A 72,089-nucleotide genomic window follows, 5' to 3' on the forward strand; every position below is an offset into this window, starting at 1 on the left:
GTATTTCTCTGCTTCAGGATCTATAAAATGCAGATAACACCACCCCTAACCCACAGGACTGCTGTGAGGCTTCAGTCAGACAGGAGGAGCATTGGGCACAGTGTGTGGCACATAGGAGATGCAATTATTGTTGGCTACTGCTATTACGAAAGTCTCAGAATGATCCTGTCTTGATCATCAAGCTTCAGGTTTCAAAATCAAATATAAAATAATAGTTTTCGGTTTTTGACATTCATAAATATTTAAATTGTGTTCTGTCATTTCTTTTTTCACCTTTATTTCTTAGAAATCAACCTCTATTCACTGTAGGAAGGAAAGTCCTGCTGTGAATGTTTAGGCAAAATTGAAGCTTTGGGTATGTCACCTTGTCAAAAACATTGCTGATTGTTTCAATCTGTTTGTTGATTTTGCTCTCTGGGAAGAAGCAATTGCTGCAGTGAAACATTTCCATGAGTAGTTGTTATTACTATCATTATCATTATCAATAATATTTTGCCTTTGCAGAGAGGCGAGGAGAGTTTGTATAGGACAGTGCCCAGCCTCCTAGTGAGGCACAGCCACACCTCCATCCAGTTTCCAACAGGTGCTTAAGAAGTCACCTAATCACTGTGAGTCTCAGTTTTGCTGTTTGGGCCTACATCCCTGGTACAACTGATTATCAAATTAAATGACATAATGTATCGAATGCCTAAATATTAACTGACATATAGAGCCCAGTGAAAGTTTTTTCTCTTTCTTACCTCTGCTTCCTCTGTCATTTTTGACTACCTTAGTAAAAATGTGGCCACCACTGCATGTGCGAGGTGTGTATGTGTGCGGGGGACAGGGTATTTTTATTCTTGCACATCTGCATGTTATATAGTAAATGTTAGGAGTTAAATTCATTTATGGAAGTCTAACACTCAGTACCTCAGAATGTGGCTTTATTCATAAACAGAGATGCTACAATTACTTAGAATCAATTCATAGAGTAGGGTGGGTCCCTAGTCCAATATGTTTAGTTTCCTTAAAAATTGGAAAATCTGACAATTTGTGCTTCTTTTGTGATGTGCCTTTTCAGTTCCTTTGCCCATTTATTGATTGGGTTATTTGGGTTTGTGGTGTTAAGTTCTTTGGATATCCTGGAGTTTGATGCTCTATCTGAGGTGCAGGTGGTAAATATTTTCTCCCATTCTGTAGGTGCTCTGTTCACGTTCTTGATTGTTACCTTTGCTGTGAAGGAGCTTTTTAGTTTGATACCTTCCCATTTATTGATTCTTGATTTTACTTCTTGCACTTCAGGAATCTTGTTGAGGAATTCAGTTCCTAAGCCAATGTGGTGGCGAGTTAAAAATGTTCAACATGTCTAGCAATTAGAGAAACGCAAATCAAAACTACACTGAGATTCCATCTCACCCCAGAAAATTGATAAGGGCAGTTATCAAGAAACAAGTAATAATAAATGTTGGCGAGGATGTGGGGGAAAAGGTTCACTTATACATTGGTGGTGGGAATGCAAATTGGTGCAACCACTCTGAAAAGCAGTATAGAGATTCCTCAGAGAACTTGGAATGGAACCACCATTTGACCCAGTTATACCTCTCCTCCATATATACCCAAAGGACTTAAAATTGGCATACTACGGTGATGCTACAGTGACAGAAGAATGAAATTATGGCATTTCCAGTAAATGGAGGGACCTGGAGAATGTCATGCAAAGTGAAATAAGTAGGTCCCCAAAACACAAAGGCAGAATTTTCTCTCTGGTATGTTGATGCTAATCCATAACAAGGAAGGGGAAGATTAGAAGTTCATCAAATTAGACAGAGGGGAATGAAAATAAGGAAGGGGGAATGGGAATAGGAAAGACAGTAGAAAGAATCAGACGTATTTTTCCTGTCCTTATAGATGAATACACAATCAATTACCTCCACATCACGTGCAACCACAATAACGGGACTCCCTACTGGAACAAGTCACACTTAGTCTATGTATGTCAAATATGTCAAAATACTCTGTACTGTCATGTACATCTGTAAAGAACAAATAAAAAAATTGGAAAATCTGGACACAGATGAACCCACACACAGGGAGTACACAATGTGAAGATACAGATAGAGGTTAGGATGATATTTCTACAAGCCAAGGAATGCCAAAGAGTGCAGCAAACCCCCAGAAGCTGAATGAGAGGCATAGAAAGGATTCCCTCTCACAGCCCTCCCTCAGAAAGACCTGACCCTGCTAACACCTCAATTTTGGACTTTCAACCTCCAGAATGGTGAGACAATAAATTTCTGTTGCTAAAGACCCTCAGTTTGTGATATTTTGTCATGGAAACTCTAACAAATTAATATAGCAAACTATTATGGGTTGGATGTGGGGTGTCCCCCAAAAGTTCACTTGTGAGACAATGCAAGAAGGTTTGGAGGAGAAATGATGGGGTTCTGGCCTTAACCTAATCAGTGGATTACTCCCTGATGGGATGAACTGAGTGGTAACTGGAGGCAGGTGGGGTGTGGCTGGAGAAAGTGGTTCACTGGGGGCGTGGCTATGGGTGTATATTTTGTATATGAAGAGTGGAGTCTCTCTGTTTCCTGATCATCATGTGAGCTACTTCCCTCTGCTATGCTCTTCCGCCATGATGATCTGCCTCATCTCAAGCCCCGAGGAATGAAGACTGCTGTCTGTGAATTGAGACCTCTGAAACTGGGAGCCCCCAAATAAACTTTTTCTTCTCTACAATTGTGCTGGCTGGGTCCTTTATTCACTCCTAGGTCTATACCCAAAGGACTTAAAATCAACATACTACAGTGACGCAGCTACATCAATGTTTGTAGCAGCTCGAGTCACAATAGCTAGATTGTGGAACCAACCTAGATGCCCTTCAATAGATGAATGGATAAAGAAACTGTGGTATATATACACAATGGAATATTATACAGCCATAAAGAAGAATAAAATTATGGCATTTGCAGGTAAATGGATGGAGCTGAAGAATATCATTCTAAGTGAAATAAGCCAAGACCAAAAAAACCAAAGGCCAAATGATTTCTCTGATAAGTGGATGATGATACATAATGGGGGACAGGGGAGGCAAGAATAATGGAGGAAGGATGGATAGTATAGAGGAAAATGAGGGGTAGGGAGAGGGTGGGGGGGAAGGAAAAATAATAGAATGAGACACAAGCATCATTATCCTATGTACATGTAGGATTATGCAAATGGTGTGACTACTTCATGTACAATCAGAGAAACGAAAGTTGTACCCCATTTGTGTACAATGAATCAAAAAATTAAAAAAAAAATGTGTTTGTGGGAGTCATAGGACTGTTGACAAGTGTTCTAAATTCTTTCCTCCTCCTAGGTATGGCCCAAGGAAGGACAGCATTTTCCCACAGCTTTTTTGGTTTAGACAGAGAAAAGAATAGGAAAAGCCCTGTGACCACTATTCTTACATTGTGATTTTTCATCAACTACACGGGTTCCAAAATTGTAGGGAGCAATCACCATTCTGTCTCTCATTTCAAATTACATGCAGCCACATTGTTCAGCACGGCCTAGCTGAGGCTTTACAATCAGATCAGCCAATTCTATTAAAGTGCTCCAATAAGAGAATATCAACATGGAGGTGCTCAATATTCTCATATAAGCCAACCTCCTGTTATTGAATACCTGAGGAGAATTTTAAGATTAAAATCCTTTCATAGTAAAGTGAAACAATGTAAAGATTCAAAGGATTTTATGTCTGAAATCAGATTCTCCGGTTCTTCTGAATTAAAGTTCAAAGAAATTAAATTCTACTCTAATTGCACATTCTCTCAGTCTAATATTCACCATGCTTTGGCAGAACTGAGGTTCCCTTGGTTGCTGCAGCTTTAATTGTTTCTCTTGGGATAGGGGATGGTTCCTTCGGGGCTTCAAAAGTTTATAAACTCATTTCTTGTGGACCTTACTTTATCATGAGCCTCCTAAAGAGTGAGTGGGACATAAGAGATTGACACAGAACCTCCCCAATCCCATGGCAGGGACAGGGTGGCGGATGAAGCAAAACAAAACAAAACAAATCTCAAAGTCCAGGATGTAAATAAAGCCTTTATTCCACGCAAAAAAGAAACATATTCCAGGATCTCATAAATGAGTGTTGCCGAAGCTCATAGCAGACTCTCAGCAGCATCTTCTAAGATGGAGTAGAACTTTGAAAGATCTTGATTCCAGTCTCACCGGAACACCACTCAAGCTTGGTTAGCTGTCTATCATCTGTACAAACACCACATCTGCTGGGACTGGAAAAAGGGGTGGGAGGCGGAATCTATCCATGCAAACTGTCTCCTCTCTTAGAAAGTGGCATTTGAAATGTTGCTGAATTTTTCCTTTCACAACTGCAAAATTTGCCGTTTTGCATATTCAAAGCCTGTTGATTCCTGTGTGTGCAACACCCTGGTGCTACAAGGACAGTGGTTTCCCCTGGAGGCATTTTTAGCTCTCCAGGCTAGAGGACACTGCCTCTTGCCCTAGAATTAATTAGGCCCATGAATTACACCTGCTAAGGAAGCTTCCCTAATCCTCACATTTGTTTGGCTGCTCTCTTGTCTCTAAAATCGAATCCCTCACTCAGCTGGTTCTCTGCTCAGCCTGCATTTGCGTGGTAGGACCAGTGTTGTGTAGTTAAAAGCCAAGGTAGCCTCTCATCCTCTTCTGCAATAAATGCAGGAAAGTACTAAAAGAGCTTTGATGTAAAGAAATGATACCAAACAATCAAAAACAAAAACAAAACCATGACGTGCCTGAAAAGGGGCAGAAAATCTAGATAGAAAATTCCAGAAAAACAAATACCTGTGACTAGTCAGCAGATAAAAATACTCTATTAACATAAGGCACATAATAATAAAAATATAAGTTTTGCCTATATATTTAGGAAATATTTAGAAAAGTTATTTTCAGTGTCAGGGAGAGACATGAGCATGTGTGACACTGTAGATCAGTATGAGTGAATAAATGAATAAAATGAAGGAGAAGCTGGATGAATGTATACAGAGTTTCTAAAAGCTTTTCAACACTCTATGTCAATAGCCTTTAAAAAGTCTGAACCATTTATCTCAGTAATTTAGCTTCCAGTTTATCTATACTAAATTATACTATTAATCTATAATTCAAGATGTAAATAAAGACTTGTGAATAAGATATCTTGATATTTATAATAGTTAAAAATTTAAAGTAAACTGAAAATCACAAACTAGTTAATAAGCTATAGTATATCTATAAGGTAGACTATTTTGTAATCAATTTACATATCATATGAAAATAATTTTTCATTAAAAAAATCTCTTATTTTGAAATTATTTTCAACCTATAGAAAAGTAATAGTACAAAAAGTACCCATAAACTATTTACTCACATATAAAATCTTTAATATTTTGTCTTTATTATTCTGTCTGTATGTATAAAATATATCTTTTTACCACAAGAATCCATTGAGACTAGATTGCATTTATTATGCCTCTTTACCCATTAAATATTTCAGTGTATCTTTCCTAAGACCAGGGATATTATCTTCTAATAGCCATAGTTCAGTTATCAAATTCAGAAAATTTAACATTAATATCATTCTTTAATCTATAGCCCATATTGCAAAAATGTTGATTGTCTTAATAAGGTTCTATATGTCCTTTAAAGTAGGATCTTGTGAAGTCTAGGATCACATCTGCATTTAACTGTCATATTCCCCTGGACCTCTTAAATCTGGAAGAGAGCTTTAACTTTTCTTTGTCTTTTATGACATTAACATATCTACAGAATACAGGGAGCTGTTTTATTGGCTGTTCCTCAGTTCGTGTGTAGCTAATATTTTCTTGTGGTTAGGTTCAGATTATGTATTGGGGGCTAAAATACCACAGTAGAGATGGTGTATTCTTCTTGAGAAATTCTTCATAATTATTGATATGAATTTTGATTATTTGGTTTAAAAATGGTCCAGTTTCTCTACCATATTTACTTTCTTCCTTTCGAAATTAATAAGTAATTTCTAGGGAGATACTTTGAGACATTGTAATATTCTGTTCGTAATCCAACAGTTCTTCCTTTGATTTAGGATCTGTTGATGACTCTAGCCCGAATTACTTTTTATTATTATAGTCACAAAATTGTAACTTTGTAACTCTGTCATTTCTTTCCTTCTTTGCTTATTAGCCTTCTATAAGAATTTTTTTCCCTTTTCCCTCATCTATTCTCACTTTCATCACTTTAGACTCATAGATTCTTATTTTATTCAATAAGTTGTGATCTATTAATGTCCTTATTTATTTTGATGCTTAAGGAGACTCTGTGTCTTTCTTACATGATACTAGCAATTATTTTTAGAAATTCCTTAATTTATAGTACAACGATATGTTCAAGGTTCTAGTACCTTCTCTGTGCCAGTCACAGAATCAGCCATTTCTCTATGGTGCCCTGGCTTCTTTTGGAAGATAAGGGTATTCAGAAATCCAGGTCTAGGTGTTAAATATGCACATTGTTATTGGAAAGGCATTGCTTGTAGACCCTTACAGCAAGTAGAAATAAATGTTTCATATATATTAGATGTTTTCTATTTTGACTATTTTGGAAATCCTAGCTATACTGTATGTATTTTAGGAACCATGGGTTTATAGTGAAATATCCTATTCCGGTTTATCCATACAGGGTTCCTCATTGCTTTCTCCCAACCCGCACATCTCCCTTCTTCCACAGTTGGAGTTTTGGCTTCCAACAACATAAATCTGTTTACTTGGACCTAAAATACACAAAAAGTTTCAGGTTTGCTATACCCATATCTTGATGAAAAACAAAACTACAAAAAAGAATTCAATATTAGCAATTTTAAAAAATAAACTGGGGCTGGGGATACAGCTCAGTTGGCAGAGTGCTTGCTCCATAAGCACAAGGCCCTGGGTTCAAACCCCAGCGCCGCAAAAATAAATAAATAAATAAATAATAAATAAATGAATAAATAAATAAATAAATAAATAAACTGAAGTGATATGGTTCTAGTTTTTATTGCTGCATACCAAACTGTCACTTGTTTAGCAGTTTAAAATTACATCCATTTATTTTCTCACAGTTCTGTAGGTTAGAGCTCTGGACACAGAGCCTCTGGGTTCTCTGCTTATGGTCTCACAAGGCTGAAATCAAGATGTGGTTCATGGTATGGTTCTCATCTGACACTACCGGTCCTCTTTGAAGCCCTTTCAACTTGTTGGCTGAATTCAGTTCCACGCAGTTGTATGATTGAGTTCCCTAGCTTCCTGCAGGTTGTCAGTTCAAGACCATTTTAAGTTCCCCTAGAAGCCACGCGCTGGTCCCTGCCTTATGGTCTTCTCTACAAGACAGTGTGCTCCTTTAAGGTCAGCAGAATTCCCTCAGACTGCGCTGGAGAGTCTTATGTAATATAACTCACCATGGGAATGCCCTTGCTCATACAGCATAACCTAACAAGGGAAAAACTGTCCCACACAATACTTGAGGAGAGAGGATTTTATAGGGATTTAAGCCATGGGACGGGAATCTTGAGAACAACTCTTAAAATTCTGCCTATCACAGTATATATTAAAATTATGTCAGGGTATGGTGGCTCCGCCACTCAGGAGGCTGAGGCAGGAAGATCACTTGATCCCAGGAGTTTTGAGGTTAGACTGGGCAAAACAGCAAGACACTGTTTCAAGAAAGGGAGAGAGAGAGAGAGAGAGAGAAAGAGAGAGAGAGAGAGAGAGAGAGAGAGAGAGAGAGAGAGGAATGAACATTGTTCAAAAGTAACCAGATTACTGCACTAGTTCCATTTTCATCAACAACCTGAACAATTTGGTTATCTATCTGAATCACAGTGAGTTCATTGATTTATGTTTGCACTTAGCTTTAGAGACTTTCCTTCATCTTTGTTGATTTATTTTTTAAAAAATATAAACATACAAGCATGGTTCCAAAAGTCAAGAATACAAAACTATATATACACAAGAAAGTATTACATTTTCCTCATTTTCTTCCATCACACTTTCTCTACCTAAAGGGAACTAACCAATTTTACTTAGTTTCTGGTTTATCTTTCCTGTTATTTTTGCAAAATTAATAAAACCTAAAATATATTTTCTTATTTCTTGTTTATTAGAGGAAAGGTAGCATACTATTGAAATTTCTGTACTTAATATATTCTAGAAAACCATATCAAGTCATAGAGAGATTCTTTTTAAAAATATACAGCCATATGATACTACATGTGTCATTGTTTATTCAACTTATTTCTTACGTTTTTGTATTTAGATGGTTTCTAATATTTTGCAATTATGAATAATGTTATAAATAGTACCTTTGTTCATATGTATTTTCATATTCATGGAGGAACATTTTCAGGGTTCACTCCTTGAAGGAGGATTGCTGAGTCACAGGATAAAGGCATAAGTAATATTGATATTGTCTTATGTCCCTCCATGGAATTGTACCATTTGCATTCTCACCAACTGTCAGGTATGAGAGTTCCTGTTTTCTTTGAGCCTTGTTTTAGTCAGCTTTTTTGTTGCTGTGGCCAAAAGATTGATAAGAGCAAAACAGAGGACGGAAAGCTTATTTGGGGCTCATGGTTTCAGAAGTCTCAGTCCATAGATGGTCAACTCCCTAGCTCTGGGCCCCAGATGAAGCTAAATATCATGGCAGAAGGGCATGGTGGAGAAAAGCAGCTCAGGAAATGACAATCAGGAAGCAGAGAAAGAGCTTCGCTCACCTGGGACAAAGTATAAAACTCAGAGATACACTCCCAGGGACCCACCTCCACCAGCCACACCCTACACACCTATAGTTACTACCCAGTTAATCCTTATCAGTAGATTAAAGTGCTGATTGAAGTTTTCATAACCCAATCATTTTACCTCTAAATTTTCTTGCACTGTCTTACACATGAACTCTTGGGGGCCATCTCATATCTAAACCATAACACTTGTCAAGTTTTTAAATTTTTGCTAATCTGATGGGTTAGATACAGCATCTTATTATCTTTCAGTTTGTATTTCTCTTATGATGAATAAATTTAGACATCTCTTTATATGTTTAGAGATTATATTTGTTTATATCTTATGTTCACATTTTCTGTAGAATTTTGGTCGTTTTCTTCAATCTTTAATGTTCTTTAAAATTTAGGGAAATTAGTACTTTATTCATGATATATGTTGCAAATACTGATTCTCAATTTGTTTGCCCTTTGATTTTGTTGGTATTTTGTTTGTTTTGTTTTGTTTTGCCATAAAAAGTTTTGATTTTCATGTAGCAAAACTTATTCACTTTTTCATGTAGCAAAACTTATTCACATCTGCATAGTATTCCCTCAACCCAGACTATAGAACTCATCTTTGTCTTCCCCTAGCATAGGTCAATTTTTTAACTCCTACATCTCTTATTCATTTGGAGTTTATTCTTGTGTGATATGATAATACATTGACCAAATTTTATCTTTATAAGACTTCTTACCAGGCATAGTGGCACACACCTGTAGTTTCAGCTACAGGGAGGTTGAGGCAGGAGGATGATTTGAACCCAGGAGTTCAAGATCAACTTGGGCAACATAATGAGACCCCCATCTCAGAAAGCAAACACATGTACCTTTTCAATTATGTGGAAAAATGCACTAATAATAACCCAACAAATGGAAGATGTAAAATTATATGTTCAATATGATCTTCACGTACATACATAGAAAACAGAAGGAAATGTACCAAAATGTTACAAATATTTATGCCTGGTTTGTAGTGTTATGGAGAGTTTAAAATTTTTTCTTTGGTATACTTTTCATATCTTCAATAATGAACATATGCTATTTTATAATCAGAAAAAAAGCAGCACATGTTCTTTGATTTTAAAAATTTTTTAAATCTGAAAAAGAGACTTAAAAATTCACATTAAATTTAAGTTGAAAAGTATAGGCTCACTATATACTTCTCCCTCTTCTCTGTACATATCTTCTCTCTGCCTCTCATGTTTTTTCTTTCCTATCTTCTCACTCCCCATGACTTATATAGCAGTAAAACACATGCAGAAAATGAGCAAGCCTTCCACAGCATGTTGTTTTATTGTTGCTAAAGCTACCTGGGGTTAATTCTTTCATAAAACACCTCTGCAGGTTATGACAAGAATTCAAGGAGACCACAATGCTAACGCATAGTGCAAAGCCCCGTGGCATACCAAACTCTCCCTCCCCCTTAGCTAACAGTCATGAAAGAAGCAACAGGTACCTGATTACAAGGCTTTCTCTGTGTTATCCAAGAGAGTGTAAAATTTCAGGTCCCTTCATTTTAGCAGTTGAGTGGTCAGAAGAGAATTATTGCTTCCTTTATTTTATGGCCCTAGTGAGTCCCCAGGATGTGCAGCTGAAAACAATGCCAGATGGCTCCGTAGGAGACGCTGTAATGATTCTCTGTTGTTCTTAGTCTCCCCAAGAAGAAGGCTTACGGTGGGGTACTCAGGATTGCCACATCCAGCGGTTAATAATAACATCTGTTCAGTGTTCACAGTGTGCCCAGTGAGGTCTGTTTTATACATCTTGTCTCTTGAAATCATCTTTGCAACCTACTAGGTAAGCACAATTATTATGTCATATATATAATTTATCTCACAGATAAGAGATAAGTAACTTTCTCTAAATAAAGCAGCCTGGAGGTAGTAGAATCAGAATTTGAACCCATGCCATACTTTTTAAGCTCTAAAGTAAGTACTTTGAAGACTTCTGATGCTACAGGGTGAAGCATTGTATCAGTGAAACTTATGACATATCCACAAGAGACAAGTTCTCCTTTGAAGATTTTTTTAAATGGCTTTTCTCAATGAGGGTTCCATAAGAAAAGTAAACTCTACCAAAAAATGACTTGAATATTATCATCTAATTTTTTCAAGGATGATGGCGTATAACTAGTAGCATTCTAGACACAAATGAGAGAAGTTAATTCATTGTATATAATGGGTATCTGAAGAGTTTTTCTTATTCCTCTCAAGTTTGAAAGGGTAATAAACATAAACTGCAATTACCAGCTGAATCCCGCCCCCCACCCCAAGATTCCTTTAGTAATGTCTGAAGGAGGATTTTTACTAGAGATTTTATATTGATGTAAAAGGTTAAATGCTATATTGCATATTTTTCCTCTTCAGTCAATCTAAGCAACCATTCATAAATAACACTACAGACCACAAATAATATATGGAATGCTTTTGGTATTCACACTAATCCAGCACTGTTAGAGGTAGATAAATCCTGAGTTGGAGGATCCAAAGAGGAAGTCACTGCCCTTACCCTGTCCAGATTCTCTTTTATCTTGTTCTTCTTTGCTTGGCGATCCTTTTGGAGCACCTTGTTCCCTACTGGAGTAGGATTTGCCTATTACTGTTTATAGTTTATAGTGATACAATTGCTCAGAGTTCAAATTTTATTACAATATCTTTGTCAAAGCTCTTTTTTTTTTTCAATGATCAGGATCAAACCCAAGGCCTCATGCATGCCAAGCAAGTGCTCTACCACTGAGCCACATCCCCAGCCCCAAAGCTAATGTTTCTCTTCCCGGTCTTGTTTCTAATTTTCTACCCGTGAAATGAGGGCACTTAGAGGAGTGTGTTTGAATAGTAGTGTGTGTTCTCTAATTTGTTTAGGTTGTAGTTTGTTGTTCATACATACCAAATAAGCAGAACTTCCTTTTCACCTTCCCTCTTTTTCTCACTGTCCCTGAATCAATGTTCTTTCCCCCCACCCCCAAAGAGATTAACATTCAGGATAAGTACTTGCTTTGATACTGATATCACGACAGTTTAATGGGTGTCTTTGTTCTTGGCTAGGTGACAATTTGGTTGTTTCCTGCTGGCTTTCATTTAAGCAAAACCAGCATAGTTAGCTATCAATGATTGTTTAATGTTCCAGAAAACATCCTCATGCTGGATAGTTGAATGCCAAAGGATGTCTTTTTTCAAGCAAATATCAAATATTCCAATAATATTTGCCCTTTTTTGTGGCAAAGGGAAAAAAGCATAAACTTCATGAAGTTTTTTTCAGGGAAGTTTGTGGGATATCTTGTAGACTGAAACTTGAATTGAATGGTCTAAATGCCATCACAGCCATGACAACATGAAAAACGTCACAGGGCATTCTAAATTCTCTTGTTTTTCATTCTTGGATATCTGATATGGAAAGATGATGCCAAAAGTCCTGAACTATTTTTTGAGTCACCCTCTATTCAACCTCCAGCCACTGGAAGATGGTGGTTAAGAGCATGGACTTTAGCATCAGCACCTTCATTCCTAGGTAATGATACTACCACCCAGGGGTGCTGGGAGGGTACAGTAAACTATCATAATAATCCTTAAAGTACTGATTTTAGAGCCTAAAAAGTATGGGTTCATTTATCACAGTACCTGGCCCAAAGGCATACTATCATCCTTCTAATTACAGTCATGCTTGACATTTATCTGAGTGCTCAATGTCAGATAATATGCTAATAACTTCAATGAATTATTTCATTTACTTCTCACAGTCCCCTTATCAAGCAGATAATATTATTATTTCCATTTTTTTTAGGTGAGAAAATTGAGATAAAGGGAGGTAAAGTACCTTGTCTTAGGTCACACAACTTGTATGAAAGAGCCTGGATTCAAACCCAGTCTGACTGTACTGCATGAATACTGTTCTGCTAGATAAATGGTAACTGTTAGCCAAATATATGAAACCTCTGTGATCCTTGCAAGCAACTTGCGGCACTAGACATTTAAGCACACATTTCTAACTTAAACAACTGAACTCAGAAGCCTTCCAATGGTGCTAATTGTCAGGCCTAAGCAACAAGAGGCACATCATCCATAATCAGTTGCCACTCTCCTTGGTAAGTTAAAGTTGAGAAAACATGTTTTTTTTGTTGTTGTTGTTGTTGTTTTTTACCAGAAGCAGCAATGAGGTCATCATCTGTAAGATTAAAATGGAATAGCTGGTTCAAGTCCCACTCAAGGACTAATCCTTCTCAGTTTTCTCCCTCTTAGGATGGTATGTGGTTACATGGGAACTTTATACAATCTAATGGTATTGGGCACATTGGTTGATGCTCTATATGTGACCTTCTTTGTTTTAAATGTACTTGGGCTTTGTTTTAATCAAGTATGGAAAGACATACAGACGTGGAAATAACTGTTATGAAGGAAGAAGTTTACACTACAGGTCCCTAGAAACAGGAGGCATGCATAGCGCATCATGCAGGGCCACATGGGAAAGCTGCAGGGCCAGCCAGGAGGCAGAGGAAGAAGAAAGCATATGCAAGAACCTTTATGATGGTTTTCCCAAGATAAGTTGTGGAGGCAGGGTTATCAGGATAGACAGGTTTAGGACCAACTAGTCCGAATAATTTCAGTGGGCTCCAGACTATCTCTGTGTTCAACAGTGAATAAGCCTCAGGGCCTGTCCTCATACACTAAGTGCCCAGGGGCTTAGTGACTTGGCCTAAGAGAGGGAGGAAGAGGCTGAGGGTATGGCTCTGGAGTGTCTGATTTACATTAGAAGAGTACAGTTTGCTATCTCTAGGAATTAGCTGATCCTGGCAGAGGCAGACTGTTCCCAGTAAGAGAGGCCCCAAGATGTCAAAGCATCAGAAAATAAGAAGCAGAATTAATATACTCAAGTTGAAGTGTCTTATTCCATTTGTCTCAGACAACCTTGTTCTTGGTCCTTACTATTTCTATTCTTGAAATATCTGGAATTCATGGCACCATGGCTTGACAAATAACCATGGAGATTATTTCTGGGGAGCTCTGCTTTCTCCATGGCTGACTAGCACCAATCTCTGACCTTCTTTGTACTGATGACTTTTCATGCTTTAACTATAATCTCTGTCCAACCCCAAGTCTTGCAGGAAGTTAACAAAGAGATTCAGGGAAATGACAAGAGGAGGGGAGCCTGTGCGCTTTTGGAGTCACTGAGGAGGTTACTGCGCAGCATACGGTTTTGTTCTAACCATTCTCAATTGCAGTAAAGTCAAAACGGTAGCATGGTGTGTTTAGGCAGTGAGAGGGTCAGGCAAGCACTGCCGTGTTTTCATCAGGTCCTGTTGGATATGGAAGAGGCCCTGAGGGACTAGTGTCTTCCATGAGGGTGAGAGGGGGACATCACCTGGAGTAGAAAAGAAATATTAAATGACTTTTTTGCAAATCTAAGGTGCAAAATTAAATTGTCAATTCCAGTCTACAGAGAATATTTAGTAATAATGATTGAGAATAACAAAATAGACAAACTTCTAGTTAGACTAATCAAACTAAAAAATGACCAAAAAATCAGTATTGAGTTCTAAATATAACACTTTTAGAAATTAAACATTATATGTAATGTTATGCCAATAAATTTGAAGATTTCAATAAAATTGGCAATTTTACTTATCGAATTATTCTTTAAGCATGCCGTGAATGTTTCTACCCCAAGGTTGTTAAACATCTGTTTCCTCTGACTGGAATATTCTTCACCCAGATAGCCAAATAGTTTAGTTCCAACAGAACTTTCTTTAAATTTACATTTTTGTGAAGACTTCCCCGGTCAATCAATTTAAATTCCAACCCTTCTTACAGATTTTACATCCCTTTTCTCTTGTTCTTTTCTTTAACAGTGATCACCATTTAACACACTATATATTTCACTTACTAATCTTGCTTGTTGACTGCTTCCTTTAATGTAATCTATTATGGCAAAGTTTTAGTTTGTTTGTTTTGTTTTATTCACTATTGTGCTTTTATTGGCTGTGCCTGGCATACTGAAAGTACTCAGTGAGAATTTATTAAATGAATGAGTAACAAAAATCCCCACATTGTCATATTAAATTAAATTTGTATATATGTTTATAAATGACAACCAAATAGATTACTATTAGGAAGACAAAGATGTTTTAGCATTAGAAAGATTTATTAAATTCAAGTGTGTTTATAACATTGAGAAATTCACAGAAAAATACCATGTTTCTCTCACTAAAGCAGAAAATAAAACTCTCAAAAAAATGTGTACAGAAGACAACTTCTACCTAATGAGATGAATCTACTAAAAAATTGTAGAAAATATTAGTCTAGATGGTGAAAGTTTAGAAGGATTTCCATTAAGATAAGAAATACAACTAGGGGGCCTGCAATCATCTACTATTAAACATTGAAGTGGAGTTCCTAACCAAAGGAATAATACAGGGGAAAAAAGAAGCATAAGAATCTGAAAGCAGAAGACAAAATTTTCATTTGTAGACTTTAGAATTACCTTTCTACAAGAATAAAAGGAATATTGAAATAACTTGTAAAATTAAGAGACTTTAGAACAGTACCCAATCTAAAATCAACAGAGCAAAAACAATGGCGTTCTTACATACCAGCAATAATTATTTTAAAATGTGAAACAAATTTTTAAAAATTGTTCAAGACATTTATGGAGAATATTAGAAAAATATGTTCAGTTGCATACATTGAAGGGCAGGGGATGTAGCTCAGTGGTAGTATCCTTACCTAGCATTTGTGAGGTCCTAGGTTCAACCCTCAGTACCACAAAAAAGAAAAGAAATAATAAAGTACATATGTTCAAGAAAAAGTCAGACTCAGTATATGAGGACAGACCCTGAGGCACCATGATACCATAGAAAGAGATCTAGAATTGCCCAGAGTGTGTTTTTTGGGGGGCTTACTGATGAAAGTATGGTTTTGGGTAGCAGCAAGTTCAGCTGGATCCTCACAATTTGGGTCAGAAAGAGGGGCATTAAGGATTTCCTTCAAGAAATAAGAAAAGGGTGCGTGCGATGTCCTTAAATATCATCCTAGCTGGAGTATACATGGTTTATCTTATACTAATATCAAAGAGGCAGGCACATTGCTGGTGCCAGGTTTCAATTATAAAATCACACTAATGGTTTTGTCTATTTACAGTTTTCCGGGAAACTACGTAGGAAAACCAACTGGGGTTACTTTGGAGCAGTCATGGTGATTATGACTTAAGATGGCTGTGGTCATGTCAAGCCAAATCCATACAACATAAAATAAATCAAGTATAAATACAAAAATGTAAATGGGAGATACACACCAGATGTTGTTGACCTTTAGGGAAAGATGAAAAGAGGAGACTGGAAAAGAAAACAGAGAGAGTTTTAAAAAGAAAAACCATCCATGGAATAAAAGTTAATGCTTGTCCATTTTGGTGGTATTTATTATAGATATTTGTTAAATTCTCTATTTTGGGGGACTCCTCTTCCCCAAATTAAATCAGTTCAGGAAGAGATCTCAGTAACCTCAAAAAAGATGTTTCAAAAATGTTTATGTTAAAATATCCTCATTGATTACTGAAAAAATTACCACCTAGTACTCAGGGTCATTTATAAATATTTTTAGAAATACTACAATGTCCTTAAATATACTATTCTGGGCCTTTTAGTCAATCTATTTCCTAGGCTTCTGAAGCACTTGAGACTAGATGACATAAACTACTGCAATTCTGGAGTTTTATCCTAGTAGAATGAACAGTATATTCTCAGGTGTGCTTTTGTGCAGAATCAACACCCTAGTCTTTGAAGTTATAAGTAGAACAGAGTGTTAAATAGCTGAGCAGGACTTGGCATGCCTGGACATGTAGGCACATCTTCCAAAGTTTGCATTTCCTGCCTGTTGCTGACCTGTTTGGCAAGAGATCTTTGCCCAAACATTAAAGAAAGCTTTTTATTGGAAATGACTCAAAAGTTTATGGCACAGTGAGGCAGTCTTGCATGATTTCAGAATCCTTTGCTCGTCTCCATTTTGAATGATGGACGTTCTAGTGGGTGGAGAGAGACTTTATGTACCTGGTTTTATTTTATACAATTGTTCCAGAGTTTGTGTATTATTCAGAATTAATTTATATATTAATAACCACCCCATAGGCAAAATTGATGTACAAATTATTAAATCATTCTGTATGCATATTTTTGGACAAGTACTTTTTCCAAATAATACCAATCAGACAACTATAATTACTTTGTGCCTTGCTAATACAGGTCTGGTAGAGAGCTAGCATCAGAGAAATTCTTATTTGTCACTACAAGGGAGACTTTCTTGGAATGGCTTATGGGCATAGGTTCCATTTAAATAATGATAAAATTACCCAATTTCTTCATCAGATTAATATAAATGTTTTGACTTGAAATGTAAACATTTTGGTTTGCTTTTTACCCACCAATCTATCTTATAACAACACTCAGCATGAAACTGCACCTGTACATGCAGGCATTGGGCAAACTCAGATGTGACCAAAAGGAACACTCAAGACAGATCTCAAAGCGGGAAGGGGAATAAGCTCAGAGTGTTTTTCTCTAAGCCTTTACAGAAGGGGTTAGCTCTAAAACAGAGCCACTGTTCAACAAAACTGCAAGGCAAACAAACCGATTTGAATTCGGTGCCCTTCTCTGTTTGTGTCCCTCTCCTCTCTCTTCCCTTATAGTCCATATTCCAGTGGTGCCCAGTACTTCCCTTCAAAGTGTTCCATATAGACATGGACAGTGCCCAGGACTTCTAAACAATACTTTCTGCTTCCTAACATAAAAATTCTATTTCTGTTGTGGTGAGCTCTGAGTTAACAGCTCTGGAATAAAACAATTCCTTGCTAACTTGCTAATGATTATTTAGGCCAGTCTGCAGAGGGCAACTCCATAAAAGTTGTTTAGAGTTCCTCTGCTCCATGGCCTCCTCACACATCCCCGCCTCTCCTGCTAAAGCTAGCACCTTTTAGGAATCTGAGAGGCTGCGTGGTCACATAGGAAATCTGGGGTCAAAGTCAGAGCTAAGAACCAATTCTATTAACCCTAGTACTATGATTACCTAAGTCATACATCCAGGTATAGGAGCCCCAAATATTGGGAAATAAGTGAATTTCCCAAAAGACTGACAAAGGACCAGAGAAACTAAGCATGTTTAAACCACAAATCCCTTTGGAGTCCTTCCTTAGAAATGGTTAAAAGTGGAAACAATGATTGCAGCATTATCCACCTCTCAGATCCAAAGTTGTCTTCTCAACTCAAAACTAAAGTATCAAAGAATAAGCCACGTTGACTTTGTCTTCCTGAGTGCTTTGGAGGACGTGGCAGTAAAAAGATCACAGATAAATTATAATATTGGAAAAATACTTTCTGTGGCTCAAAGCCCTGAGAGCACTCTGAATGTCATAATAATTCTATAAAGACTACCAGGGCTTCAGAGAGGATTATCCTGGGATTTGGGGAAGGGAGATGCAGTGCAGTTACTGATAGCCCCAGGAAGTCACCTTTTTTGCAAATAACATTAGACAAACCACTTCAATATTTTGTAAACAGAGAGCAGTCGGAAAGAATATGGAAAATATTTTTAAGTGGATATTAAAAGATGAAATGGTTCTTGTTAAAATTTTAGAAAGTAGACAGGAGGCATTTCCCTAGAATTCAGAATAAAGCCTGTATACCTAAAGTCTATTTGTTTTTTAAGCTTCAGTTAAAGACTTTAGAGCCCATCTTTGAGAAACTAAATCCAAAGTAAATCCATCAGGAAGGAAGATTATATGGTAAATATACAGATGTTCGGAATGAAGCTTTTCTTTTTCTTAGAAGTAATATGTACATGAAAGAGATTGCCTAGTAAATAGATCCGAATTTGACACTGCTATTAAAACTATCTGTGGAATATTTTAGTTTTCACTTGAAATGTGTGTGTATGTGTTTTTAATAAAAACTAATTGTATTATTCAGTTTTTTGTCATGAATACTTGACACAAGCTACTTTTAAAGAAAAGGGGATTTATTTAGCTGACAGTTTTAGAAGTTCGAGGTCCATGATTGGGCAGCCCTCTTGGGTTGGTCTCTGGTGAGGGTGGAGGAGGCAAGCACATCTTAGCAGGAGCATGTATGTGTGTGATAGAGTAACTGCCAAACAGGCAGTGAGAGAGAGAGACTGGGTTCCTACAGTCCCTTCTGGGGGCACGCCCCCAGCGACCTAAGGACCTCCCACTAGGACCTGCTTCCCAAAGGAGCCAGTACTTCCTAAAAGCGCCTGACTGGGGACCAGTCCTTTAATCACAGTGGATTGTGGGGGACGCAAACCATTTTCAAAACATAGCACTCATAAATAGTGAAGTAAATCGAAATTTTTAAAAATTCAGGTGATTTTATTTTCAACTGTTATAAAGTCATAGTCCCCCAATTCCCCCTGCTACCTTTCATTCTGAGATGTGAGTACACAGACATCTAACAGAAATTGCCATTAGGGTGCAATGCCATATATATTTTTTATTTTTTTCTTTTGAGAAAATGGGAGATAGACTGTGAAGAGAAATGGAACATACCTTCCTAAAATTTGTCACTTTGCTATACTGATTATTTTTAGCTGAAAATCAGTGGGAACCAGTAGGACTTTCTGCCCCCCCCCCCCCCCCGCTTCTATTTCAAATCAAATTTTCCATGAGAAAGGTGACTTCTTTGTTTCAGGAGATGGAGTACATCCTTATCACCAGAGATGTGAAGTTGAAGACACCATGTGTCTTTACAAACAACCCTTACTAAAATAACTCATCTTCCATTGGTTTCCTCCATATATTTCCTAGTTACTTTCCTGTAATTTATCACCCCTAACCAAAACTCTTCTTTCCTTTGTGTTGTCATGTCTCTAATATTTACTGCTCTTTTTAGAATTATATAGAAGACCCTGGGTCTATCCATGTCCTTGGAATTTTTACTTTTTTTCTGTGAAGACCCTATTCCATGTAAAAATATTAATATCAAATAAATATGTAGGCTTCTTTTCCTGTTAATCTGTCTTTTGTCAGTTCAATTCACAGCTATCATTCACAGAACATAAGAAGGTAGGAAAAAAGTCTTTTCTCCCCTACAACTACAGATGTAACATATGTAGCTGTGAGCTTCAAATTATTTCAGCAAAATTTTCAAATAGGAAAAGTGTTGATCTACATTTCTGCCCCCCTAAAATTCTTAGCTATTCTTTTTTTAAGATATATATTATTTTTTAGTTGTTGATGGACCTTTATTTGCTTTATTTATATGCAGTATGGGACTCTAAACCAGTGCCTCACACATACTAGGCAAGCCCTCTACCACTGAGCCACAATCCCAGACCTTAATAGCTCTTCTTAACCTGGGAAGAAAACTAAGATGAACTAGCTTAAGAAAATATGATGGAAGGTTCTTATTGCCTCACATGATTGAAAAGACATTGGGATTTAATCATAATAAGATCAAGGAGCTTTAAAAAAATCATTGGAACTTTATCTTTCCAACTCATGGCTTTACCTTATTTCTTGATTTGTTCTGCTCTTGGGCAGACTCTCCCTTATTATATCAAGATATCTACAAGAATATCAAGCTAATATCCCTGCCAGTATGAAAACCCTAGAGGTTCCTGTTTTTATTAAAAAATTGAGTCTCATTAAACCAATTGAACAATTAAAGCTTTTGCCATAACCATCAGATTAGTATGGTGATCAAAGTTATGGTGTACACTGAGTGGCTAAATCTAGGTCATTTGCCATTTCCTGGAGCTGAGGGTGGGTCAGCTCCACACAGATCACATGACTGAGTGTCAAGAAAATGTGGTTCCTAAAAGGAAAATAAAAATGTTACTATCAAAAGAAGAATAGGGCTGAGGGTATAACTCAGTTGATAGTGCTTGCCTTGCAAGCACAAGGCCCTGGGTTCAATCCCCAGCACCACAAAAAAAAAAAAAAAAAAAAAAAAAGAAGAAGAAGAAGAATAAATAAATTCTTCACAAATAAAAATAATAATGGTCTAGCATTTTCCCACACACAACCTAATCCTAATCCCATCTACCTTTTAAGATTTAAAACTAATGTTGTTTCTTTGCTAGTACCCTACCCCCAAAATCCCACTGGAAACACATATTTAGCAATTACAAAAACCAGCACTACCTGGGAACATATCCATCCTTGTTATTTTGTATATCTTAAATCTGTTAAGGCCACATAATAACTATTATATAACTAGACCAATTATGATGCTTTCAGTCATCATTATGATGATAGATATGCTGACTAGTTTTAGGTGTAATAGTTTCAGGTTTAACAATAACATAAATTGTTTTATAACATAACAGCAAATCCTCATGATCAATTCACATGCTCAAGAACTGAAGTATGGCATTAGTGTTATCCTCAGAATGTCAAGATGCCCATCAATACGACAGTGGAAAGATGAGGTTTTGTCTTTTCTTGTGATTCTGTTTTGGTTGAAGTAAAATTTTCCCCAAAAGTATACCCTCTCAACATAGCTATATTTTCTTTCACATATCAGCACCTGAATTGTATTCCATAACTGTTTCTGAAGCAACCAATGGCAATCATTAGTCTGTGTTTAAACCAATCAGATTTGACCTCTGGAATTGCCTCCTAATATTTATGGTTAGATGGAGGTGGGAGATACCTGCACAAAATTGAGGTTTCTAGTATGAAGAAATTAGGGGAAAATAGATGCTGAATAGACAGAGACTGTCTACTGTACCTTCATGGAAAGTTTTAACTAGAAAAGATTTTTCATATCATTTTAGATACATCCATTTTTTGCATTTGAGGTATCCAGGACTCAGAGATTTAATGACATACACGTTTACGAACTCTGCATAGTTGTAGTTAGAAACCACATGTAGTTGTCTTCATTCACTAGATTGTAACCTGTGTGCAGTAGGGGATGAAGTCTTGCATTTGTGTTTCTACATGATATACAATGGTTCCTGTGCCAGAGCAGTGGTTCAAAATATATATTGTTGATTTTCTTTGAGATGGTTTATATTTGATAATGTTTTATGCATAGATAGCAAATTATTTCATCTTCTAAGATTTCTGATTAGAAAATATTTACCATTGCCTGAACATCACATAACTTGAATTGTCTGATCAGCAAAGAATATCAGCAAAGAAACTGTGTTTGGTCATAAGCGATATGATAATCTATGTAGAAAATTCAAAAGAATCAACAATAACAACAAAAACCCTTCTTAGAACTAATAAGTAATGGTAACAAAGTTACAGGATACAAGGTCAACATAAAAAATGTCAATTACTCTCCTATATGCCAGCAACAAACAGGTGTAATTTAAAATTAAAAATAAATACCTCTTATATTAGAATCCCAACAATGAAATATGTAAATATTAGTCTAACAAAGCATGTACAAAATCTCCATGAGGAAAACTACAAAATTCTAACGAAAGATTTTTTAGAAACAAATAAATGGAGAGACATTTCATGTTCATTGATAGAAAGACTCAATCTTGTCAAGATTGTCAGTTTTCCCCAACTTAATCTGTAGATTGAATGCAATCCAAATCAAAATCCCGGCAAGTTATTTTGTAAATATTAATGAACTGATTCTAAAGTTTTTATGGAAAGGCATAGAAAAGGAAACACAATATTGAAGAAGAACAAAATTGGAGGATCTGACTCTACCTGACTTCAAAACTTGCCATGAAGTACAATGATCAAGACAATGAGGTATTGGTGAAAAAATTAACAAGTAGATCAATGGAACACAGTAAGGAGCCCCAAAATAAACCCACATATATATAATCAACTGATCTTTGACAAAAGAGCAATGAAATGCAGTAGAGAAAAGAGAATATTTTCAACAAATGGTGAAAATATTCCCATGCAAAAAAAAAAAAAAAAAGACATGGACTTAGTACAGTTCACAAAAATTAACTCAAAATAGAACACTGATCTTAAAGTAAAATGCAAAACTATGAAACTCCTAGAAGATAACAGGTAAAAAATCTAGATGATCTTGGGTTTGGTGATGATTTTTTAGATGTGACCCAAAAGCCCAATCTCTGAAAGTAATCCACAGTAATGTGGATGTTATGATTTGTTTCTGGATGCCCCCTGCGCCCCTCAGTGTTCTTAGGTTAAGCAGTGCAGCACTGTTTAGAGATGGGTCTGTTAGGAAATGATCCGGGTGTGAGAGCTATGACCTCCTCAGTGGGTTAATGCATTTTATGGATTAATATTTGAATGGACTCCTGGGTGGCAACTATAGGCAGGTGTGGGGCATGGATGGAGAAAGTAGGTCACCAGAGGCGTGGCCTTGGGGACTAAATCTGTCCCTGGCCCCTTTCTGTATTTCTCTTTCTGCTTCTGAGCTGCCATGAGTTGAGCAACTTTCCACTGCCTTACCCTTCTACCATGATGTTTCCACCTTGGAGACAGCTCATCATGGACTGAATTCTCTGAAACCATGAGCCAAAATAAATCTTTCCTTCTCTAAGTTGTTGTTGTCAGGTATTTTGGTCACAGTGATGAAATGCTGACTAACATGCTAAACTTTATTAAAAATAAAATTTTATTTCTGCGAGACACTGTCAAGAAAATGAAAAGACAATCTACAGATTAAGAAAACATATTTGGAAAGCACATATCTAATAAAGGACTGTTATCTAAAATACACCAAGAACTCTTAAAACTTAATGTTAAGAAAACAAATAACCCAATTAAAAAATGAGTCAAAGACCTTACAGATGTCTCACTTAAAGAAGATATATAATTGGCAAACAAGCTTTTGAAAATATGTTCCATAGCATGTGTCACTAGGGAAATGCAAATTAAAACGATAATGAGATACCACTACACACCTGTTTAAATGACCAAAATGCAGAACACAGACAACACCAAATGCTGCTGCCGAAGATCAACAGGAACTCTCATTTATTACTGGTGAGAATGCAAAACGGTACAGCCACTTTGGAAGGCAGTTTGTTGGTTTCTTCTGAAACGAAATATACTATTACTATATGAGCCAGGAATTGCGCTCCTTGGTATTTACTCAAAGAAGTTGAAAGTTTATGACTACAGCAAAAAAAATGCACACATTATGTTTACAGCAGCTTTACTCATAATTGCCAAAATTATGGAAGCAACCAAGATGACCTGTAGTAGCTAAATGAATAATAAACTGTAGTACATCTTATATAGTGGAATATTATTTATCACTAAAGAGAAATTAGTACCAAGTCATGAAAATGCACAGAGGAAACTTAAATCTGAAATTGATATTGTCTTAGTCAATTTTGTGGTCCTATATCAGAATATGCAAGACTGGGCAAATGAAAAAGAACAGAGATTTATTTTTTTACTGTTCTGAAGGCTGAGAAATCCATTATCCATGGTCTGCACCTGGTGAGGGCCTTCTTGCTATATCTTAACATGTTGGAAGGCATCATAACATGAGAGAGAGAGAGAGAGAGAGAGAGAGAGAGAGAGAGTGCAAGAGATCAAACTCACACCTCCCATTAGGGCACACCTCTCTACACTGTTGCACTGGGGACCAAAGGCACACACACTTTGGAGGACACACACAAACCAAAACATTCCACCCCAGCCTCTGAAATGTATGTCCTTCTCACATGTAAACAATGCCCATTTCACTCCAAAAACTCCAAAGTCTTAACTAATTTCAGCACCAACTCGAAAACCCAGAATCCTGCCAGGCGTGGTGGTGCACGCCTGTAATCCCAGCAGCTCAGGAGGCTAAAGCAGGAGGATGGAGAGTTCAAAGCCAGCCTCAGCAAAAGCAAAGCACTAAGCAATTCAGTGAGACCCTGTCTGTAAATAAAATACCTGAAAAGAAAATGTAGAGGAGAAAAAGTTTATTTGGGTCTCATGGTTTCAGAGGTCTCAGTCCACTGATGGCCAACACCATTGCTCTGGGCCCAAGGTGAGGACCCAGATGGAAGGGTGTAGCAGAGGGAAGCAACTCAGGATGTGGCATGGGGAAAGAGAGAGAGACAGAGAGAGACAGAGAGAGAGAGAGAGAGAGAGAGAGAGAGAGAGAGAAAGAGAGAGAGAGAGAGAGAGAGAGAGAGAGAGAAAGAGAGAGAGATAGAGAGAAAGAGAGAGACACAGAGAGAGAGAGAGAGACAGAGAGAGAGACAGAGAAAGAGAGAGCAAGTGCTGTGCTCAACAAGACAAAATATACACCCCAAAGGCACACCCCCAGGGACCCTACCTTCTCCAATCACCGTAACACCTTCTAAAGTTATCAACCAGTTATTCCCTATCAGGGGATTAATGCACTGATTACCTTAAGACTTTCATAACTGAATCATTTCACCTCTAAACTTTCTTGAACTATCTCACATATGAGCTTTTGAGGAACATTTCACATCTAAACCATAACAGATACCTAGAGGAATAACCTCTTTAAGAATGTAACTAGAAAATACAGACGGAATGTAAGCAGTAAACAAGATAACTAGATATGTCCCATCCTCCTTATTTTATTACCATTAGTAAAGATATATATAAACTCTCCACTTCTTTTATTAGGACAATGAAATATGGGGAGCACAGCATTTTACCATGAATAACTTTCTATAAGACCGCAGCAGCAGCTGAAATGAAATTCCTAAAATGCTCAGTAGCAAAATGTGGGAAATCCAGCAAGGACTATGTAGTCAAACAGTCCTGAATTTGAATCCTTATGCCCAGTTAGTAACTGCAAAATCTTGAACAAGTTCTATGGTCTTTCTGAACCTCAATTTATTAATCTTTAAAATAAGAATATACGTCTTGTGTTGGCAGTGGGGTTTTAGCTCAGTGCCTGGTACAAAGTAAACATTCAATAAATGGGTGAATTAAAGCAAGGCCACAGTGCTGTTAAAGGGACCCCAAAACACAGTAGGTCCACCAGTGGCTGACTTCTGTCACTTCATATATCCAAGTCCGTGGCTGGGCTCTGTTTGGTGACTTCCTCCTGGGACTGAGATTGTTTTTTCCATGCTTTGGGTCATGGATGCTGCTGAAGTCATAGCAATTATATCACCAGTGGAACAAGGAAAAGAGGGAGCATCAAGCAAGCAGCTTTATCCTTAAGGAAATGATGCTCAAATTGTCCATATCTTTTCCACTCACGTCCCATCAGCAAAACTTAATCTTTTACAGACCACATCTTGCTGCAAAGAATGCTGAGAAATGAAGTCGAGCAGCCATATAACCAACCAAAACTCAGGTGATCTCTTACTAAATGGAGGTCAGCAGTCTCAACCAGCTAGTTTTATTGCAGTAAACATCATAAAGGATGTCAGAATACGGGAGGTATACCACAAAGTAGATGTATGTCTTGAAAGATGATTAAAATTCAGCAAGCGGTAATTCCAGAGCCAAAAATATTCACAAATACGTGCATTTAAGCAACATTTATTAGTTTTAAATACTTAAATCTTCAATCAGCAGATTCACACGTAGTTGGTTTCGGAGCAACATTTGAACAATACAAAGAAACATCATCAACTGATGGTGACAGTCAGGGGCCTGCTCATAGTCATGGTGCTGTGTCGCCCATGATTCAAGATGAGTCCAGGAATCTCAGCCTTCCCTTTGGGCCTTCCACACTGCCTTCTGCCTTGGCTACTTTATTAAATATTTATCCACTCCTGAGCATCTGTATGCTTGACTAACGTTACACCCTCCTCCCTAGGTCTTCTGGCACTCTCCACTAGGAAGCTGAAGCTTGTCTCCTTATCTTTCTGGCTATAGCTAGCTTGCTACAAAATAAATCTAGGACCTAAAAACCACAGGTTTCTAACAATCTGAATTTGACTACTCTCTGGTTCTGCACTTCCACTTCCTACCAGATAAAACTAACTTGGATATTAATGCCATCTAGAAGCAAGCTTACTATGCCTTTTGGACTTGGCATAGTAGGCACTATCAACCTATTAGAACTCAGTGTTCTTTAAGTGAGGTTAAAAAAAAAAGAGGGGGGAGGACTTCACCCTGCCAAGTCACTAATCCTATTACTGGCTCCTTTTCCCTACCAGTCTCTGTCAATAAGGTCTCAGTATGCCTTTCGGTTACACTGAACTGTGTAGTGACAACAGCAGAGGAGAAGCTTCAGGTAAGAGTCAGGGGTTCTTAAGAGCGAAACACCATCTTCTTGAGAAGGAACTGGTCAAGGTAGTGAGTGACCGTAGACTGGAGGGCACTTGGCTGGACACTAAGTTCCATGACAGAGGAATCACATCTGTCTTGTCCACTAAATATTTCCAATGCCTAGCACAGAATTTAGCACCTCATAGGAGCCAATATTTACCAATTATAGGAATATGATACTAAGCAGGGGTGCGAATACAAAGAAGGGAGAAGCCTATTTGTGACTAAAAAGATGGTAACGACACCAAATTCTCCCTACCCGCCCGCCGAAATCTCCTTAGAGAAGAAACCTGCCCACGCAACCAAGTCTTGTTCCACAACTAGACCCAGCAGCAGGATCGGCTACATCATTTTAAGTGAAAATGTGCAAAGTGAAAACATGGAGCCCTTATTCAAAAATTAATGCCAAGAATTTCATGCCAGTGACAATACAGCACAAAATGGAGTGTGCAGAGCCCTTCTGAGCCTGGGATACTACAGGGCTCCACAGGTCGCATGTTCCTGTGGCCACCAGCCCCGCAGCCCTGTTTACCTAAGTAAACCTGCTCCCCAGACCCCGCTGACCTGAGCAAGGTCAGTTCGACCTTCTCTGGAGAATTGATCTAAGATACAGAGACAGGGGAAGATAGGAACTGAGCTCCAAGCGCATGTGGCCTTAATGCTGGTGGCGATTCTCAACCTTGCACCCGCAAGTCTATCAGCCACAAAAGACAGTTCAAGGAAAGTTGTAGAAAGTAGATGTGATTAGATGAGATAATCGCAGCCACATGGGACCACTGAGAGGGGCAGAGGCAGAGAGGAGCTGTCTGGCTTCTCAGGAGGCCTGACTGTGTAGTCTGCTTTCTTGTTCTCTCGAGGCCCACCTGAACTTCTAGAATCCCCTGTGCCCTTCTAAGCGGCTCATAACTTGAGCTAATTGGAATAGTATTTGTGTCTGGGGGTTGTTTCTCTTTATATTTTTTACTTTAAACCTAAAAAATTCCTGGCAAAGCCAGGAAGATGTAATAAGCCACCACTACGGCATCCCAAGAGATTGGCCTGCAGTTTCTTCATCATTTCTGCCTGTGGTAGAATTCTTAACAAGGCTGGGAACACAGGTAGCAATCAAGTGACCAAGACAGAGCAGACCGAGAAGTCCCTTAGTTGTTGTAAGGCAGACTAATAGCTGGTCAGTTAATGGAAGAGGGGATGAGGTAGAGAAGCATAAAAAGTAAGACGTGTTAAATATTTTATGAATTTTAAACACCTGGCTATTTGCACATCAAATTTTGTAATACAGGGCTGAGTATTTTTGTATTAGTATGTTAACTAGAGTACAAAACAATGTTCTTCCATCCTCCACATATAATATAGCATCTATGATTTCCAGTTCTGATTTCTGAAAATTGTGTTGAAAATTTAAAGATCATTACAAATTAAAATGAATTTTATTTTTTCAAATTTTACTTACCAATCATTCACTATTGTCTCATTAGCAACAGATTTTGACCGCAATTTTGGAATGATTGAGTCTTTTCAACTATGTAACATTCTTTAAAGAAATAATTTACATAAAATTAATTTTTTTCAGTTTTAAGAGGAAAACTCAATGAAATTGGATGAATGCATGTACCTATTTAACCACTACTACAGTCAAGGTATAGAACATTTCCATCACCCCCAGTATTTCCCTTGTATTTCTTTGTAGTCAATTTCCTCCTCTATCCTCCAGTCTTTGGAAACTATTGGTTTATGCCCATGACTCTAGTTTTGCCTTTCATAGGATTTCCTATAAATGGAACCATATGGTATGGAGTCTTTTGTGCTTGATTTTTTTCACTTAGCATAATGTTTTTCAGAGTTATCTATGTTCTATATGTTAGTAACTCATACCTTTTTCATTACTGAGTAGTATTCCAGTGTGTAAATTTAGAATAATTATTTTATGTGATTCACTGTTGATGAACATTTGGATTGCTTTTAGTTTTTGGCTACTATGAATATTTATAAGTAAATCCTTATGTGGACATACATATACTTTCATATTCTTAAAAGTAAAATGGGTAGGATGAGGTGGTAGTTTTTATGTTTTAAGAAACTGCCAAAATATTTTTCAGAGTTGATCATGTTATTTTGCATTCCTACTAGCAATGCATAATAGTTCCAGTTGCTACTATCCTCAACAGTGCTTGCCAATTTCAGCCTTCTAATTTTAACCATTTTAGTGAATGTATGGTATCCTACATGATTTTAATCTGCACTTCTTTGAAATCTAGTGATATTATGTATTTTTTAGTATCTATCTTCTTTGACATCTATATATATTCTTTGATGAAGCATCTGTTCAAATATTTTGACCTTATTTATAATCATGATGGATTTACTCTATTTTTAGAGAAATGGGTTTAACTGTAGACTAGACTTCCGAGAGAAACCACCTAGACATGACTTGATTTAGTGCCACAATTCCTATTGTAGTTCTGCTACATAAGGGCTGCATGTCTTTGGGCAAGTTATTTGGTCTCTTCCAGGATGCCATACTCCAGCATCTTTAAGATGGAATAAACAATTATGCTGTTCTAATTCAGATATTTCAAGGATCAAATCAGACAGCTGATACACAACATCTAGCACTGCCACTGAGAAGGGCTTCAGTAAACAATGGTGTTCGGAATTATGATGACAAGTCCTAGGAAACCTGGCTGTCCAAATCAGCTGGCTTTCTCTAGCAAACAAGAAGCAGCCAGCTCTGACCTGTGGCGACTCGCTTTTCCTTAGTAGAAGGAGCTGCAGACCCTGTCTTCTGCAGGACCCTGTCTGGTACAGGAGAGATGAAAATCCCCTGCTCCAGGATCCCACCCAGCACCCCACGTGGCACACCACTGTCATACCTCCTTAGTCATCTCTGGCCTCTGACAGCTTCTGACTTTAGTTATTTTAGTTGTTTGAAAGTGTTCAAGAGTACTAGTCTAGTATTTTGTAGACTGTCCTTCAAATTGTGTTTATCTGATGTTTTTCTTTAGATTAGGTTGAGTTAATGGGCCTTTGAAAATCACACAGAGTTGAAATGCCCTTTTCATTATGTCCCATCAGGGAATAGGTGAGAGTCTCGTGGCGTCACCTGTGATGTTAACCTTCACCATTCTGTTAGGGTAGTACTTGCCAGTTCTCTCCATTGGACAATTGCTATTACCTTTGCATTCTTTGAAAATAAATCACTAAGTAAAAAATAGGAGCAAAGAGAACTAGACTCCACCTTCTGGATGGGGATATCTCCTCAGATCATCTGTAATTCTTCTGAAATATTTGCCCCTTTACCTCCATTCCTTACTCATTCAGTCATGGATTTCCATGAGTATAGACACATAACTGCTAACTGTATTCTTTTGTTTGTGCTTCTATGCTACATTATTTACTTTATTGTTCAAGTTGTTCCAGCTGCAGCCTTTTGAGTTTCTTCAGTTTGGCTCTTGTGTTCCTTAGACATGATACCATGCTTTTTTGGAGGGGCTAAGAAGGGAGCACTTTGTTACTTTCTGGTTCTACAAGATATTCCAGGTTTAAATTTTCCGAGTGCCAGTCCCAGAATCAGGCATTTCTCCAAGAAGCCCTGGCTTTTTCAGTTCTTCTCTGTCTATAAAAATCGAACTCTTCTGCTTGGCCCATTGGAAAAACTTTATTTCACAAAAATTCTATTTTCTAGAATTGAAAATAAAGCCAATTCAGATCTTCAAGCTACTTAATAGTCTTGTCCTTTGACAATATATACACGGGAAACACCCAGAGAAGAAGTAGTGGCTCAAAGTGGTGGTCTTGAAGTCCAGTTTATATAGCAACTGCAACAAATTTTTAGAGAAGTGACATGACAAAGGAAAAGGGTGCTGAGTCTCTAGGTGCCACAAATGCATGGCATATAAAGGTCAGTAAAGTTTGCTGATGTGGATTCCTCTGCTACCACCTCCAGACGTACAAGGATCTAAGCTGTCTTCAGTGTTAACCTTGGTTTCTGCTTGGAGGGAAGGACACCTCTGGTCTTCATGAATTTCTGTCCTACTTTTAGGAGGGCACAGAGCTTCCAAAACTCTGCTTCTTAACTTCAGCTGAATAGCCCTTCATATTTCGGAGTGGAAACTCTAGTTGCCCCCTTATGTCAATGCTCAAGAGAGAGAAGTTGTTGTTCCTTTGATTTTTATTTCTATTTTCCCCAAATTTCTTTTTCTTTCCTAAGGACTCTGTAGCTTATAAGAAAGAAAGATGAAATGTCATGATTTAAAAAGGTCCTCACACAGAGAAAATCAATCAGATGTGAATATACTGGGATGGGTGGAAGACAGTGTTTGTTTCCTAACCAAAAACGATTTCCTCATTTCTTGCTAGCGGAACCCTGACTTGGTATGAGTAGCAACGTAGCCAACAGAGTAGACGAGGGGTGGTCAGCTGCAGAGACCCAGTTCTCAGCACCTGTCCTGCTTGATCCCACTTAAGGAGAATCTGATCCGATGACATTTCCACTCCTTTCTTACTTGGCATTTGTAGCAGCCTAGGAAAGTTGACAGGTAAGTGAGTAAATGGTGACAAGGAGTGTGACGCCCTAAGGAGGTCCTGACTCACTTCAGTTCTTTAAGGCTGATTTATGAATAGCCTTGCCAAATTGAGTCACATTTACATTTCTCAGGAGAAGCACTTTCTCTAGTTTCCTTGGAAAAAAATTCATCAACCCCATCGGTTTTAATATCAGGATGTAATGCATTTAGCTCCCTTGAGCAGAATTTCTCTCTGTAAAAATATTGCTTTTTCTCGACTTTAAAATATTTTTACGCTTCAGTGAGGATGTCTTACTGAAGAAAAATCTTATTTAGTCTGATTTAATTAAATCAGAAATTTCATTCTATGCTTTAGATATACATAGTCTTAGAGTACACTCATTCTGGTTTATTGTTAATGTGGATCATGTTGAGAAAATAATTTTTGTTGTTAAATAAACTGCCTAATTTGTTCTCTAAGGTAATACATTTAATTTTCAGTTTCTTTAAATCGCCTTGGGAAGCATTATTTCAAGCACCAAATCATAAAAGCCAGGACTGATATTTTTCCTAACTTAAAATATAATGATCTGTAGGTAAGCTAAAGAAGAGTTTAAAATGCTATTCCAGATAAACTTGAAAAGGAATAAAAATGTTATAAAGAATAATGTAAAAACTATATACTACAACTTCATTGGAGGAATGACTGGAACAGGAATCAGCAATAACACCAAATAGAAAACATGAATGCCATTTACTCTTAAATATCATTTCACAAAAGGGGAGATTAGAGCTCAGAAAGACTGAATAGTTAACTTGGATCACATGCTGTGTCTTTGGTTACTACATCTAGATTTTCTAACTTCCAGTCCCATTTTGTTGTTTTGCCATCAAATTGCCTCCAGGGAGATCACATCTGTTATGGCCATCTTTATGATGGATATCAATGACCAGCCTATTGGTCAGTCATCATCAAAGTGATCCAAATAATTAGTGGCTGCCCATGTATAAGTTGTCCTTTGACTTCCCCTCCCTTTGCCCAGCATTCTAAGTTTTAAAGAAAATTGGCCCCTGAATGATTAAGATGTGAACCTGCAAAATAATGTTTCTTTAGATTTACAAAACCCAGAACATCTGGATAACATCAGAATCTTTCTGTTAGTCATGTGCATCAACTAACACAAGCATGTCAACTACCATGTGATTTAACTTGCAGGAAAGTGATACATTTGTCTTAATAGTTATAGGAACTAGGGCTGGGGATGTCACTCAGTTGTAGAGCACTTGCCCAGCATTTGTGAGGCCCTGGGTTCAGTCCTAAGTACTGAGATAAAAAGAAGAATGAGAAGGAGGAGGAGAAGGTGGAGAAGGAATTACAGGAAGTAGCCCCAGGAGGTCAAGGTCAGTTGTGATGTTCTAGCTAGAGGGAAATGAAAGGAGACACCCTGGATGATGAAAATCTCACCAGCCGGTAGCCTTCCTGCCGGTTCTCCACGTAGTTCCTTTCCCTCTCTATAAAAACCCTTCCATGCACATGAGTTACCCCAAGATGGTCTTTTTTGAGGTCCCCATCCATTCTTCTCAGGGCAAGAGTCCTTAAATATATCTGATTTCCTGCTACCAAACTCTCGGCTTCTGAGTATTGGCTTTTGATTGGTAAGCGGATGGACTTGAGTCTGGCAACAAACCCTTCCATTTCATTCACTGTTTAAAATTTTTTTTTATTTGTTCATTCACTTCTGATGGATGATTTTCAAACTTGTCATAACTGCCCTGACTTTAGGCTTGGTTATGTGAGTATAAATGCATCAGCCTTTCCATTTTCCATTCCTTTCCTGGGAGAAAAGAATGAACAGATCTTAATCTAGTTGTATAAGTTAATCAAAGAATGAGCAACCCTCACATTTGTAAAATACCTTATAGATGAAAATGCACTTTGTATATATTATAATACTATATTATAAGAGTGAGAAATATCTTCCTCACTCTTCAGATAAAAGAAATGAACCATTGAACTGAATTTCAAAGCCAAACTAGAAACCAGTTCTATGTCCAAATCCTGTGCTCTTTCCATGTTTTACTTTTTATAAATCACTTAAGAAATTATTGACCTTCTACTATAATAGACATAATTAAAATGAAAGCCAAATATTTTTCTTATCTATTATTGTTTCAATACTTAAAAAAAAAAAAAAAAACAAACCTGAAGTAGGAAGGATAAAACATGTATACTATTAATTCAAACATGGACTGAGTAGCTACTATGCAGTATACATGGTTAGGCAAAAGGGGAAAATCCTATTGTTAAGAGTAATTTATAAACTTCAAACACTAATGTACAGTGTTAGTATTTTAAGAGAAAACTCACAAATTAGAGTCTATAAATATCTGAATATCACTAGGCCAAAATGTGGGTTGGGGATGTAACTCAGTTGTAGATTGCATGCCTTAGCAAGCATGAGTCCTGGGTTTGATCCCCAGAAGCACAAAAACAAACAAAAAAAGAAAGAAAGAATTAAAGAAAGAAAAAAATAAATAAATAAGAAAGAAATCTTCAAGATAAGGAAAACTAGAAGAGAGAGATTAACTGGCTTGTCAAACTTCACTTCACTAGCCAATGCCTAGAATAATTATTTTAGAAAAGGTTAAAATGTCAGAATACAAAGAGAAGCTTGAATTTTTCTCTTTTTTAAGGAAAAGGCTTTATTAAGAGAAAAATTTTAAAAACATTTGTTAAAAGTGGGGGGGTGGGTTTCAAGATGGTGGAATGGAGAATGTTGCTTTTCTGGATGCTTAGTGGCATGAAACCTCACCAAGGGGGGTGAATGAAAAAAAAAAAACAGGGGGGCGAGATTTCACTGTAATTTAATACTAGACACTCAAAGCAGAATAGGGACTCAGGAGGTTGGATATAATAAAATAAGGAAGAAATCCCATGTCACAATCACTGCCATGGTAGGAGGCGCCAGCCAGAGCAGTCCCTCTGTGAGCACAGGAAATTAAAGGAGCTCATATTCTTAAGAGGTCTGAGGTGCGTCTGGGTCTGGAGAGTTAAAAGACACTGCCCAACTTAACAGAAAGGTGCGATGCACAATACTCTTGTGCAGAAAGAAACTGCATCCCTCCTGGCGGCATGCAGAGACAGAGGAAGGAACTGTTGCGCTGCTGCAGTGCAGGTCCAGCAGCTGAGGGAGCCAATTCCTGGCAAACCCGAGTCCGGCCTGAAATATGAGCCTGGCATACCCACGCTTCATGACATAGGGTATACCTAAGTGACCAGGAGAAAATCAAATGTGGAGAGCAGTTTACATAGGAGACAACAGGTCACAGGAAACCACCCAGCTCTCCCCCTCCCCCTCCAGTCTGGTGCTTGCAGGACCAGCTAAGAGAGATAACCTGGTAGGAATTTAAAAGGGCAGGGACAGGAGAGATTGAATTTGGAGACTGACCCTGAGACCAGGAAACATGTGATCCACAGGTGAGGTAGTGAACTAAGACTTGGCTCCTCCACCACACAAGTGGAACCAGGAGAGATCCCTGGGGTGCAGTTTTCCAGCTGGGCCCTGAAGGTGCACTGATTTAGAATCTCCAGACCAAATGACACTCAGCAAAGGATTTGGAGCCTACCTAAGCCTAAACCTCACCCCCAGGAGTTCTGCCTATGGGATTACCTCTTATCCTAGCAACCCCACCCTGAGGGTGCATCATTCTCCAGATGGCCTCACCTAACATGGCTGAGAAGGGAAGTGGAGAATCTTGTGAACTCCAATGGAAGAAATTCTTTAACTTTTCATGGAGATTTTTTTTCCTCTATTTTTTTTCTCTACTTAATTATGACCTTAATTATTAATGGATGTTTATACATATTCATATTTGATTTTCTCTCATTTCTAGCATTTTTTAAACCAGTTACTTTTCATGGATCAGTTTCTTTTTAATATTTTTTTTTAATTGTAGATGGACACAATACCTTATTTTATTCATTTATCTTTATGTGGTGCTAAGGATTGAAACCAGTGCCTCACATGTGCTAAGCAAATGCTCTACCACTGAGCTACCATCCCCCTGGATCAGTTTTTTTAGGAGTAGCAAGCTCGATTGCTATGTTTTGGTTTTGTTCTGTATTCTTTCAATTTTATTTTTAATTTTTAAATTTTTTACTTTGTGTATATTTTTTCTCTCATTTATTTCCCTTGATTCTCTTTCTCTTGTATCAGCCAATCTCTATTGTTCTCTCTTTCACTCATCCTTTAATTTTTATTTCTATCTTCTCTTCTCCTTCATAATCTTCATATTCTATATCACTTCTGTTCTCTCCCTGTCCATGATTTGAAATTGTAAAGCCTTTTGCAAACTTACTGTTTTTATTGCAGACAATAACTGATCCTGTCATTTCTGTTTATTATGAAAATAAACATTTCAAACATCAGAGCGGGAACTATTTGGTTTAATGCTGAATATTGTTTGCATTAGTTGTTGTTATTATTTGTTTCCTACTAAATGATGAGGTACTGGAAACCCTCAGGGATACTACAAGTCCACAGGGTAAAAATGCTACTGACTCAGATCCATGTTCCTAGATGGGTAGACGCACAAACAACCCAAAAAAGCAAGGGAACAAATCACCCAAACAAACCAAGATACTCCAATAATATTATTCACCAACACCACAGTGGAAAAAATGTCAGAGAAGGAGTTGAGAATGTAAGTAATTAAACTGATCTGCAAATTAAAGGACAGTATAAAAAAATGAAATCAGAGAGAAAATACAGGAAGTGAAAGATCACTTCAATAAAGAAGCACTCTGAAAAAAAAAAGCATAATTCCTCAAAATGAAGGAAACAATAAACCAAATTAAAAATTCAATAGAAAGCATCACCAATAGACTAGATTACTTGGTAGACAGAGTTTTAGGCAATGAAGACAAAATATATAATCTTGAAAACAAAGTTGAACATGGAGAAAGGTGTCAAAAGACCATGAACAGAACTTCCAGGAAATATTGGATAACATGAAAAGATCAAATTTCAGATTTATTGGGATAGATAAAGGCTCAGAGATACAAAACAAAGTAATGCACGATCTTTTCAATGAAATAATATCAGAAAATTTTCCAAACCTAAAAAATGAAATGGAAAATCGAATACAAGAGGCTTACAAGGCCCCAAATATAAAAAATTACTGCAGACCCACACCAAGGCACATTATTATGAAAATGCCTAACTTACAGAATAAGGATAGAATTTTAAAGGCTACTAGAGAAAAATGACAGATGATATTTAGAGGGTAACTAATCCAGATTTCAGCTGTTCTCTCAACCCAGACCCTCAAAAGCTAAGAGCTCTTGGAATAACATATGCCAAGTTCTGAAAAGTTCTGAAAGAAAATGGATGCCAACCAAGAATACTATACTCAGTAAAATTAAGCATCAGAGATGATGATGAAATAAAAACTTTCCATGATAAAAAAAAGGTAAAGGAATTCTCAGTTAGAAAGCCTGCATTACAAAACATTCTCAATAAAATATTTCTTGAAGAGGAAATGAAAAATAAAACTGAAAAACAGCAAAGGGAGGAACTACACTTGAAGAATAGTCAATGAAAGGAGAACTAATTCAAATAAAAATGAGAAAAAAATGAAAATGACAGGGAATGCCAACCATATCTGAATGATCACATTGAATGTAAATGGACTATTCATCAATCAAAGGCATAGACTTACAGACTGGATTTATAAAACAAGACCCAACTATGCTGTTTCCAAGAGACTTACCTCATAAGCAAAGAAATCCACAGATTGAAGGTAAAAGGATGGGAAGAAACATACCATTTATATGAATCTCATAAACACGCATGGTATCTATACTCTTATCAGATAAAATGGACTGATATGCATATAGAATATTTCTTCCATGAATGACTGCTTACACTTTCTTCTAAGAAATACATGGATCCTTCTGTAAAATAGACCATATATTAGGCCACAAAGCAACTCTTAGCAAATACAAAAGAACAGAGATAATACCTTGCATCCTATCAGATTATAATGGAAAGAAATCAATGATAAAACAAAAATATAGAAGTTACTCCAACACCTGGAGACTAAATAGCATGCTACTGAATGACCAATGGATAGCAGAAGAAATCAGGGTTGAAATAAAAAAACTACTTAGAGGTAAACAAGAATAGTGATACAGCATATCAAAATCTCTGGGACACTATGAAGGCAGTGCTAAGAGGAAAGTTCTTGCATTTAGCTCATTCATTATAAGAATAGAAAGTCAACAAATAAAATAACCTAACATTACATCTCAAAGTCCTAGAAAAAGAAGAGTAAATCAACAGCAAAAGCAGAAGACAGGAAAAATTAAAATCAGAGCTGAAATCAATGAAATTGAAACAAAAGAAACAATTCAAAAAATTGACAAAACAAAAGCTTGTTCTTTGAAAAAATAAACAAAATTGATAAACCCTTAGTCAAGCTAACAAAGAAAGAGAGAAAACTCAAATTACTAAAATTTGTGATGAAAAAGGAAATATCACAACAGACACTACTGAAATAAAATGATAATCAGAAACTATTTTGAAAATTTATACTTTAATAAAATAGAAAATCTTGAAAACATTGACTAGAGACATATGGCATACCCAAAGGGAATCAGGAGGACATAGAAAATTTAAACAGATCAATTTCAAGCAATGAAACCAAAGACATCATCAAAAGCCTACCAACAAAGAAAAGCCTGGGACCAGATGGATTCTTAGCTGAGTTCTACCAGACCTTAATAGAAGAACTAACAACACCCTTCCTCAAATTATTCCATGAAGCTATAAAGTTAGTATCACCCTGATACCAAAACCAGACAAAACACATCAAGGAAAGAAAACTTTGTACCTGATGAACATAGATGCCAAAATTCTTAATAAAAATACTGGCAAATCACATTCAAAAGCATATTAACATGATGGTGTACCATGATCAAGTGGGGTTCATTCCAGGGATGCAGGGTTGGTTCAAAATATAGAAATCAATAAATGTAATTCATCACATCAACAGACTGAAAGACAAGAATCAAATGATTGTCTCAATAGATGCAGAAAAAGAATTTGACAAAATTCAGTATCCATTCATGTTCAAAACACTTGAAAAACTAGGGCTAGTAGGAACATACCTCAATGTTGTAAAAGCTCTGTATGCTAAACCCAAAGCGAACATCATTCTAAATGGAGAAAAATTGAAAGCATTCCCTCTAAAAACTGTAATAAGACAGGGATGCCCTCTTTCACCACTCCTTGAAACTCTAGACACATTAGTTAGACAGAAGAAAGAAATTAAAGGGATATGAACAGGAAAAGGTGAACTCAAACTATCCCTATTTGCTGACAACATGATTCTATATTTAGAAGACCCCTCAAAAAAAATCCACTAGAAATCTTCTAGAACTCAGAAATTAATTCAGCATAGTAGCAGGATATAAAACTAACACTCATAAATCAATTGCATTCCTATACATCATTGATGAATCTACTGAAATAGAAATTAGGAGGACTATACTATTCACAATAGCCTCAAAAAAATTTGGGGGGAAATCAATCTAACATAAGAGGTGAAAGACCTCTACAATGAAAACTGCAGAACACTAATGAAAGAAATTGAAGAAGCCCTTAGAAGATGTATAGATCTCCCATGTTCTTGGATAGGCAGAATTAATATTGTGAAAATGGCCATAATACCAAAAGCACTATACAGATTTAATGCAATTCCTATTAAGGTTCTGATGACATTCTTCATAGAAACAGAAAAATCAGTCATGAAGTTCATTTGGAAAAATAAGAAGCCCAGAAAAGCCAAAGCAATCCTCAGCGAGAAAAACAAAGTGGGAAAAATTTAAATACCAGGCCTTAAATTTAAATACCAGGCTCTGTTACTACAGAGCTATAGTAACAAAAATGGCATGGTTATTGGCACCAAAACAGGCATGACGATCAATGGTACATAATAGAAGACACAGAGATAAACCTGCACAAATACAATCATCTCATACTAGACAAAGGCTCCATAAACATACATTGAAGAAAAGATAACCTCTTCAACCAATGGTGCTGGGAAAACTGGAAATCTATGTGTAAAAAAATGAAATTAGATCCCTACACTCACCCTGCACAAACCTCAACTTGAAATGGATCAAGGACCCAGGCATTAGACCAGAGACCCTGAGCCTACCAGAAGAAAAAGTAGGCCCAAATCTCTATCACATTAGCTTAGGAACTGACTTCCTCAACAAGACTCCAAAAGCACAAGAAGTAAAATCGAGAATCAATAAATGGGATGGTATCAAACTAAAAATCCTCTTCATAGCAAAGGAAACAATTAAGAACATGAAGAGAGAGCCTACAGAATGGGAGAAAATCTTTGTCACCTGCACTTCAGAAGCATTAATCTCTGGGATATGTAAAGAACCCAAAAAACTTAATACCAAAAAGACAAATAACCCAATCAACAAATGGGCAAAGGAACTGAACAGACACTACACTGAAGAAGAAGAAATACGATCAGTAAACAATTCATGAAAAATATTCAACATCACTAGCAATTAGAAGAATGAAAATTAAAACTACAGTGAGCCAGGCGTGGTGGTGTATGCCTGTAATCCCAGGGGCTTGGAAGGCTGAGGCAGGACAATAGAGAGTTCAAAGCCAATCTCAGCAAAAGCAAGGCACCAAGCAACTCAGCAAGACCCTATTTCTAAATAAAATACAAAAAAGGGTTGGGGCTGTGGCTCAGTGGTCGAGTGCCCCTGAGTTCAATCCCTGGTACCCCCCCCCCCCCCCCCCCCCCCAAAAAAAAAAAAACTACACCGAGATTTCATCTCATTCCAGTCAGAATGGCAATTTTTAAAAATACAGGAAACGTTGGCGAGGATGTGGGGAAACAGGTACACTCATACATTGCTGATAGGACTACAAATTGGTGCAACCACTCTGGAAAGCACTATGGAGACTCCTCAGAAAACTTGGAATGGAACCACCATTTGACCCAGTTATCCCACCCCTTGATATATAACCAAAAGACTTAAAATCAGCATACTATATTGTGGCTCAGCCACCTCAATATTTATAGTAGCTCAATTCACAATAGCTAAGATATGAAACCAAACTAGGTGCCCTTCAACAGATGAATGGATAAAGAAAATGTGGTACATATACACAATGGAATATTAGTCAGCCATAAATAAGAATGAAATTATGGCATTTGCTGATAAATGGATGGAACTGGAGACTATCTTTCTAAGTGAAATAAGCCAAGCCACAAAACCCAAAGCCCAAATGTCCTCTCTGATATACAGATTCTGACTCACAATAGGTGGGATCAGGGGGAGTGGGGAGGGAGGAGTGGAGGTTTAGTGGACTAGACAGTGGGACTGGGGGGAAGGGGGGTGGGAATGGGAAAGACAGTAGATTGAATCAGACATAACTCTCCTATGTTTATATACAAATACAAGACCAGTGCAACTCCACATTATGTATAACCACAGAATGGAAAGTTATACTCCATGTATATATGTCAAAATGCATTCTACTGTCATGTATAACTAAAAAGAACAAATACATTTTTTTAAAAAGTAAAAAATAATTTTAAAAAATTAATGTTATCAGAGATGATTATAGTCATTTTAGGGACATTCAATTGTATACATTCCTGGCTTACCTTTAACATATTTAACTTTTTTTTTCTGGACAGAAAGAGAGATCTAGATGGTAAAAGGTATTATTTCATCTTTAAAACAATTGTACGATTATTATTGTTTTTATTTTGCAAATAAAGGAATAAACTCAAGGATCAAATATATCAAAAGTGTATTCTACTTCAGCTAATGGGTTACCTTTCCTGCATTTTATATTATTTATTTTTTGTTTGTCTTGTTGGCACTTACTTATGGGACACAATGTGATATTTCAATACATGTATACACTGTGTAATGATCAAATCACGGTAATTAGTTGAGACTCTTTTGAGGACTGAAGTATTCAAGAACCTAGCAATGGTTTGATTTACCTATAGCCAAGTAACTGTGAAACACAAAGGAGGCCCCTAACTTCTTTTTCAATTTGGTAATCTCCTAGTCCCTCCCCACCACACATTTCTATTACTGATCTCTAATACATCCATTACAGAAAGACATCTAATGGATTTATATGTATTAGATATCATTAACAGGAGATATATGATGTCATACACTGATTAGGCAAAGTTGGAGCATACATTTCGCTTACTTCATCCTGATGAGTTGATGGGTTGATATAATCCCCTGGTAAAGCTCAAAAGATCATTTTCAACTGTTTGAACTGAAACTTTCAAAAAGTTTTGTTTCCACAGCTCATGAGTATAACAAATAAAAAAAGCTATTTACAGTTAATTTTCCTTATGCCAACGAGCATTACCTTATGTAGAATTAATGAAATGCAGACCTATGAGATGTGATCAATAAACGAATGCTTTGCTATATTCTCTTTATCAAAGAGTTTCCTCATAATTCCAAACAATCTCAGCAATCTCAACTATCATTAACTCCTTTCTTTTTCTTTTTGTGTGATGGAGGTCTTCCTGTGTTGCTCAATCTGAGCTCTTGGGTTCAAGTGCTTCTCCTGCCTCTATCTCCTGACTAACTGGGACTATAGGTACACACCACTGACCCCAGCTTTCATTAACTTCTAGTGTAAGAAATTTGAATAACTCATTAAGGAACACTGCTTGTCAAATAGGAATCTATATTCTTTTAAATCAGTGCAACACTGTCAGGCGTAGAACTCACACATGATGGTATTAGCAATTGGGTATCCATTCACCTTAATGAATGACAAATAACAAAGGCAAGCAAACAAATATAAAGTACCAGCCTACTCAACTGCTCTTTAAAAATCTTCTCAAAATACTCTGCAAATGCATACAGGATTCTCTTTTGAGAATGAGGCAAAGAAGGAAATCAGACATAGAAAGATCCATGATGATGTCAACTCCATTCAGCTATAACAGCTGGCCTCTGACATAGTAAATTGGGCCTCTGCTTACTTTTTCCATTCTGGGCATTAGGGTCCTGGCTGCAAATGTTAATCGGGCATACAAATTTGAGTATTTCACCTAATTAAAACTTTTGACGATTTGTTTGCAAAAGTACCAATCTGAAAGAATAAAAACTCTTTGTGAAGGTTAAACTAAGTATATACCATAAATTGTAAACCAAATAATTGGAATAAATATTCAAAGCAAATTACATATAACATATAAATAGTAATTATTGGCACCAATAAAAAATAAAACTGAGCAATAAGGATAGACTCTTTATTCTCCTTAGAGTATAGTTTTCAAAAGTTAAAAGCAGACTCCTATGTAAATATAAAAATTAACACATATGCAAAATGCTATTGAACAGATGAGAAAAGCAGTTAAGATGTTATGACAAGTTCAAAGAGCAGTTAACAAGTGGGGGTATTACAGGAAATTTAATGAAGAAATGTTAGGATAAGATGACTGGGTTAATATAAATGGGTGATGACCAATAGGCTATAGTGATTTGGGTTTTCTCTCGTCTTCTCTTTGTTAGTGTGGCTAAAGGTTTATCAATTTTGTTTATTTTTTTGAAGAACCAACTATTTATTCTGTCAATTTTTTGTATTGTTTCTTTTGTTTCAATTTCATTGATTTCAGCTCTGAGTTTAACTATTTCCTGTCTTCTACTACTTTTGGTGCTGGTCTGTTCTTCTTTTTCTAGGGCTTTGAGCTGTATTGTTAGGTCATTTATTTTTTGAGTTTTACTTCTTTTATTAAATGCGCTCCATGAAATAAATTTCCCTCTAAGTACTGCTTTCATAGTGTCCCAGAGATTTTGATATGATATTTCTTTTTTCTCATTTACCTTTAAGAATTTTTTAATTTTCTTCCTAATATCTTCTGTTATCCATTCATCATATAATAGCATATTGTTTAATCTCCAGATGTTGGAATAGTTTCTGTGTTTTACTCTTTCATTTATTTCTAACTTCAATCCATTATGATCTGATAGAATACATGCTAGTGTCTCTATCTTCTTGTATTTGCTAACTTTAGCTTTGTGACATAATATATGGTCTATTTTAGAGAAGGATCCATGTGCTGCTGAGAAGAAAGTGTATTCGCTCTTAGTTGGATGGTATGTTCTATAAATGTCCATTAAGTCTAAATTATTGATTGTGTTATTGAGATCTATGGTTTCTTTGTTCAATTTTTGTCTGGAAGATCTGTCCAGTGGTGAGAGAGGCGTGTTAAAATCACCTAGTATTATTGTGTTACGGTCTATTTGGTTTCTGAAATTGAGAAGGATTTGTTTGACATACATGGATGAGCCACTGTTTGGGGCATAGATGTTTATGATTGTTATATCTTGCTGATTTATGCTTCCCTTAAGCAGTATGAAATGACCTTCTTTATCCCTTCTGACTAACTTTGGCTTGAAGTCCACATTATCTGAAATGAGGATGGATACTCCAGCTTTTTTGCTGAGTCCATATGCATGGTATGTTTTTCCCCAGCCTTTCATCTTTAGTCTATGGGTATCTTTTTCTATGAGGTGAGTCTCTTGTAGGCAACATATTGTTGGATCTTTCTTTTTAACCCAATCTGCCAGTCTATGTCTTTTGATTGATGAATTCAGGCCATTAACATTCAGGGTTATTATTGAGATATGATATGGTTTCCCAGTCATTTGGTTCATTTTTTAAATTTTATTTATTTGTTTGTTTGACACGACTTGGTTCCTCCTTTATTTGACAATTCCTTTAGGATAATTCCTCCCTTTGCTGATTTGCTTCTTTGTTTTTCAGCTCTTCCTCATGGAATATTTTGCTGAGAATGTTCTGTAATGCTGGCTTTCTTTTTGTAAATTCTTTTAGCTTTTGTTTATCATGGAAGGATTTTATTTCATCGTCAAATTTGAAGGTAAGTTTTGCTGGGTATAAGATTCTTGGTTGGCATCCATTTTCTTTCAGAGCTTGAAAAATGTTGTTCCAGACCCTTCTAGCTTTTAGGGTCTGGATTGAAAAATCTGCTGATATCCGTATTGGTTTCCCCCTGAATGTAATTTGGTTCTTTTCTCTCACAGCCTTTAAAATTCTGTCTTTATTTTGTATGTTAGGTATTTTCATTATAATGTGCCTTGGTGTGGGTCTGTTGTAATTTTGTGTATTTGGAGTCCTATAAGCCTCTTGAACTTGATTTTCCATTTCATTCTTCAGATTTGGGAAATTTTCTGATATTATTTCATTGAATAGATTGTTCATTCCTTTGGTTTGTTTCTCTAAGCCTTCCTCAATCCCAATAATTCTTAAATTTGGCCTTTTCATGATATCCCATAGTTCTTGTAGATTCTGTTCATGATTTCTTACCATCTTCTCTGTTTGTTCAACTTTGTTTTCAAGGTTAAATATTTTGTCTTCAATGTCTGAGGTTCTGTCTTCCAGGTGTTCTATCCTATTGGATATGCTTTCTATGGAGTTCTTAATTTGGTTTATTGTTTCCTTCATGTCAAGGATTTCTGTTTGGTTTTTCTTCAGTATCTCTAACTCTTTATTGAAATGATCTTTTGCTTCCTGTATTTGCTCTTTTAACTGTCGATTGGTGCGATCATTCAATGCCTGCATTTGCTCTTTCATCTCATCATTCAGTGCCTGCACTTGCTCTTTCATCTCATTGTTTGCTTCCCCGATCATTTTAATTATGTACATTCTGAACTCCTTTTCTGTCATTTCTTCTGTCATGCTGTCATTGGGTTTTATTGATGTAACATCTAGATTTGTTTGCAGCATTTTCTTTCCTTGTTTTCTCATATTGTTCAGGTATCAGTGGACCGCTGAGATATTGCAGATTTCCTCTATTGACTTACAATGTCCCTGAAGATTTCTATATATATCCCCTCTTAGCCTTCAGTAGGCTGAAGTCTTGGAGGAAGTTGATAATGCGGTGCTCCACAAGGAAGCTGCCTCTCTAGGAGTGGTGGCCTTCAGGTGGGGTATATTCCCTGCTAGTGGGCAGAGGTGCCTCCACTTGTTGACCAATGGTCATCCAAAGGGGAACTAGGCTGCGGGCTGAGGCAAGGCCTGTTTGGGCCTGTGTCTCTGGTTTTACCATCCTTGTGGGGAAACCTCACCCGGCAGGGAAGATTCACCCAGTGGGGAGGTCTCGCTGGTCAGTTCCCTCCTAGAGGTTCCCCTCAATTTACAGCTACCGCCTGGGCTGGGCAGCCTTCCTCTGCAAAATTCCCAGGGGCCCGGCCCTACCTCCTGGGCCTGGGAGCCTCACCCTTCGCAGATGAATCTCCTTAGGCTGCCCCTCCTCAGAGAACCTGCCCGCAGTCCTGGAACCTTCGCTGCACCCCTAAGCGTGTCTCTGTGGGGCTCTTCCACCAAGAAGCCTCCTAGATCCTGGGACCCTGCTCTGCACCTAATCGCCTGGCTATGCGGCCCCTCCTCTGAGCAGCCACCTGGGGCCCCATACAATCGCTCTGAGTCCCAGAGACCCGCCACACGCCTCTTCCTCCAGACAGCCGCCCAGTATTCCAGTGCGGTCACTAGGAGTCCAGGCAACTCACTGCGCGCCTCCTCCTCCGCCAACCACCCGTAGCCCTGGGCGATCAATCACTCCGAGTCAAAATGACCCTCCCCGTTCCTCCTCCTCCTCCAGGTAACCCCCCGGGTGTTCAGGAGTGGTTGCTCTGAGTGGCTCTGAATCCACGTGACCCGCTGCACGTGTCCTCTGGGCAACCGCCCGGAGCTCTGGTGCGGCCACTCGAGACCAAGTGACCCACTGCGCTTCTCCTCCAGGCAGCCCCCCTGTGTTCAGGAGCGGTCGCTTTAAGTCCAAACAACTCACCAATCGCCTCCTCCTCTGAGCAGCCGCCTAGAGCTCTAATGCAGTCACTGCGAGTCCAAACGACCCGCCACACTCCTCCTCCTCCTCCTCCTACTCCTCCAGGCAGACCTCAGTGTTCAGAGTCCAAACAGCTCGCCGCACCGCTTCTCCTCTGGCAATCGCCTGTAGCTCTGGTGCAGTCACTCCGAATCCAAGCGGCCGCGCTCCTCCTCCTCCTCTTCCTCAGGGCACGCCCCGGTGTTCTGAGTCCACACAACTCTCCTCGCCGCTCTTCCCTTGGGCAGCCACCGGAGACCCAGTGGTTGCTCCGAGTCCCAGCGCTGTGCTGAGCGGCCTCCTCTACGACGCTCCCAGTTGTCCGAGTTCACTGCTCCAGCGGGGGGAGGGGCGCCTCGCCGGCAGCTCTACTTCACACAGTTCCCTGCGTTCCGGGACTACCGCCCCATCTGGGACGCCTCCCCAACGGGAGAGACTCACCCGGCTGCTTTGAGTTGGTCCCAAGTCTCTCTCTATCTCCTCTTTTGAATCCTGAGTCCTGGAGCAACATGAAATGCAGCCACCCTCTAGGCCGCCATCTTGAAACCCTCGACCAATAGGCTATAAATCTCTGGAATTATATGTTCCAGCAAGAACTATCACCATCTTTATCTGATGGCTTCAGAGTTACCAAGTGACTTACTATTTGGGCCTTTAACTCATAGTGTCATTGAGAAGAATTAAGTACCTTCCCTATACAACAGTTGGATGGTCTTTATTACCATTTCCTATTAAAAGTCATCCTGCTACCCATAATTTTGTTTTGGGTCTTATTTTCAAGTCTCAGGTAATTTTTCTGACATGTTCTTTCACTACTTAGCTTCTACAGAACAATATCAAAGTGGGTCCAAAGTAGTCCATGGAACAAGATGAATATTCTAATTGGCTAAGGGTTTGCATTCTTTCTGCTTGTTGTATTTAACAGTCATTAAAAGAATGGTAACTTTCAGACCCAACTACTTGATTTCATCAAATATACTTTCTAATGCTCAGTGTTTTGGTTTCTGTTTTGCACAAATATATGGAAGCAAAGAAATTTTGGAGATGTGCCCATTATATACAAATACTCCTTGTTAAAGCTTCCTGAAAAATGTCTGAGAGTGCCTTCTTTAATTAAATTTGGGATAACCTATAGCTCTCATTAGGTTTAGGTAGTAGGGAGAAAATGATATATTTCAGACTAACATATAACTGAAAGATTAACTTCCATTACTCAAAACTCATTTATAATATGATTATTTCTTGCCATTTCTCTATATGTTCCTTTTCCTCTATTTCTTTGCATTTTTCTAGGTACAACCTGATAAAATTTGGTCATTTTTCTAGAATCTTGATGATTACCTGTTTTATAGCCTCTTAAATATGTCATTAAAATAGAAAACAAGGAATATTAATAAATGAAACTATAAACTCAGTCTGAAATCCCATTCAGCCTCCAAATAAGACGAGTGAAAACTTTAAAACAATAAATTAAGAGAAACATCCTGTTACACAAATTTGTGTTTGTATTTATGATTACTTCCTTACAATTTTTTTCTAGAAATGGAATTACTGCATCAAAATAAATGAACTCTGAAGTCACACCCATGATTCTACCCTTCATCCCCCATCCTTTACCAACTTTGTAACATTGGCAACTACCCCTTTCCTTGGTTGTGTCATCTATAAGATGGGCTTCATGTTACAGAATTGTTGAACAATATATGAAAATAATTTAACTCAAGTTTATAGATGATAAACAACCAAGAGCACCAGTCCACCCCCTTCATACTTTATCTGCATTCCATTTAAATGTCATCTCTTGTTAGATTCTTTCCTTCCCTATCTACTTTGCCCAGATATTCCCTACCAGAGTTCTCTGTTTTCTTTCACAACTTACAATTAATTATTTATCTTATCTGTTTTGCTTGTGGGACTGGAAGCTCCAGGAAGTGAGGGTAATGTACACCTTATTCCATTATACCATTGTATGTCCAGAACCTAGCCTAGTGCCTGGCACATGGTAGACATTTAGTAAATATTTGACAATAAATGAGTCTAACCCCACATAGGACTACAATACTCTACATAACAGAAGAGGACCTCTTACAGGAAATGTGAAAACCACCATTTTTTTCCTTCAGCTTTTACCACTCAGGGAATTGAGAAGATTTCTGGTTGTATAAATGCTCTTAATTTTCCTTGTGCCATGTACAACAGGTATATTTAATGATATTTCTAAATACTGTGTGATTACTAAATATTATGTAGAAGTGTTCTTATTGTATCACATGACTAAAATAAGTGAATCTGATTTTATATAACTTGTGAGCATTCTTAAATATAAAATACTTAATATATAAGATTTTTTGTTTTTGTTTTTGTTTTTGGTACTGGAGATTGAAACTCAGGGCACTTAACCATTGAGCCTCATCCCTGGTCCTTTTTTGTGTTTTATTTAGAAACACGGTCTCACTGAGTTGCTTAGGGCCTCACTAAATTGCTGAGACTGGTGTTGAGTTCTCTATTCTCCTGACTCAGTCTCCCTAGCAGCTAGGATTACAGGTGTAATCAGCAATATATAAGATATTTTAAATATAATATGAATTTAAATTTGGTCACATATATTTTATAAAACATATTACAATTAAAATATATCTTATAAATTTAAAAAATCTTACCAATTTAAGATATTCTTAATGTAATATAAATATAAACATGACCACTTCTTAATAATTTATTATGATTTTCTTTAAAAAAGGAACGACATTAGATTTCTAGATATTTAAATTATAGGTGTCTAGTGTCTCCATTTTACACCCAGAATTTAGATGTCATTCTCTGCATTTCATTTAACAAAACCCAAGCCTTCAACAACTCAAAGAAATTGCATCTATATAGAAAGTCTGTATGTGCTAATTTGAAATGCACACTACAGTTTATGTACTGGGTGTGGTGCTGACAGAGCTTAGTTTTGCAAAACATATACTTAGTCAAATGACATCCACAGAATTACTTCATAAATCCACAAATCTGATAATGTCTGCCCTCCCTTTCTATTCTTATTCAATCTTCTGGGAATTCCAGTTCATTTTATCAGAATCAAAACTAAATAGGCAATCTATTTTCATCATTCCTATCCTAATGAGAAATGTTCTTTTGTATCTCGGCATCCTAATTGTTTTTAAATAACCAAACCCAGAGGCTCAAGATCAAATGTAAGGTCAAATCAATGGAAAAGCAAAGCAAAGTATGTAGGTAAAGAATCTTATCTGCATTGCCCCAAGTTCTGTTTTCATGATGAGAAACTCAGAATGCACTCCTCCAAGGTAAGCACTTTTGAGAGCAAGTCATAGGGATTCAAACAGATATACACCTAAAGGCATCTGGTTTATTCTTTTACTTCCTAAACTACTTACATTATTAAAACTACACGAAGGAATGGTTTTACACTGTTGTTTCATTTGGTTACTTTTTGTGTTTGTCCTATTTTTCCATTTTAAAAGTTAAAATAAAAAGAGAAAAAACACTCCAATGTGAAATCATTTCAGTGATAATTCCTGCCTTATAAATTACAAGATCACATAAGACAGATGATACAGAAAAAGCTTTACATGAGGATTTTAAGACTTAGGGATATGAATTGACTGAATTTCAAGTGATTCTGTTCATAAAGTATTAGAAAGACATAAAGCCTTAAAAGTAAACATTAGTCACTGTGTTGTCCAGGTCTAAAGAATTGAATTTAGAGAAAATCATCTAGCAGATATAAAATCAATACTCTATGAAGGCCATTCAAAATCATTTTACTTCATCAGATTCATTTGCATTATGAGACAAAGAGGATCCAGTATGAACTGAAAGCTCTGGATCAAGAAAATCAAGAGATTTGAATTCTAGGTCATAGTCTATTATTACCAAGAAACTGGAACCTTCTCTCTCCAGGCTTCAAATTTTTTATCTGTAATTGGAAGGAATTAAATTAGAGCATACTAAGTATCCTACCAGCTCTAATGATCTGGATAGCAGTGTTCGCAATGAATGTTCAGAGGATGGCACCCACCTTAATTACAAAAAGCCTTAATGGGTTTTCTCCTTCTCGTTAAATGCTATTTTCAAAATGAGCTATCCTATTTGTTAGGAACTGAGAGAACGATATACCAATTTTTGTCTTCTTCACAATTTTGTCTAGGCATCGCCACTACCTTTACTTTCCCTGTATGTGCTGCAGTATATAGGGCTTTGGGATCAGGAAGACCTAGGTGAAATGTCAGCTTTACCAATATCTAGTTTATGACCACCTTGAGCATCATGTCACACTCCCCACCCCTAACTTGATTCTTTTTCTACTGTGTCCTATTGGGCATTTTTGATGTATCAAAATCGTCTTAGAATTTTAGTCTTTGAGGCCGCAACTTTGATGCTGCAGACTCAGAGGAGGGCTAATAATTACATTATTTTCAGCCAAAAAAAAAAACCCAAAAAAGGCATAAATACAAAACAGCTGTTAAAGCTCTCTGAGATTTGGTTTCTTCATCAGTGAAGTAAACAGGTTAATAATATCTATTTCATAAAGTTTGTGACGATTAAATGAGATGACATATAAGACAGCTTTGATGTGGTGCCTGCCACCTACTAAGTGTTCAGGTATTATTGACTATCTCTTCCTGTTTTGATGTATGCTATGGATTTGTGTGGTTAGAACTTTGGGCTTATATTTGAAGATAAGCACAGGTTGGTGTAGTAAAGTTGTGTTCAAGGGAATAAATGCCAAATTTGAATTTCTAAAAGAAAATCTGCAGACAATAATTTTCTCATGCTTCTGTTTCACAAATTGGTGACCAAATGCACTTTTATAATGAGGAATTTCTGAGTGAAGTTAAATAAATCCCAAGTTTAGATTGCTCATTAAAAAGCATCTTCTGAAAACTAAGATAAATACATCAAAATGTTTATAGTGGCTATCTCTGGGTGGCAAAAGTGTAAGTCATATTTACTTGCTCCTTTATATACAGTCAGCTCCCTGTATCGAGGGATTCCTTATCCATGAATTCACCCATCAGCAGTTTGAAAATATTTTCAAAAACTGTATCTGTATTGAACATGTAGACTTCATTTTTCTTATCATTTCTTAAGCAATATAGTATAACAAGCATATGTACTGTGCATAACATTTATATTTATTAGGTATTTTAAGTTATTTAGAAATGCTATAAAAAAGAATGGGAGAATGTACGTAGGTTATATGCAAATACTACGCAATTTTATATAAGAAATTTAAACATCCTCAGATTTGGGTATGCCTGAGGATTCCTGGGACCCTGCAGATACTTAAAGATTATTGTGTAGTTCATATGTTTCCCAAAAGTGTTACTTTATAATCAGAATATATGTCATATATATGATTTATAATCATATATATGTCATATATATGTAACAACTGGAGGAAAGAAGACATGTATCTTTGGATCTATTTTGGAACTTCATAAATTCTTTAGCAGCTGCTTAATATTTGCATTTCTTTTTTGCTGTTAATAATATAATTATTTAGCCCTCCTCTAAGTTTGCAGTACTGAAGTTACTGCCTCAAAGACTGAAATTCTACCATTTCAATACACCAAACATACCCACTGGGACACAGTAGAAAGAGTCAAGTCAGAGTGAAGGGTGAAAGTAGTCAAAGAAAAAAAAGATCATTTTTTTTTTTAAATTATACATTTACCTTCTTACATAGACACACACATATATAAATAAACTCACATATACATACATATACACACTGCCCCCATCTCACTTCCTGTTGCTTTCTTTACTGGATAAATTTTGATTTTTGCTAATGATACACAGCTGTGCCAATTCCTTGGGCTCTTTACCTATGTTTGCCTTCCTCAGATCTAATTTCTCTTGCCATTTAGTCTTTCAAAATGAGGCCATTCCAACAGACCTTGATCTACCATATGGTTGGCAAATATCCAAAGGGTACAGACTGCATAGCCAGATTATTCAGATACCACAGATGTGGCCTCTGCTTAAATGACCTTAAATGGACCCCTGGGTCCAGAGGCTGAAGGCATGCTAAGAGACCAAATTGGAAGTCAAAGTTAATGGGAGAGTACATTAGCCCCCAATATATTCCTCTAGGAATAGTCATATGTTCAGAATTATTAGAGCCTTCTAAGAAGGGCTAGGCTTATGTATTTCTTTTTAGAGATAGAAGAGAAATTCAAAACTATATAGTTCGAGCACATCCTTTTTCACATGTGAAAAAAATAGAACCAGAGATGCTAAGTATTTCACAGGAACCATCATGTCTTTGGATATTTTGAATCTGAGGTGAGCCTGGTTGTAAGCAACAGGAGTTTTCCTGGCTAATCTAAAGAAGAAAAGAATGTGCTTAGAAGACGGGTGGGTACTCACAGAAATAAAGCAAAACCTGGAGTTCAGAAAGAATGTAATTAGAAAGGATGAAAACAAAGCAGGTTCTGTAGCCTGAGGAATAGGAACTGTTCAACATTTTGACAGCCATCCTGGAAAAAGAGGAGCCACTTTCATTTTACCCTTATCCCTGCATCTTTACCTTTAAGAATCAAAGAACCAGGAAGAAACAGAAAGGTTGGCCAATCTTGGGTTATCTGTCCACTCCTGGACCAGAGGGGTGCCTTTTTTTAAGTGTCTGATACTTAATTCACTCTATTTTAGGATTCTTTTAGGGGGGAAAGGGAGCAGGCCTGTTTTGTTCCCCATATCTCCAATGTCTAGTACGAAACGTGGCGCACAGTAAGAGTTCAATAATTACTGGTTGAATGAATGTGTTTGGTGTTTCAAATATTCATTATCTTGGGTCTTTTTAAACGTTGATATTGCTTTCTAAAGTACAATTTTCATCTTTAATCGGTTTGCTAATTCACTTAGCTTTTTACACAAAGGAATACAATCAAATAATTTGGGGTGCCATTTTAAAAGTCATTTTTTGTAGTCGTATACTACTATGCTGATGCTGCTAGGTGGCGGAAAACGCTTTGAGAACTACTCTTAAGGTGGATGCTGTTGGTGCCTCACCCAGATCCTCTTTATAGGTGCCAATGGTTCACAGCTGCCTTGTTGCAGAGAATTGCCTCCTCCCCTTACAGTTCGCCTCCCACCACTCCTTCCAGGGCACCCCAGAACAAATATCTGACTGACAAGGAATATCAAGTCAGTCCCTTGGCTCAGTATAAGATTAATTCACTGGTACAACTTGTGGATAAGAATTTCCTTGTGAAATCAGGAACCAAGTCTAAAGTTAAGACCATATCATTGCTTAGCTTTTCCCTCCACCCTACCTGTTTTCCATCCCTCTGTCATTCCTTCTCTCCTGAAACAACTTTCTCAATAAAGGACTTGAACAAGAATCCCCCCGTCATAGCCTGGTGTGGTGGGACTTGCCTGTAATCCCAGTGGCTCGGAGGGCTGAGGCAGGAGGATTGTGAGTTCAAAGCTAGCCTCAGCAACTTAGCAAGGCCCCAAGCAATTTACCAAGACCCTGTCTCAAAATAAAAAGGGTAGGGGATGTGGTTCAGTAGTTAAACAGCCCTGGGTTCAATCTCTGGTACCCTCCCCCCCAAAAAAAAGAAAAAAAGTATTCCCCTCTGAGGCTCAGGCTCTGCTTTTAGGGAATGCAGTGTAAGAGTATAAGAAGACACAGAATAACTCGAATTAATATTTCTGATATTGATGTTTGATAAATCCTGAGCCAGAAAATGACATTCTGATTAAAAACTTTTATTCTTATTTTCAATACACTATCTACTTCTTCAGAATAATTTTTCAACATAAAGCATAATTACAGAATTTGTATGACTTTTTTGTGTGTGACTTTTTAACAGGAAGAAAGAACCAATTAAAATAATTCTGAAGCATGGTCTTTGGGCTTTTTGGAGACTGAGCTGGGTTTGAATCCCACATTTAACATTTACTAGGTGTGTACTCATTGATGATGGGCTATGTCCCCATTGAAAAAATGGAATGATAAAACCTTCCTTGCTGGGATTTTTGAGTGTTATATTTATTTTAGGCAAAAATATGAGACCCAAAGTATATTGATGATCATTGGTGTCCTAGAGCTAGCTCCTGGCAGTTCCCAAAAGCTCTTCCCAACTCCATGTCCAGTGATACTGTGTTGATTGCTTGAAATTGGCTACAGAAGTATTTCCATCATAAAATAGGGGGGCTGGGGAGATAGCTCAGTCGGTAGAGTGCTTGCCCTGTAAGCACAAGGCCCTGGGTTTGATCCCCAGGGCCTAAATAAAATAAAATAAAATAAAATAGGGGCAGATATTACAAATCAGGATTCTCCACTACCCCAGGGCATTACCAGCACACCACTATCTCAGTCTATAATTCTAGACCAGATATTTCCTTTAGCTTTACATTCACATTGCCTTATAAAGTTCTTCTGAATGCCTCACAAAAATTTAAAAATCATTCTATCCCCAACTAAACTAACTGCCTCCACCCCTATGTTCTTCATTTCTGTTGGTGAAATAGCATCTTCCCCTACTTGCACATTAAAAGCGTAAGGTTATTCATTTACTATACCCAATCAATCTAAAACTAAAACTAAAGTTAAAACCCTGGAAAGTTTACTCTATAATAGTTTCTTCATCTATACTACTACTCTCCAAGTCCAAACTACTTTTTCCAGGTATATTCCAGCAGCCTCCCCTTGAAATTTACCTGCACACCATCTCCAGGTTTAGCTTTCTGAAATGTGAATCTGACTTTACTGTTTCTCTGCCTAAAAGTCTCACCGATTCTACATTGTCCGCAGATCCAAGCTCCATGACCTTGGTCATCCAAAACCCATTGTCATCTTGCTTTATACTGTCTTCTCATCTTTATGATTTATCAATCCCAGGTAACATGTTAGTCACTGACTACTCACACTATTGTTTAATGTTTTGGGAATTATTTTTCTTCAGTATATAATAATAACCACATGTAGTGAGCAAATAAGGTAAACTATGGATAATCATACTATTTTTTAAATAAAATATATACAAATAATTAAATATTTATAATCAAATATATCAAAGCTATTAATTATACTCAATTCTGAAATACATTTTAGTGTATATATAAATATCTTCCATAATGCCAATAAATGTCACTATTACAAATCTGAGTACATTGCAAAAGTAGCAACAAATTCTTACTAGCCTTATATGCACACTTTTTTGCAGTGTGATCTTAAAGCTCCTCACAGTAAGAGATGGTATTTATTTCTCTTCCCCTTGAAATTAGGGGTGGCACATCTTACTTTGGCAATGAGAGTAGTAGTAAGCAAGAATCAAGCAGACACTTGAAAGTGCTAATGCTCTCTGGCCTATCTTGGGAACTCTGTAACCACCACTACGTGAACAAGTCTAGATTAATGTCAGATAATGAAAGCCATGTGGACAAGTTCAGCCTTGCTGCCCAGCTGACCTCTAGCCAGCCACCAGACATGCCATGAGACTTTTCTACACCTTTCAGCCCCATCCAAACCACTAACTGACCCTACAGGTCAGCTGAGTCAGTCTAGATAAGAAGAAATCCTAGCTAACCCATAAAGTCATTAAGAAATAATAAATGTTATTTTAAGTCACAAATTCTGGAAGATCTGTTATGGAGCGAAAGCTGATTCCTGAATAATGCCACTCTTTCTCTAAAAAAGCCATCTTTGTGTTTCATCAAAACATAAAGTGGCAGATGGGGATAGTACCAAAAATTTACTAATGTAATCAATTTTAAAATAAAAAATGAATTCACTCTGTTTGTAAAATAATATAAAATCCACTGATTAAATGAAAAAGGAATTACATATACCTGAAGTTTTAATCAATAAACACCAACAGTCACAAATACCATAGTATCTGTCATTTATCAAATATGCAAGTGATTTTTCCATACCAAGAACAAAGGTAGGTCCTTTTTCATACAAATACAAATATATTACTTAATATAAAGAAGGTTACATACTTAATATAAAGACATCTATTTCCTAGATGAAATATGCATCTAAATAGACAGATGTTTCCTAAAATAACTATTATGTTTCATTATAAAGTAAAAAAAAATAATTAAAAAAAAACTTAAACTAGGAAATTTATCCTCCAGAGGTCTGTAAATTAATCCAACATTTTTATAAACATATACATATCGTTTTAGTCCTTTTTCTATGCATTTATACACTTTAGATTATTTATGTATGCTATTTTATAACCTCCTATTATCAATATCTCCTCATATCATCATTCTAGAAAATCATTTTCAAGAATACATAATACTCCATTATGTGAGTGTATCAAATTTCATTTATTTAATAAATTATTTATTATGGGATGCTATTTTTTCCAGTTTTTATTTCATATTATGGTTGCTACAACAAACCTGTGCAACTAAATCCATGTGCCCAGGCATGGTTATTTGCTTGGGATAGATTTGTAAGGTGGATTTGGTGAGTTAAAGCAGTGAAGTTATTTTTAAATGGGATCTTGCTATTTGCCCTGACTGACCTTGAACTCCAGGACTCAAGGGAGGCCAGTTGACTGCAATAATATATATGGAATATATAGTATACCACTATGTTACATGTTATATGTGTATATTTTTAAACATTTTAACCAACTTGACAAGTAAAAATGGTATCACAGCAAAGTTGCATTTCTATGCTTAATAGGACTTTCAACAATTCATATATTGATTACACTTATTTTTCTTGTGCAAAATGTCCGCTCATGTATTTTACCAATTTTTCTATAGAGTTTCTCTTTAATGTTCATTTGCTACAGATCTTTGAAAAGGATATGAATTCTCTGTCACATACCTACATGTATTTCTGCAAATTATTTTTTATTTTTAATAAATAATTTTATAATACAATTTTATTTTTAAATGGAAATAATAATGTTAGAGAACACAAAATACAAGATAAATTATTTCCATCAGCAATGTTTCCATAAAAATTACATTATAATATCAAAAAATGACTTATCAGAGAACAACAAACATACCTGTAACCATCCAGTTTTTCTAGATCTCATTTCTGTCATTTCCTCAGATGTCCTCTCCTACCTCATTCTTCAGGACTCTGAAGGGTCTCCCCTGATTCTTTTTTATTTAGTTTTACCAAAATAAAAATTAATTTCAATAAATTAAACTATATTGCAATTATATGTGATTATAAATATTTATTATAATTATACATGAATTATAATGAATTTATAAAAATAAATAATTTTAATAAAAGCTAATTTTATTTTTTAGAGCAATTTTAGGTTTGCAGAAAAATCACAGAAAGAACAGGACGTTCAGATATACTTTCTCCCCTCTACTAACTCCCTTGATTTTCAAAGGCAAAAAATAGGCCATCCCTTTACTGTGTGTTCATAATAAGATGTTAACAACTCAGTATTATACTTAATTCACATGGAGTTATAACCTACAGTAAGTTGAAAGTTTACTATGATGGAATGATGTTTTATTGTTCTCTGTTTCCCAAAGACCTAGCAGTTTCTACCATAGAGCATGTAAAAATGGTAGTTACTAGCTGCTTGCTAAGTTTAATTTTTTTTTAATATTATCTCATTTAATCCTTACAGCAACTCTGTATATGAGCTAGATACTAGTGTTATTTCTCACTTTGTGAATGAAGAAACTAAAACTTAGAGAAGTAAATCTCCTAAGATCAAAAATGTCTGAGCCAGATCTTAACCACAGCGGTCTAAATCCAAATTCTGAGTTAACATCCATCTTATAGCCCTATCACGAAACACCACTTGTGAAGAGTTCAATGACTTTTTCTTCATTCATGAACTGGAGCTAAGTCAAAGAGACTCCATACCTCATAGCAGTGAGGGGGGAAATTGACATAATGCTTTATTTTGTACTCTATTTTATAATGATTTCCAATTAGCAAGTTTATATCAAGACTCTAACATATGGAATAGTCAAGACACTACTCATAGTGAGTGAAGGTACCAAAGTACCAACACACTTAGAACCTAACACGTGCTGTTGTACAGATGCTGTATCAACAATGTGAGATGAAGGGCTGGGGATATAGCTCAGTGGTAGAATGCTTTCCTGGCATGTGTGAGGCACTGGGTTCAATTCTCAGCACCACATATAAATAAATGAATAAAATAAAGGTCCAGCAACATCTAAAAAATTATTAAACAAAACAAAACAAAAACCAATGTGAGATGGGAAACTAATTTCACATGTGAGACTCAAGAGATTTACACATAGTAGGAAATGCTGTCTTAAATGTGGTTTTACCTTTCCTGTCCTTGACTTGGAAAACTCTGGATATAAATCTGACCTCTGTCACTTTATTAGCTATACAACCTTAAGTAATTTACCTAACCTCCATGAATCAGGACACTTACGTTATAGGGCTATTTTGAGAATGAAATAATGTAATATGTAAGGGGGTAAGTGTAATAGGCACTCAGTACATATAAGTAAAAATAGGAGTAAGGGTGGGATGGAATAGAGGGAAGAAAGTTTGAATGGATAGTCCTGAGGCAAGAGCCCATAGTGTTTTCAGGGACTGGCAGGAAAAACATAAGACCTGAGCAGAGATTTCAGTGGGAAGAATGGTGAAGAGGAAGTTGTTGATAGAAATGATGTCATACTGAATGTTTAGATGTGTTCTATAGTTTAGAGGTGATCTTTGAAAGATTCTTAATGCAAAGAAATACTCTAAAGATAATATGAAAAAGTTTCCATTTTTTAGGGATATATTCATAATATTTTCATTTAACATGGTTATTTTACAGGATTTTTCTTATTCATAGGGGGCAAGCATATTTTCTGTGGCAACATCAATCTGTCTATCAATGGAAGCAATGGAAAAATTGGATTTGAGTTTCTACATGAAACCCTTAAAATACATCTCTATTTCTCATATAGAAAAATATCTGTTTTCATGCACAGTCAGGGTCATATGGTATGAATGCGGTGGTAATTAGGGGCTCTTAGATTTGTAACACAAGCAGTAAGGTAAAAGATAGGACAGCCTAAATGGATAACCCATAGAAATTATATTTTAGATAGAGTTTTACTTGGTTATATAAATCCCAATTAATAAAATAACTACAATACAACAGATTGACAAAGTCAATCTAACTGCGGTTTCTGCAGTCAGTCATGAAAATAACCAGTATGAATCATGCTATATCAATCATGCTCTGGTTCTCTGGCTGCCACTAGTACAATCATGGCTTATAGGCAGTTTTATGCTTATATCATTTAATTGTCTTGACATACAATAGTAAACATAAAATAATGTAATGCTAAAATAGTAACCCGGAACCCAATCAGGGCACATTGCTGAAAATCATCTTAGTGCTGTACAAATTGTTCGCTAATTTAAAAATGGGAAGATCCCTCAAGTCACAGTATTCCTCATTCTCAAACTGCTATTTGATAATTGTCATAACATCAAAGACCAGAAATAAGGATCAAAAAATAAGAACTACAACTGTCTTAGCTTATACAGTCAAGTTCGTCCCAATTTTCACTAAACTTCCATCTCTCTGGTATATCATATTAAAGTAACCACAGTGATAAATGTCTTAGCATCTAGATATAAATTTTAACTCTGAGGGAAAACCAAGATTTCCCGGTGGACTTCACTCATTTTGTAAAATTGATTGTGTTAATTATAGGTCTTATTTTCCTTTATATAAAAAGTTCTGTAAGAATAATCCAGTGAAAAATATGGAAAAAATACCAGAATTAAAAGGGCCAGCGTTTGCACAGAGACCTTGAGTCCCACACCTAGGATTTTCTAGCAATAATTTACTCTTGCTTCTGCCATTACAAGGAATTATACCATACCTCATAGCCCAGCAAGTCTGACCAGCTCTTCTCTAAAGGTCCCGTATATTTGCACATTCCTCTCTTACCACAGTCCTCATTTTTCAGCACAAATAACTACGTGGCAAATTTCCTTTGCTACTCTCTGTCTGATACCTTCCTAGAAGACCTCTACTTCTGCACTTACCATGTCATAATAATTTGTTAAAACATTTTTCTCCCTTTCCAGACTATGGACATTTATCTTTATAATCTTAATGTCTACTAAAATGTCCAGCACAATGTGAGTGCTGAATAGATATTTTTCGGTTTATTTATGCCTGTCTCCTTGCAAAAAGGATTGAATATGGCTAACAGCAATTCACACAGTGCGATGGGATTTAAAGGGAAAAAAAAAAAAAAAGCAAAAGGAAAAATGCTGTTTAATTTAACAGGTTGAACCAGGCACAGTGGCATGTACCTGTAATCTCAGGAACTTAGGTGGATAAGGCAGGAGGATCACAAGTTCAAGGCCAGACTGAGCAATTTAGTGAGTCCCTGTCTCATGTTCAAAAATAAAAATAGGTCTGAGGATATAGCTTGGTAGTAAAGCACCCCAGGTTCAATTCCCAGAACCACAAAAGAAAAAAAAAATATATTAATAGGCTGAGTGACAACAGATCTAAAAAAACAAAATTAGTGTTCAAAAATTGGGGGATGGCATTATTCTAATTTTAGAATTGGTTAAGAAAAAAAATAAGAATTCCAAAAAATTTTTAAGACTGCATGATTTATGTGAAATATAAAAAGGTTGTTTAAACTTCAAATCAAGTAAATTCTTTGATTATTGTAAATGTTTGTTCTGTGTTTGAGCCACTGGTATCCATTTTTGCTATTTACACCTAAGTTTCAACATTTTAATTAAGTGACTGTGCAGTTGAATCATTTGTCTGTAATACCAACAGATTATTTTCTTTTCCCATGAACAAAGTCATTGGTCAACATAAAGTTAGCCCTGGCCAGAGAAGTAGACACATTTTGTCCTAGTATTCCCCCTTTCCTATCATGGACTCTTCCAGGCCATCAGCACAAATAATTTTCTGAGAGACAACTTAAAACAAAAGAAATTAAAAGCAAATACCAAAGAAAGAAGAAACAGAACAAAAAAGATAACTGATAACTAAAAATTGATAGGTAGCAGACAGACATGAGAGGTGGGATTCTATAGATTGGGCCTACTGTGCTGATACCCCCATGCTTTCTTTTAAAAAGCAATTTATGAATGAAATTATGGCATTTGTGGGTAAAAGGATGGAGTTGGAGAATTATCATGCTAAGTGAAATAAGCCAATCCCAAAAAACCGAAGGTCAAATGTTTTCTCTGATAAGTGGTTGCTGATCCATAATGGGAAGTGGGTAGGGAAGAATGAAGGAACTTTGGATTATGCAGGGGGAGCGAGGGGAGCAGTGGGGCAGTGGGGTGGAAAGGATGGTAGAATGAGACAGAGATTATTACCCCCTATACATGTATGATTACATGACTGGTATGACTCAGCACCATGTACAGCCAAAGGAATGAGAAGTTATGCTCCATTTGTGTAAAGTGTGACAAAATGCATTCTACTGTCATGTATAACCAATTAGAACAAATAAAAAGTTTAAAAACTAAAATAAAAAAATTTTTTAAAAAGCAATTTATGTAAGGTCACTGTGGCCCTGTCCTGGTTTAAGTCAACAGGATATACTACATTCCTTAGCAAATAACCTATTATCTGCAGAAGAAATGCAGGCCCCAAGACTCCTCCACCTTGCATAGAAAAAGAACACAAGTAACCCTGGAGGGGAACCTTGGTGGTCTTTATACAGACTAGATTCCAGGACTCAGGAAGATAACAATAATTGGAAGCAAAACCTCCTAACCATAAAATCTGTAAGAAAAAGTTCCAATTAGAACAGGTCAGCATGGGCCAAAGTGACCCAGAGTTGTCTTTAGATATTTGGCATGTCTTTATAATAGTAAAAGGGTAATACCATGCACAGCAGGGACTTGAAAGTCAATGCAATCCTTCTGTTAGTCAAAAGTTGAAAGGTAGATTTGGGAGGGACTCTGGAAACTTGCCTGGGCTCTCCAATAAAACTGGAGGGCAGGAGAAGCACATTGTCTTCTCCTGAGAGGAACCACTCTCTGCCTGCAACTGTGTGCAACTCACCTGAAATTCTTCAGGCAAGACTGAAGTGGTCTGAGACTGCCATGGTTGCTTCAGCTCCATAGTCAGATATCGCTATGCAACAAAACCAGTGTCAGAGAGGTTCCCACAATTGAATATAAAACTAAGTACTGACGGTCTTGGTTCATGACAAAAAAGAAAAACAGGCAGAGTGGGGTATATTAATCCTATATGATAATTAAAGAAAATGTAAGGCCATAAAAATAAACACTTTCAGTGGTCTGAGAATTTACCCCTTCATAAAATCAGCGATATTTTCTTAAGGGGAGAAAAATGCTTCAGAGATGCATTCTCCTTTGCCTATTTCTTATGTCAGTTTAATTTCTCCTGTCAGGTCACACACTTTCCACATTTTTTATGTCCTGTTTGCAGTTCATCTTTGCTGGATTACTCCTTACTAACCCTAAGATATTAATCACTGGCAGTAAACCTTTCTTCACCCATCTTCCTCCCTGGTTGTTCTCTGAAGTGCTGGAGTCTCTCTCTCTCTCTCTGTCTCTCTCTCTCTCTGTCTCTCTCTCTCTCTGTCTCTCTCTCTCTCTCTCTCTCACACACACACACACACACACACACACACACACACACAGGCAGTAGCTAAGTAGCCTTTCTCATGCTACAGTAGCCCCTCGGGTGTACCTCCATCCTGTATTTGCAGGATGCTATAAGTAGAAGTAGTTGATGACCCAACAGGGGAAATTTGACTATAGCTAGTGGCATTAGTCCTTGTCAGGCTTTTCCTGGTAGCTCTTAATTTCTTTATTTCTACAATGAAGTGGTATCTTTCAATCATGATGCGATACTGGCGTATTGTTTTGTTTGAAAAATACAAGTTAATTGAAGCAGCTGTAAGGAAACTAACAGAGAAAAGCAGAAATAATAAGCATTCACCAGGACCTATTTCTTCTGTGGCCCAAAGAGCCACAGACAACTGACCTCTTAATAATATTTTGCAATGCTCTGAGATTGAGATTGTTAAAGTGTTTAGCACAGTGCTTGTTAGTTTCTTAAAGCTTTCTTATTCTTTGGATGGTAGGATCCACCCAGAGATAAAGAATGAACAAAGGATTAGAGGAAAAGTACAAAGAACTCCTAGGAAAGAGGAAAGGCACATTAGGAGAGTAAAAATTTAAAAATACAGAATTTTTATAATTGCTAGTAACATATTTGCAGAGTACTTTAAAATAAATTATTGTGCTTTTGTTTTCATTGTGAAATATGGCTAGCTTATAATTGTTAAATTCCTTGGTTATATTTTTTAAAGAATATTTCATTGACTTGTCAAAGGATAAATTGATAGAGTACATATTTTCAAGGATAAGTTCTATTGTAGTCTCAAAGAATTAGTGAATATGCTGTGCTATGCGACTTTCAGAAGGATGAGGGTTAGTAATAGAAAGCCAAAGAAAACAGCAAGATGTCATTATTTTCTAATCTGCTGAAAACAAAAATATTTTAATTTTTCTGAGTTTTAATTTAGCCTTTTAATTAGAGTAAATATAGAATAAAGCAATGATTCTCTATTTCTTCGTTAATTGATGCCTGTGTTTTTGTGGTAGCAAATTTTCTCATTTAGCTATTTTTCTTTTTCTTTTTTCCCCCAAAATGAACTTTCAGATGAAAATTTTTACAGTTTTGGGGTTTGGGGTCTCTTTTTTCTTTATAAATACATATTTAGAGACACTGCAGTACACTGAGCTCCATAGAGACAGCACCGGGACAAGTGAGAGCCCAACGGGCCCTGGGCAACTCTAGGCCTCGCTGAGGAAAAACACCTAAACATGAGCAAAGGAGATCCTAAGACGCTGGCTGAGAAGCAGAATGTCATCACATGCATTCTTTGTGCACACTTGCCGGGAGGAGCACGAGGAGCAGCACCCAGATGCTTCAGTCAACTTCTCAGAATTGTCTAAGAAGTGCTCAGAGGTGGAAGACCATGTCTGCTAAAGAGAAAGGAAAAGTTGAAGACATGGCAGAGGCAGGCAAGTCCTGTTATGAAAGAGACGTGGAAACGCGTATTCCTCCTAAAGGGAAACGAAAAAGAAGTTCAAGGATCCCAGTGTACCCGAGGCCTCCGTCGGCCTTCTTCTTGTTCTGTTCTGAGTGTGGCCCCCAAAATCAGAGGAGAACATCCTGGCCTGTCCACTGGTGGTGTTGCAAAGACACTGGGAGAGATGTGGAACCCACTGCTGCAGATGACAAGCAGCCTTAGGAAGACAGCTGCTGAGCCGAAGGAAAAGTACGAAAAGGACATCGCTGCCCACCGAGCTGAGGGAAAGCCTGCGCAGCAAAACGGGCGCTGTCAAGGCTGAAAAAGCAAGAAGAAGAAGAGGAGGAAGAGGAGGAAGAGGAGGATGAAGATGAAGATGAAGATGATGATGATGAATAAGTTGGTTCTAGCGCAGTTTTTTTCCTTGTCTATAAAGCATTTAACCCCCCTGTACACAACTCACTCCTTTTAAAAAAATTGAAATGTAAGGCTGTGTAAGATTTGTTTTTAAACTGTTCAGTGTCTTGTTTTGTGTAGTTAACACACTACCGAATGTGTCTTTAGCTAGCCCTGTCCTGGAGGTATTTTCGATAGCCACTCACCTTGCCTGGTACAGTATGGGGGGTGTAAATTGGCATGGAAATTTAAAGCAGGGTCTTGTTGGTGCACAACACAAAGTAGTTATATGTGGGGACAGTAGTTTTTCATCTTCAGTTGTCTCTGATGCAGCTTATACAAAATAATTGTTTTGTTAACTGAATACCACTCTGTAATCGCAAAAAAAAAAAAGGTTGCAGCTGTTTTGTTGATGTTCTGAATGCTTCTAAGTAAATAAAAAAATTTAAAAAAATACATATTTATAACAGGCATGAATTTTTATGTACATGAAATAGAACAGATAACTCAAATTCCATCATTAAGTCTACTCCAGTTGATAAAAGCAGATGATAAAAACAGAAGAAACCTAAGATCTTATTAAATGTAAGATCACAATTTTAAAAAACTAAGATATTGCCAGTTGGCTTTAGATAACTTTTGGGAGTTACACTAGAGAAATATTTGTTTAGGTTTACATTTTCTCTCTTCCACTAGAATATTTTAGTGGTATTACAATGATTATTTGATTTGACATTTATAATCTTGAAATATAATTTTTTAGGAATTTCATTAAAGTACATGCACATCATATTGGAAGAAATACAAAATTGATTATAGTTTTAAATGTAGTTTATTTATTAGTGGAAAATACTCAATGATAAGAACATTTATCTAAGTCTAGCAAAGACAGGATAAACAGAACACAAATATGTTTATCTCTAATGTTAAGCATTATGATCCCATTTAAAACATAAAAATGTAACCAATAAGTTTTTTAAAACTTTATAGTTAAGAATTACACATTCTTTTTCAACCTTCAAATCCCTTAAATCACAGCAATAATCTTATCTACAGATAAAAAAAATTTTACAAAATGTAAACATAATACTTTGCCCAATCTTCTATCTTCAGCTCATAAACCAAAAGATGGAACTCTATCCAGGGTGGGGACATGGCATTGTGACTCTTAAAGGAAACACTTGAGTATATCTGGGCTCACACACTGACCTTTGGGATGAGGAATTAGTCATCTGATCAGTGGGAAGCTGACTTTCATGGAGCCATAGTTTCTAGTAGATAGAGAAATCTCGTTAAAGGCCAGTGTTAGTGCATAGCATGCCATCATGGCCTCACTTCTACTTCCCATATTCATATTTTCTGATAAGAAAGCCAAAGCTTGGCCCTTTCTCCCACATGTGGAAGGAGGCTCACCCTTTGTTCTCTTTTCAACTGCAATAATACAATGTGTTAAAAGCTTGCTTGCATTCAAAATTAAAATTTTGTTTATTTTCTAAATTAAGGTAGTTATTTATAGATGAAATAACATTTTAAGAACCACAAACATTAAAATATGCTAATATATTTTGCTTTATCATTTGTACAGAGTAAACCCCTGTAGAGTAATTGAGCTGTCTTTTATTATATTAGGAGACAACATATTGTTCACTATTGCTTTAAAAGTCTAAGAGTATTAATGGTAAAAGACTGCACTAATGGAAAAAGCAGACTTATATACTTTTTCCAGCACCTTAATGTTATCTCTTGTGCTGTAAAAAGTGTTATATGATACTAAATTCCCCTCAAAAGTAAAAACTTCCTTTGCTTGTAAACAAATATTATTGTATTTTTGAAAAAATAATGACTAGAGTTAACCAAAAATAATATTATTGTAGCTTCTTACTTTGATTACTACAAAAAATAGAAGACATTTATATTTTTTTAGCTTGTGACACTTCCTCCCTATGAGTCCTTTGAAACCATTTCTATCTCATTTCTATCTCTAGTGGCAGTCACTGTGCATATTAAGTGTTTTATGGATGGATGAATAGGATAGATGGAATAGATGGATGGGATGAATAGATAAAGAGAATAAAGGGCATATATGAATAGGATGATGGAATGAACAGATGGATTAAATAGATTTATGGTTTAAGGTATAAATGGAACGAATGGATGGAGCAGACGGATGGATAGGTAGAATGATAGTTGGAATGGATAAATAAATTGATGAATGAATGGATAGCTGAAGAATTCAGAAGCTCCATTCAGGTGAGTCAAGGTATTTGAATATTACAATGTGTTAGTTAACATATATTTACTACTCACCTCTAGATGACAAAAATGTAACGGGTGGTGAAGTTCAAAGTGATGGAAAGAACAGAGATTAAAAAAAAGATAAAAGTAATAATACAATGTAATAAGTACTAGAATGGAAATTTCATGTCCCATGAGGTCATAGAAGAGAGGACTTTTTTTAAGATGTAGTAATTAATCTGGGTCTTGGCAAAGGTAATTTTTAACAATATAACCTGAAATGTTACATGAGGAAAATGCGTCCACTGTATGAAAGAGTTTAGTTAGGTGGGCAAAAGTAGAGAAAAGGGAATTCCAGGAAAATGTGCCCAATTACAGATATAAAATTGCGTGATATTCAAGTGATTAGGCATGGCCTAATTTATAGGAAGAACCCACAGTCATTTATTTTGATGTTTCAGTTTTATTTATCTCTTAGAGCTTCTCACAATGCATTTCCAATTCCTGCCACACAGCTAGCCTTATTACTTATCCTATATTCCTCAGCTCTATATTGACCTCTTAATGTGTGGATGTTATCAATAGCCACTAGAAGCAAGGTATGGCTACTGATACCAATGGTCATATCTCATTTATAGTTATACAGTATTTCTAGTGTATTTTAACTATGACCCATCACATGAAGTCAGGTGTGGAATTTTTTATTGCAGCATCACATTGGGGCTCAGAAAGTTTCTGATTTTGGAACATTTCATATTTTGTATTTGTGGATTATGGTTGGTCAACTTACATTTTTCTTTAATATTCATTAGCATTCACTAAAAGTATTTTTTCAATTATAGCTATTTTTGAGACAAAACGTTAAAGGTAGAAAAGTGTATTCCACAGGACCAGTGTGTAGTGGGGGATAGTGGAAATTAGATTGAGAGATCCCAAAGGGAAAGTAAAATATAGTAAAACAGTCAGGCTGGGAGCAATAGTACATGCTTGTAATGCCAGCAACTTGGGAAGAAGGCTGAGGCAGGAGGATCACAAGTTTATGGCAATTGCTTGGGCAATTTAGTGTGGCCTTGTAACAAAATAAATAATAAAAAGGGATAGGGATATAGCTAGTGGTAGAGCACCCCTGGGTTCAATCCCCAGTACTGCACATTTAAAAAAAAAATGATAAAAAGTCAGAAAAAAACTAAAGCTTTATCTTTAGTCTCTGGGGAAAAGGGAGAGAAGAGAACAGCCAAATTTTGTCTCCTGCTAATAAAAGGAATTTGAAAGGAAGAGAATATGAAGGGATAAAAATTTGCCTGTCACTAACCAAAATGAATAGCTTTCTTAGGCATTACTGATAACATGTTGTTGCAAATGCTTTCTAATTTGGGCTTGAGATCTCTCTCTGCAAAGTGGCTTTAATTCTAGCCCTGCCCTGTCAGGGCTCCAGGAGAGCTGATTGTGGGTGTTTACAGTGTACTTTTCTTGGGACTCCTCTTTATCTTGGTGGATGACCTAATGCCTAAGTATCTACGCGTGACTAGGTGTCTCACTCACAGGAAACTTACTCATACTATCAGACATAAGTGTGACTCTTGTCTGATCTAATCTATTTTATTCCTACCAACAGAATCGTTCCCTAGGACAACTCTGAGTGAGAAAGAAGTTGGGTTCAAACGTGTTGGTCAGGTGATACACAGAGGAAGGAGAGCAACAAAAGGAAATAACAGAAAAGGTTTTATTACCTACAGATCTTAGAAAGAAGTCAGTATGCTTTACAGGCCTATAAGTAGAGGAGACTCATCCAGGACTTGCACTGAAATCAGTGGGTGGAAAATGAGAGAGACAGAAGAACTTGTGGGACTAAAGCCTTTCTTGGAGTTCAGAATGTTACCCAAGCAAGTTTCCATAGAGAATTCTAATAATGGATTTAAAGCAAGAAGACATGAGTTTTGTGGGGTCACACACTTATACAGTCAATATAAGGTATTGGAGTCAGTAAGCTGAGTCAAGTAACTTGGATCTAGCTATCTTACAGGGAGGTGACCATCAGGGGACCATTGTTGAAAGCAGATATCTGGATTAACTATATCAAGAAACTGGGAGATTATACAATTTTGCAGTTGGAGTTGGTCTGTCAGAGCATGATCCATGCCCTGTGTATGCCTTGTCTAGTCACCTGCCAATGGCCACCATGGACCTTTGGATTGCTCTGATGCTGAATCCCTTAACTGTCCATACCTCACCTGATAGAGAACAAGGACTTTGGGTCACTTCCCACCAGCTTCACCCACTCCCAGCAGGAAGCAGTTTTTTCCCACAAAAATGGGATGTAGAAATTGGCAGAGGGGAAATGTAACAGTGGTCCACGTTAGGCTTTGAATACAGCCCCTGCTGCTCTACCATTGCGACTTATTTTTAAAATGGACATGTTTCTTTCTCTTCCTTTCTCCCTCCCCTGCCATAATCTTTGCTTCCCTAATCTTGGGGAAACAGGATTACCTTTATTCTCCCATCCGAGGCAGAATTATCTGTCTTGACCACACACCCACCACAGAAACAAAGTAATTCAGACTTGGGTGGCTCCAGAAGATCTAAGATATGACTATCTCCTGAATTAATAAGTGAATTACTGAGAACACGTAGAATGTAGCCTTTGAATCTCCTCTTTAATAAAACCCTGATGGGCAGAATCACAATCTCTGGGACAAGAGTCCTCTATGTTTCTCCTTTGCTAGCAAATAGTCAAACTTCTTATAACTTTTTCTAAAGAAAGAAAAAAGAAAAGGAACTGGGAAAAGATGGAGAACAGGAAATTGTGTCCAGCATGGTTAAGTCCTGCATCTAGTATGAGAAAGTTCTACTTATATTTAGAATGTATGCAGCAAAGGAAACTATCAGCAATGCGAAGAGAGAGCCTACAGAGTGGGAGAATATCTTTGCCAATCATACTTCAGATAGAGCGCTAATCTCCAGAATCTATAAAGAACTCAAAAAACTCTACACGAAGAATACAAATAACCCAATCAACAAATGGGCTAAGGAAATGAATAGACACTTCACAGAAGAAGATCTATAAGCAATCAACAAACATATGGAAAAATGTTCAACATCTCTAGTAATAAGAGAAATGCAAATCAAAACCACCCTAAGATTCCATCTCACCCCAATTAGAATGGCGATTATCAAGAATACGAGCAACAACAGGTGTTGGCGAGGATGTGGGGAGAAAGGTACACTCATACATTGCTGGTGGGGCTGCAAATTAGTGCAGCCACTCTGGAAAGCAGTGTGGAGATTCCTTAGAAAACTTGGAATAGACCCTCCATTTGACCCAGCTATCCCACTCCTTGGCCTATACCCAAAGGACTTAAAATCAGCATACTACAGAGATACAGCCACATCAATGTTCATAGCTGCTCAATTCACAATAGCCAGACTGTGGAACCAACCTAGATGCCCTTCAATTGATGAGTGGATAAAGAAACTGTGGTATATATATACAATGGAATATTACTCAGCCATAAAGAATGATAAAATTATGGCATTTGCAGGCAAATGGATGAAATTGGAGAATATCATGCTAAGTGAGATAAGCCAATCTCAAAAAGCCAAAGGACAAATGATATCGCTAATAAGTGGAGGATGACACATAATGGGGGGTAGGGAAGGGTTAGTGTTAGGGTTAGAGTTAGGGTTAGGGAGGGGGGAAAGTATGGAGGAAGGAACTACTGTATAGAGGGTAAAGAGGGGTGGGAGGGGTGGGGGGAAGGGAAAAAATAACAGAATGAATCAAACAACATTACTCTATGTAAATTTATGATTACACAAATGGTATGCCTTTATGCCATGTACAAACAGAGAAACAACATGTATCCCATTTGTTTACAATAAAAAAATTAAAAATAAAAAAAAGAATGTATGCTGAAGCAACACAAAATTAAAGTAATTCATTACGTATGTTTAAAACTAGTATAAATAAATATCACTTTCACAGTAGCAATAAGAAGTATAAAATACTGAGGTTAAATAAATGAAACAAGAGCAAAACTTAATATAAAAATTTAGAGCTCATACATAAAAAAATTACCCAACAAATTGAGACATATCATATCCCTAGATACAAAGACTCAGTATTATAAAGCAAAGCAATTCTGATCCAAATTCCCTTTTTGTTTTGCAGGGGTTGGGATTTTTGGTTTTGCTTTTGTGGTCCTCAGGATAGAACTTGTGACCTTGCAGATGCTAGACAAGTGTTCTACTACTGAACTCTACCAAAACTTAAAAAATGAATCTTGATCAGCTTATTCTAAAAATTACATAGAAGAAAAAAATTATATTTCTTCTACTAGAAATCAAAACATGCTATATAACTGGTATAAAACAGTATGATATTAATTGGCCTAGAACTAAACAAATAGATGAAGGAAAAGAATAAAGTTTAGGGGAACAATTCTAAAGTACATTTCTACAATTCTACAGAGTTCCTCAGAAGTTCCCCAGTAGAACTGAGCCTGTTATCTACAATGGCAACTCATTTGTTAACCCACCCTTTACTGGCCTTCCCCCCCTTTCCCATTTCACTTTGTCTACTCCTCTTCTATTTCCTAGGATCATCTTCCAATTAGAATACCTATACTCAAGTTGTTTTCTCAGTCTGATTTTGCAGGAACCCAAAATAAAATAATTAATTTAACACTCTACATGCTTCTGTATAATATTAAAGTTGTATAGTGATAATACACACACACATATATATATATATATATGACTTGTGTCATCCAAGTAATATATTTTAAATGATTGCTCAACCAAATCAGACCTGTGAATTGGAATATTTTAGGGTATGTTGATTTTACTAGGGAAGGCCTCGTAAATAATATTCAATGTCTTCATATTCTTCCAAATCTCTCGAAACTTAGACTAGAGTCCTACAAACTCTAAGACTTATAACTCATTTTACTCTTTTTTTTTTTTCTTTGTATTTGCTGTGCTGGGATGGAACCCAGGGCCTTATGCTTGCAAGGCAAGCATTCTACCAACTGAGCTATATCCCCAGCCCTCATTTTACTCTTAAACTTTCACATTTGTGATTTTTTTTT

General features: G+C 36.8%; 1 long non-coding RNA gene across 6 annotated transcripts; it reads right to left on the reverse strand.

Annotated features, from left to right (window-relative positions):
• Positions 1-4,053: 4,053 nt before the first annotated feature.
• Positions 4,054-33,307, reverse strand: LOC306662496. Of its 6 annotated transcripts, XR_013764122.1 has the most exons (9): positions 32,960-33,307; positions 24,118-24,181; positions 23,617-23,750; positions 16,055-16,094; positions 13,971-14,125; positions 11,279-11,346; positions 10,227-10,560; positions 7,595-7,666; positions 4,054-4,262 (listed from the first exon to the last, which is right to left on the reverse strand). It is a non-coding gene; the product is annotated as an uncharacterized lncRNA (long non-coding RNA). The 6 variants fall into 6 exon arrangements; XR_013764123.1 differs by lacking the exon at positions 4,054-4,262 and having other exon boundaries at positions 7,026-7,666; positions 23,617-23,747; XR_013764126.1 differs by lacking the exon at positions 4,054-4,262 and having other exon boundaries at positions 7,026-7,666.
• Positions 33,308-72,089: the final 38,782 nt, after the last annotated feature.

Source organism: Sciurus vulgaris, assembly GCF_902686455.1.
Source record: "Sciurus vulgaris genome assembly, chromosome: 5".
In the NCBI taxonomy this organism is placed as follows: Eukaryota; Metazoa; Chordata; class Mammalia; order Rodentia; family Sciuridae; genus Sciurus; species Sciurus vulgaris.